Source organism: Musca domestica, unplaced genomic scaffold (assembly GCF_030504385.1).
Source record: "Musca domestica strain aabys unplaced genomic scaffold, Musca_domestica.polishedcontigs.V.1.1 1, whole genome shotgun sequence".
NCBI classification, from domain to species: Eukaryota; Metazoa; Arthropoda; class Insecta; order Diptera; family Muscidae; genus Musca; species Musca domestica.
In genome coordinates this window covers 35,904,829-35,965,776 of record NW_026712114.1, presented here as the reverse complement: position 1 = coordinate 35,965,776, position 60,948 = coordinate 35,904,829, and the positions used below count along the sequence as shown (strand labels likewise).

Here is a 60,948-nt window from a genome sequence, read left to right as displayed (position 1 = left end):
GTATTAAGATGGAATACATCGGTCCACTCCTTCTGATATCTCCCCCACAAAAAGTCGAAATTTTCAGAAAAAAATATTTTCTGCACAGAAAGAGAAGAAATAATCCGATTTTGCTCTAACAAATTGTAATATTTGCCTTAGTTCTCGGCCGGGTACAAAAATGGTATATCGGTAATATTCATCAAGTGATTAATTATAACTCTTATAAAATGTGATGTGAGAATCCGATCGTTTTAAAATTTCACACATCCTAATATTTTTATAGACTTAAGATCTGGTGTTAAGATGGAAAATATCGGTCCACTCCTTCTGGTACCTCCCCTACAAAGGGTCAACATTTTGAATGTCCATGAAGCTCATAAAAAGCGATATCACCATCAGATTCCATTCCAGACTTGGTACATCTCAAGATCTGTTATAAAGATGGTAGAGATCGTACTATTTCTTTTGCTAACTGCCCCACATAGGGTTCAAGACTTTGAAAAATAAAACGCTCAAAGAAAGCGAAAAAATTTTACACATACAAACATTTTTGCCAATACAAGATTTGTTGATGATATATATATATATATATATATATATATATATATATATATATATATATATATATATATATAAATATATATATATATGCGAAACCCTTCTGGTATCTCACTCAGAAAGGGTCACAATATTCAATCCTTTTATCTGTCATAAATAGCGAAAGAATTCAGCGCTTCTTTTCAACTTGTTATATCTAAATATTTCTCTCAACCAGAAACTTGAGATGAATATGGAATTTATGATTTTCCATAAATTGGATAGATTTTCTTGTAATTTTGAAAATACTTATATTTTTATATGCATTAGATGAAACAAGAAAATGGAATACTTCGGTCGACTATACCTGGCATCTGACTCACATATTAACATTTTCTAAAAATTATCACATGTGTCATGTAAAGTTAGGGAAGTTACCAACTTGTTACCAAGTTACCCCATATTTATATAGTATTTATTTAAGAACCCTCTCCATAGGGTCAACAGTTTGAATAATCATAACAGAAGTCAAAATATATTTAAATAATCGAACAATGGCTGAGCGTATTAGTCTGTCTAGAGAGCCGATTGATACTTATTAACTTGTTTTATCAGTAGTAGATGAAGTGAAACACTTAGGTTCACTATATCTGGAAACTCGCGCATATTTTTAACATTTCCCAAAAATTATCAGATATCTCATATAAAATGAGAGTCCAAATTTTATATTTCTGGAATGAATATTTCGATCAAAGGAATGGCAAACTTAAAATACTATCTATATTATGTATGGTGGAGCATTTAAAAATCGATTTTAGACCTTTTTATACGCAGTTTTGATTAGATTGTGGGTACTATAAAAAGATTTAAAAAACAAAATACCTTGATTGTTGCATATTATTAATCAACCAAAATTCCATGATTTCTTACCGAAAATAAAATATAAAACTCGGGTTTGGGACTTTTAAAAATGGCAAAACTCGACTTCGACTTTTAGACTTTAAAATGTCAAAAATCAATCAATTAGTTTGCTATATGAAATGCGTGGCATGGCTCACGTCTAACGTTCCAAACATAGCCACTGGATACGTTTGACATTTAAATATGGGGGGTTTACATTATTAAATGCCATTGACAAACTAAGTGCTACATAGCCTGATCTGCTTGAGAACGCTGCTTATATTGCGAACGAACCGAATACATACAGCGAGCATAACAAAGCTTTCATCTTTGTATTCACTCACTACGAATTACTATAGAATTGCTGATTTAAATCTTTATATTTAACAAATTTATTAAGATCAAAATTAATTGCGTTTTTGTTGCTACACCAGTCTTCAAAATCAGGATTCAATAATAAGCAAAAACAATCCTTTTGTATAACTATTAATTTTATTTAACTGTTTGTTTTTTTACAAAATAATAAAATTTTAAAAAGATAAAGAAAAAAACTTGAAAGAAGTTATGAATATTTCAGAATATGCAAAAAATTGAAAACAATTTAAAATAAAAAAAAAACTTAACAAATCAAAAATTATGATTTTTTCTTCAATAAAAAAAATGCAAAAAACGTAATGTTTTAATAAGAAATTAATTCACATTGTGGGGGAAGCGGCAATAACTCTTTTTTTATTTTACTATAAACATTGTTACGTGTGTAAATATATAATAAAATGAAATTATATGTGTGTACATATAACGGAAAATGAAACGTTAGCCTGTCTTCCATTTTCTCAATCGTTTTTCTATTTTTATGGCAAACTTTTGCCAACATTTTAGAAAAAATCTTTACAGTAAACGCACGACATTTAATAAAAAAAAATAATGAAAAAAACGAATGCCTCTTTTTGTTTGCGTTTACATTTTTAATCTTCCAATGTAACATTGCGGAAGAGATAGGACATAGATTCCTTGTTATGTATACGACGAATTGCCTCAGCAATTAAAATGGAAATGTCAATTGTCTTGATTTTATGACATTGTAGTTTTTGTACCTCATGTGGAATGGTATTGGTAACAACGACCTGAAAATAAAACAGCAAAATATTAGAAAATTTTGTATTGATTTCTTATTAATTTTAATAGCTCACCTCATCAATAGCGGATTCCTCGATTAGACGTGGCGCATCTGAACTAAGCAGACCGTGTGTAGCCAATACATAAATTTTGCAGGCACCATTCTCTTTTAGCACATCGGCAGCTGCCACAAACGATTGGACGTCATCGATCAAGTCGTCCTTGAAAAATTATAATTGCAATATATTTTTTATTAATAGTTCTTCGATTTTTCTATGATTTGTTGTGAGTGTTATTTATGTAGACATAGGTGAATATGACTTGCAACCCAATAAAAGCTTTAGTTTATATCTAAATATATTAAGTATGAACAAGCATATTCGATCTGATATTTGAGTCGTTGAACCACCTCTATTGAAAATTGATTATTATTATTTTTAGGCAAGTGGATAATCGTTATAAAATGTTGCTTCTAATTGAAATTGTTAAAAAAATTAGATTTGTTATGAAATTTTGGCATGCAGGTACATTTTCAGCTTCATTCTGTGCCGATGTTGATCCAGCGAGTAGTCGTCGGAGTGCGCAACCCTTCAGCAATCTTCACAACTGCATTTATTGGGTTCGAAAAAGCCTCGTTTTTGGCATTCAGCTGCAATTGCATCCGAAGAAAGTTTAACGGAAAAAAATAATTTTATGAAAGTGTCACTGTCCCAAGCATGGTGAATGACGGGAACTGGGAACCCATAATTTTTTTAGGTTCAACATATTCATTAATCAGGGCAGATACGCTTAAATCGTCGTATTTTCTTATAGTAGGAAAGATAATCAGCAGAATCGTGAGATAGAAGATGATAATTTGACATTCTCGAATATTTTGGAATAGACGTGATTATTCTTCTATTCAATCTAAAATGAATCATGCAGGAAAGCTATTACTTCCACTCAGCTTGTTTGAAAGATTCGTAGAATGAACAAATAATAAAGCTGTAAGTTCGGCCGGGTCGAACTTTGAATACCCTTCACCATTTGGAACGAATTTGGCAATTCTCAAAAATAATACAATCCCTCAAAAATTCTGTTAAAATCTTAAAAATTCCGAATGTAGCTGCTATATTAGGGTCTATACGACGACATGGACCAGCATAGGTAACTTTTGTCATAAGCCATGACAATATTCAAATGCAAAACTTAAAAAAATCGGTAAATAATGTAGCTAAAATAATCAAAACACAAAATATCGGGAGGTACTGTTATATTGGGGCTATACGAACACGTGGACCTGCACAGACAATTTTCTGTCATAGAATGTAGTATCCATTACGAACTTCAAATACCACAATTTGAAACAATTGCGTTACATGATGTCTCTAAAATCATAAAAATACCAAATATCAGGAGGTACCGTTATATTGGGGCTATACGAAGACGTAGACCTGCACAGACAATTTTCTGTCATAGGCTGCAGTACTCATTACGAACTTCAAATACCAGATTTGAAACAATTCCGGTAAATAATGTCGCTAAGATCATTAAAATACCGAATATCGGGAGGTAACGTTATATGGGTGCTATGCGAAGACGTGGACCTGCACAGACAATTTTCTGTCAAAGGCTGTAGCATCCATTACGATCATCAAATACCAATTCCAGTGAATAATGTTGCTAAAATCATCAAAATATGATATATCGGTAGGTACCGTTATATGGGGGCTACACGAAGACGTGGACCTGCACAGACAATTTTCTGTCAAAGGCTGTAGCATCCATTACGATCATCAAATACCAATTCCAGTGAATAATGTTGCTAAAATCATCAAAATATGATATATCGGTAGGTACCGTTATATGGGGGCTACACGAAGACGTGGACCTGCACAGACAATTTTCGGTATTAGGGTGTAGTATCCATTTCGAAATTCAAATACCAAATTTGAAACAATTACGGTGAATAATGTCGCTAAAATCATTAAAATACCAAATATCGGGAGGTACCGTTATATGGGGGCATACCAAAACGTGGGTCCACATCATTTTCAATACCAAAAGTCCTGCAGACATAATACACATTTGAGTAAAATTTTATCAACCTACTTTAATTCGTTCGGAAGCTAGAGTGATTTCCACAGACGGACAGATGGATAGTTATGCTGATCAAGAATATATATACTTTGTGAGGTCTAAAATGTATATTTCTAGGTGTTACAGACGGAATGATATATTAATATACCCTCTATACTATGGTGGAGGGTATAAAAAGAGTTTGCTAAGTTGGGTGTAATCTTCGGAACTTTTCATGGCGCTGAGATCATAATATACCCGGAGATGATTGTTCTACAATGCCCTCGTACCCTATTCTCAGTGAAATATGTACACGGAGAATAAATTAATCCATAGACGTCGCCCATTAAAAAATATCTCCGGTAGGAGTAGAAAGAGAGATTCTAATGAAAAGGCCTGAATAATATTGACAATGACACGTTCGCGCAGAAGCAAGTGACCGAGTGACTACCACTCTCGTAGTTTATTGATATCCACTGAAGCAGAGGAGCAACGAATTCATCGACAAACCAGTGTCGTAATTAAGATCAGGATGATGCAGACTCAGCCAAAACTACAACCCTAACATTATTATAGAATTATCCTCTGCATTTTTTTGAACTTGTAGTTCAAAGCAAAATTCTTTTCCATTTTAAATGGAAATGGAATAGGTTGGAATCAAGCTCATCATAGTAGCTTAAACCACATTGTTATATTTTGATTTTTACGAGGAAATTTACTACATTGACGAACATTTTATAATCACTCTAAAAAATTGCATATATTTTTCAGACTATAAAGATAGGCGTCTTTAGGTATACCGGAAATCCTTAACGTATTGTCAAATTGAATGCATGGTTTACACACATTGTATGACCAGATCAGTCATTAAATCGTTTTATCTAAAAGATTTTTCATGGCATCTGATGTAAACAAGTCATATTCACTTAAATTGTTAAAACAATTACAGGATTAGTTTTAAACTTAATTATATTATGAATAATATGAGTATTTCCCAAACTCATTGTACTTACCACCATAATAGCTATGCGACCATTAACATCACCAACTAGATTCAATGGAGGTTTTACTTTTTGTGGATGTTCGGGTACACCAACCGACACAGAAATGGTACGAGCACGACTGAAGTGAATTTATTTGTATAAAACAGAACCCATTAGTTTTCAATATATTTCCAATTTAATGATTTCAAATAATTAAGAAAATAAAACCAAATGAATATCCTTAACACATTTGATAAAAATTGAATGTTAGTTGGGGTTTTCAAATGAGAGATTAATGGAATAATAAACAAAATGCATATAAAGAAATCATGAAATAATATATTTGTTATTATAGTATTCCAATACGTGAAAGAAGAAGAAGAAGGAGTTAACACAATTTTGCAAAATATGTTTTTTGTATACCAACCTAGGTGTTGCTGGTAAGCACATTTCAACTGTATCTGCTACATCATACGAACTGGAGTGATTTAGAATTTTGCAAAAAATAAATTAAAACAAATCACCGCAATGAAATAGAAAACAAAATATTGCAATTCGTTTTTTTAACCTTAATTTTTTTTTTTAAATTCTCAATTTTTTACCAATTCTAGCACCAATAAGAATACAACATTTATCTTTTATAAAGAAAAAAATCAAAAAGCGACAACATTTTTTTAAATATTCTACATTACAAAATCAAAAATGATATACAAAAGCTTGTACAAACATGTAACAATACAGCAACGTATTTAATAAAATTTTGATTAAACAACAACTGTAACAATGATTTATGACTTTTGAAACATTCAAATGAACGGCACAAAATTGTTTTTGATTTGTATACATATTTCATATTTTGTTCACATCCTGTTTACCATTTGTACACACTGCAGGTGTTTAGAGGAAAACATCTCTCTTAATTTAACACCATATTTTTTACAAGTGCAATGCTGTCATTCAAAAACTGCATTTTATTTCAAATATCATGAGGTGACACAAATGTGTGAAATGTAAATTTGAATCGTGATTGTAGATTTTTCTACGTAATTGAATTAAAGGAATAAAGGTGCATGACAAACTAGAACAACATGTTCAGTTCATCGGAATAACATTTTTCAAGTAGTTTTATTAAATACCCTATTTATGTAGTTTTAGTAAATACCTTAAATGGTATAGTATAGACAAAACAATCTTATAATGTGTAGGCTTAAAATGACTATTAACAGTTTTACCGAAAAAAATCATTTTCTCATTTTTTTTTGCTTGCATAAATAATAATTGAAATTGAAATAATTCTAATAAAAAATGGGAATTTTAACCAAACAACATTAGACAATTTAAATTTTGAAAAATTATTAATTAGTTATTAACATATGCAGAGTATTTTAATTGTCCAGCAAAAAGACGAATGCCAAAAAGTAGTTGAATCATGAGTGCTTGTGATTTCGCGCTACATTTTAGTTAATAAAATTCACTCGCCGGAATGTTTTCTGACTTTGTGTATGGGTGCTACAAACCAATACTTTCTTCAATATAGCATTTTTACAACATCAATACCATTATTCAAATTAGTATGGCATATTTTGCATCATTTATATCACTGTTTCTAAAAATAAAGTGGAATAACTACTTTATGTGGGACAACTTCAAACTAATTTTACTGGTCATTCTTGCATTTTATGCTAACAGAGATCACATTTTCATCAACATCCAACACATACATGGTGAGATAAAAAACTGCAAAACAGTCAAACGCCATAATTCTTACATTTTCTTTATTTAATTTTATTTAATGAAAGCAGAAAATGTCGGAAATAGCATCAAATTTTAGAATAAGTTTAGATTTGTTCGAATTGGTCATCTTTGGTACGAATTACGGCCTTCAAACGACCAATGAAACCGTGGAATTTTGGCCCATTCCCGGCGAAGCGCTTGCTCCACTATTGACACTTTGGTATTTTTGGTGCCAACCTTGCTTTCCAAAATACTCCAGACACAATAGTCCAAGGGATTGGTATCCGGAGACTTTGGTGGCGATTGTGCGCTGGAAATGAAGCGAGGAACCTCATTTTGTAACCATTCTTGGGTGGCGCGTGATGAGTGAATGTCCAGGGTCTGCAGCCAAAATGTTTGCATGCCCAAGACTTCGCGATAATATTCGGCATTTATTCTGATGCCACGGTCGATTAATACGAGCGGAGAGCAACCATCTGCTGTTATGGCGGCCCACACCATCACCATGGCCGGCGCTTGAGTTCTAGTAGCCAATCGAAGGTGCACATTTTCAGCTGACCTCTTTGGCAAGTAAACACGATCCTTTTGTTTCTTTACAAACTGTTAGACAACGAATGTTTTCCCATCGGAGAATTCGGCAGTTCACCAATTTCGGCAAAGCGAAGAAACTTTTTAGCCCTTTTGACGAAAATGAAATAACATTCGTCTAGAATGTTAAGATTATTATACCCTACACCACAAGGTTGAGAGGGTCTTTGTGCATTTGTTTGTAAACAGGCAAAAGGAAATGAAATAGACCCATAGTTCCTTTTGATGGTCTGCATAGAATCACATTCTGAGCCGATGAAATCCAGATGAAATTTTGCACAAATCATTTCTTTGGCCCAAGGACGAACCCTATTGAAATTGGAGATAATCGGCCAAAATTTAGATATATCTCCCATATATCTTCGTCCGATTTACCTTTTATTGTGCACCAAACGTGTAATATCAGCCCGAATAGTATGAAATTTTGCCCATACAACCAAATTAGGTCTGAAAATAAGTATGCCAAATTTGATCGAAATCGGTCCCATATATATTGTTCATCCGATTTCTTATTTTTGTCCTCCGCAGCCGTAATATGCACTCTGTAACAACAATATTTGGGGAAATATATCAAATGCAGCTCAGAAATACATTTGCTAGATTTTTATCGAGATCGTTTCAGATTTGGATATAGCTCCCCTATATAACTTCGTCCGATTTACCTTTTATTGTGTACCAAACGTCTAATATTCGCCCAAATGGACTGTAATTTGGCACATACGACCGAATTGAGTCTAGAAGCTAGTATGTCAAATTTGGTGAAAATCGGTTCTGATATAGCTATAACTCCCATATATATTGTTTATCCGATTTGTTGTATTTGTTACCCACAGCCGTAATATGCACTCCGTAACAACGATATTCAGGGAAATATATCAAATACAGCTCAGAAATATCTTTGCCAAATTTTATCGAGATCGGTTCAGATTTGGATATAGCTCCCATACATATCTCTATCCAAATTGGGCACCAAATGGGCAATACAAGTCCGATTTTAAAATTATAATTATAATAGGGTGTATGATTGAATTCTCCCATAAAAACTTTTAATTGTTATGCGGAGCTCTACTAAATTAGCAATGTGGTGTAGGGTATCATAAAGTCGGCCCCGGTTTATTGGTTTTTAATATTAAATTAATTTTTTAAAAGTAATTCCTCTTCACCAACGTATTTTCTGCTATCCAACTCGGTCATCCACCTGAAACCAAGTGTTTACGTTACACATTCTGTACCTGTTCAACCTTTAACCGTCTGCGATATCGTAATAATGCTTGAACTTCATCTACGTTACAAATCTCATTATTTTCTTTCATTATCTCTCTTATTACAAATCTTTTCTTTACTCATACGACTTTGAAAATACAAAAAAAAAAGTCTCAGAATAACTCAGAGAGAAGAAAATGATATTTATTTTATTAAAAGTCTTCAAATGAATTCAAAGCTGGTTTTCAAAATCAGTCTAAAATTTGCAACATTAACAATGTTTAGATCAAAATAAAATCATGTTTTCAATATTATTCAAACTAATCTTGACTCATAGCATTGTTTTTATCTTACTGTAGAAGTTTTTGTACGAAATATAAAATCTTGCATGTAATTATGAAGATAAATATCCACTTTTTCAAAGAAGTTGTATCGACTACATCAGAAGGTGTAAACTGCAGAAAACGATAATCTAAATTTAACATCACAACGATTCAGCGATCTACTTTATTGTAACTTACATCGGCGTAAAGGTGAAGTATTAGGAATGGGGTATAACCATACCGTTTTTTTGCTGTCATACCTAACACCTATATCATATGTTAACCGAATACAAAACAAGCCAAATACAGATTTCCAAAAAATTTGTTTGTTAATATTTTGTTCAACCAATGTTGAAGCACTTACATTTTCAACTTGAATGTAATCGTTATACAAAGTCTTAACAAGATGTACAAAACTAAAAAAAAAAAGGTTTTTCGAAAAAAATCTTTCGAAATTTACTAAAAATGAAACTTTTTTGTCCAATATAATCCGACCAATTAAATATTTAAAGGAAACACAAAACGCAGAACATGCTAAAAACGTTTATATGAATTCATAAAATAACTAAACGTGCTTTTCACAAAAAAAAAAAAAATTGTCCAAAAAACAAAATCAAACACAATGAAAATGAAAATAAAAAACTCCCAGTTTTGAGAACGTTGTATAGAAGAACTTCGAAAGTTGAAATGTACTTTTATATTTAATGTGAAAAATCATGGTAAATCCAAAGGACAAGATGTTTAGTATGAATAGTTTCGGAAGACACAATAGATTAAAAGTAAAAAAATAGAAATATATGTATGCGAAGAACAGTGAAGAAATGAATAAGAGTAATATTGAAAAGCAAATTATAAAATTAAAGCCAATTTAATAACAAAAAATAATTTAATATAAAAAGTAAGCGTAGCATATGGTACGACATAAAACCAATGACATTGTGCAGTTTAGACAAGAAAGAAAACACACACTCATATATACTAAAAGAAGAGCCATGTGTGTGTTACTTTTGTCACATACAACTACATGAAATCTAAATCATTGCTATTAGCAGTATGGACGCCAACGAACATCTAGTTATACAAGAGACATGGAAAGTAATGGACTTACCTGTTGGGTGGTGGTGAATAACGACCATCAACTTGATCACTTTCAGCTTCTTTGTGTTCACCATGAATAACACCAATTCCCAAACGTAAACGTTCGGCATAGGAGGTGGCTTTCTTAGCTGAATTGGGATTACGGGCAACTATGACCGAATTGCGATAGTCTGGTATCTGATGAATAAAGGATATTTGAAAATTAATTATGGATTACATATCAATTAAAAAATAATTTTAGCTTACGCTCTCTTGAATGTATTGTAACAGAAATGGTGAAGCTCTTAAATTATCAACTGGTATATCAAAGAATCCTTGTATCTCTTTCTGATGCAAGTCCATTGTAATAATGTGTGTCAGCCCAGAAGTACACATCATTTTGGCCAGGAGCTTGGACACAATGCAGCCACGTTTCCTCATTTTGCACTGTTTGGAATAGGGCAAATATGGAATGACACCCACAATTGATCTGGCTGATGATGTCTTACAGGCATAGGCCATAATTAACAATTCCATAATATTGTTATTGGCGTCTCTATATAAAAGAAAATTTCAATATTAATTTAATTTTTATGAATAATTTTATTTAATTTTACAACTTACTTGGTTCCCGTTTGTATAATATAAATATCCTTGCCTCTCACAGAATCACCAATTTCTACCATTGTTTCACGATTTGTTTTGTGAAACACAGAACAGCCACCACTCTTCACACCCATACGTTCAGCCACCAAATTGGCCAAGTCTGGATGAGAATTGCCATGTATTATGACAATATCTGAAGCTGATGTGGAATCCATATCGCTGCGACAACGTTTCGGTGGTCGAACACTTCCCAATCTAAGGAATAAAAAAAAAAACATTTAGAAATTACGATATTTCCATCTTAGAGAAAATTGGGTAAGGAACAAGAAAATACATATAAAACAGCGTTAAGTTTTGGGTAAATTAACAAAAAAAAAAAACCTAAAAAATAAGCGAAACAATTGTGCGGTCACAAAATGCTATGCCATTTCAAAGCAGAGATTTCAAATGATATACACTAGTAATAATTGTCAGAAATATCAGTTTCTTTCCAAGTGGTCTATACCGAAAATGTCTTTATGAAATTGGACGGTTAAACCACGCAATACGTAATTAAGATGTCATGCTACGACTAACGTCAACAAACCGAAAAAAAAGTGGATTTGTTTATTTGCAGAAGCATTAAAACATTTTCCAAAAATCGTTGACTGAATATCCTACTCAGGTCTGTAACTTCGAAAATAATAGTTTCCTTATAGCGAACGGTCTCAAAATAAAGACCTGTCTATCTGTAAGACACAATTCAACAAGCATTCCTCTTGACAGTAGAACACTTTGCCAGATGGGGTCGCCGCCTAACTAACAAGGCCACAAGCTCTACAAAAGATACTACTCCAGGCGAAGAAAACTTGCTCATATCCGGTTTCGAAATTTGATTCCATTGAACCAAAAACATATTTTGAACATGCTTCATTCAAGGTAGAATAATTTAAAAAAATCGAATCTACAGTAGAAAAAAATTAAAGGAAAACTTACGACATTCTTCTACGTGGTATACGAAATACCCATCAAGGTCACTTCATTTAATTAATGCTCACAACACCACTTTCACTGGATGTAAACACCAGAGGAGGCTTAAGGTCCAAAAACAGGGTTTACAATTGAATTTCGATTGTCAACAAATATAGGCCAAACCACGTGATTGGAAGTTATATATCTAGAACAATCAAATTCGAAGAAATGCTATGCTACAAATTTCAAATAAATTATTTTCTTATTTATTTCCCGCAGAAAATCATCAACGTAGGAGCACTACGTGATATAGCCCTCATGAAACGATATATGATATATAACCAAATGTATGTTGTTATTTCGATCTTGCAATACAGATTTTTCATCCATTGTTGTACCATTTTAGATTCTAAGGCTAATTTTCAATGCATTTAATAATGACGAATTTGTATTTAATGGATAACATTTAAGTAATCACAAACAATGTGCACACACAATGGATAACATCTAAGTAACCACAAACAATGTGCACACGCTTCCTTCCAAACATTTATAAAACAAATTTATTGTTCTTAATTACAAAAAAATATATATGAAAACAAATGACATATAGCCTTCGTGAACCAAAAAAAGGAAACAACATTGCATTTTTTTTTTTTTTTTGAATCCCTCAGCAACAACTCACTTCATTCACAAATATTAAACAACAATTTATGTGCTGGTATGAAGCAGGAGCAAACGCACAATGTCTAACCCAATGAACTATATTTTAATACATGTGAGCCCCCGAACTTTTATTCCAGAAAATACGATTCTTTGCCACAAATTTCTGACAATGAACAATGTTTAACGTTATTCGTAGTGGGGAAGGATATACCAATACAACTCTATTGCTGAATATGGATGGCAATTAAAAAAAAATTAACACGATATTTATACTCAGGCAATGTGCAAGCAGGTTGTATTGTCTGTTTAACAGGAATGATATTGAAGTTAAACAAACTACTGACGTAAAAGATGGAAAACTTTATCGCACATGCGAAATTTTTGAATAATAATCGTCATAAAACTTATGATACACAAAACAAACTAAAAGTAACAACCGCGTTACGATAGATACAAGCCGTGCAGAAACTTCAATAGAGCAGCTCAAGCAAACAATAACTAAACTTCGCGACCATTGTTCACTTTAGTCCAACTCGCAAGCATTGAACCTGCAGTTGTAATTTATTCTACACCGAGAAAAACAGAAAGAAAAAACAACGTATTGTATTGGAATTTATTGATCAAACAATGTAAACAAATTTACAAAATGTGGATAGAATCGAGAGAGAAAAAGAAATGTTAAAGGAAATTCCTAGACACTACTACTGCAACAAAGGTAAAAGGAAACGTCAAAACGACCAGCAGTCGTCAAGAAAGTGTTGTTAAAAGTGAAACTTATCATCATCGTCAAACAAAATAGAAAATTTATTTCCAACATCAAAGCAAATACAACAAATAACAAAAGATTTTACCTTGGAGATTATTGCAAGACGCTTTTTAAGTGCACGCCTAAAAATATGCAATAGTATTTCTATTGCTGACGCCTTCTTTGGAAATATTTCACACACATCACAAAAACGTGGTAAATTGAAAACAAAACCCCGGAGGATATCAACGAAAGTGAAATATTTTTGCACGCAAGTAAAAAGTTCAAGTGGATTTCTTAAAGGGTCATTGCACGATGAGGAGGAGCATGGAACACCTTAAACCATAATGTATACATTTATTACTTACTGCATTTCTAATATAGGATTTAACAAAAGGTTTTTTATTTCCATTAGGAAAAATATGTGACGTTTTTATAGCAAAAGTAATAAGTGGGAACAGCCAGAAAGAAGATGGGCGATTCAGGTAAGAGACATTATATAAAGTATTAACCCTTACAACGCATCAATTTCATCGCCATTATTATTAGTACGCAGGCAATATAAAAAAGTACTTCCATGTATTAACCTCATCTAAATCGACTAATTTATACGTATGGACATATGTTTCAATTGGAAAACATTTGCACAGAGGGTACTATACTAGTTCCAGATTTACAGTCATATATCAGTGACCACAGACTAACCCCTACCTAGACCCAAAAATACAGTTCTTTTAACTTGTTTGTAGGTTGGTTTTTGATACCCTCCACCATAGTATGGAGGGTATATTTTAGATCCCAGAAAATATATATATTCTAGATCAGCATAAAATATTATGTCGATTTAGCAATGTCCGTCCGTCTGTGGAAATCACTCTAGCTTCCGAACGAAATGAAGTAGGTTGATAAAATTTTACTCAAATGTATATTATGTTTGCAGGACTTTTGGTATTGAAAATGGTCAATGTAGGTCAACGTCTTCGTATAGCCCCCACATAACGGTACCTCCCGATAGTCGGTATTTTGATGATTTAGCGACATTATTTACCGGAATTGTTTCAAATTTGGTATTTGAAGTTCGTAATGAGTACTACAGCCTATGACAGAAAATTGTCTGTGCAGGTCTACATGTTCGTATAGCCCCCACATAACGGCACCTCCCTATATTCGGTATTTCGATGATCTTAGCGACATTGTTCATCAGATTTTTTTTTTTCAAATTTGGTATTTGAGGGTTTTTAATGTTCAACCCGGTCGAACCTTTTTTTACTTGTTTTCTACTTATTTGTTCACTTTAAGCGGATTTAGGTTGGCATGCTCTTATTTCGGATGACATGCCCTTGGAAAAATAATGACTTTGTTGGTCGATTTGTAAGTAGTTATGGCTGCAAAAAATGAATACGAAACCCATTATTTTTTAATAGGAAGTTATTGTTAATTTCACTCTTCGCAAAATATAGTCAAGGTATTTTCCCTACATAACCATACTTTCGGATTTTTGATATTCGATATATTGCTACTAAATCAGTTAAACATTGATATTATGGGTTCTTTCGAGGAAGATTACTTTCCATAAAAATTCAATATAAGTACTACCCCCCACCCACAAAATAGAACTAGCTTTAAGGATTTTGAAGATGGTCAATAAGGTAATAAATTATATAACGGACCGGCCAAATACAATTTGCTTTTGCCAGTTATTAATTTGGAGTTGTAATAATCTACTTCATATCACGATTTTGCAAATTGAATCCCTCTGTAGTTTAATCATCTAATATATTCATTATATCTTATCATTCACAACACAGCAATGCTTTTCATTTTCGATAACTGTAACCACCTGTTTCGCTGTGACGTTTTTACAGCTACATCACAGTAAAAGTCACGTGATGTTGAAATGATCGCAGCATTGCACAGCAAAATTTTTCGTTTACAAATTACAAATTTCACAGCACTTTTGGTATTTTTCACTTGCGCGCAGCTACATGGTAATCGACAGTTGCTTCACTCAGAGACCTTTGATCCATTGTATTCATCCAAGGAAGAATAGATTCACGGCCGAGTTAAAATTACGTGGTGTAGAGTCGGTCATATCAAAGATAAGCAACAACAGTGGTTTTTGCATATTATGACTGTGATACAGCTTTTGCTCTTGAAACAAAACACTACCAGCTGCATAGCGACTGCAAACTTTATAGAAATAAAAATTCAGTCAATAATTAAATCGAAGTTTTCAAAAGATCCTGAAGTTATTCAAGCGAGAACTTCGTTTATAAGATATTAGCTGGCCCCGGTCCGCGTTGCCGGCCCGTACTCTTAGTCTTTAATGCATATTTTTTGAAGCAAAAAAATAAATCACCGATCTGGCTATTAGTCACAATTTTTATAATTAGTATTGACTCCATAGTAATTTCTAAATATAAATAAATATTCATGTCAATCATCATCATATAGAACATCTATAATAGCCCCATGTGAAAACTCAGCTCAATTTTCGGTATTGTAACGATCTTAGCAATATTTTCAATTCAAATGAGCTGTAATTTGGAATTTGTATTTCCATCGTTCGCTGCCGTGTTTCTTTCTTATATTCGTATTTTTTTTCATGTTTCTGCCACAATTTCTGAATGAGTCGCAGGTTGACATCCTATCCTATTCATTTTTTCATGAGAATTTTCAAGAGAAAAATTATTCGTGAAAGAATTTAAGAGTGACTATATTTAGAGCACTCCAGCATTTAAATGTGAATAAATCTTTTGTGCCTCGTACCATCGCTCCTTACCGTGATACTGGCAGCGTAGCCCGACGTCAAGGAAGTGGACGGAAGAAAACAGCAACATCACCAGAAATGGTTCGAAAAGTAAAGAAGCAACTGAAAATGTGCACCTTCGATTGGCCACCAAAACTCAAGCGCCGGCCATGGCCATAACAGCCGATAATCGCGAAAATATTCTGGAGGGTGTGTTAAATCCTTGGACACGAAAACATTTTGGCCACAGACCTTAGACATTCCAAAAGAACTCAGCACGCGTCACCCAAAAATGGTTACAAAATTATGTTCCTCGCTTCATTTTCAGCGCACAATGGCCACCAAAATCTCCGGATACAAATCCATTGGACTATTGTGTATGGAGTATTTTAGAAAGCAAGGTTGGCACTAAAAATTTAAAAAAATTAAAAGAAAATGTAAAAATTATGGCGTTTGGCTTTGTTGCAGTTTTTTTATCTCACCCTGTATATATATATATAGATTGAAACCCTGACAAACTAGGAACGGTTGGATACCTTTGTAGTTATTTAAAAATTTCGGGGAATCCTGTCCAGATGGTATCGGACACTTCCTAATAGATAGATTGGGCAGTAAATTAAAGATTGTAAAGGAATCTAAATGAAAAGTCTTTCAAATATCTAAATTACGCATTTAGCAGCAAAGATACGCCATTTCGTATAAACAAGGCTCTAATCTAGAGTAAAAAAGAATTCTTACCTTTTTTTTAAATTCTCTGCCTGGGCGGCTCAAGTATCTATCAAGCTATCTAGTCCTTACAATGTCAGTCACTTAATTGACAACAAATCAGATGAACTTTCTTTGTGATCTGTTCATAAGCCATAATGAATCTCTTCCAAAAAAATCCAAATCCAAATCCAAAAAAATATTTGTCGAATTAAGCTGTGTTTTAGGAGGGAGGGCCGAAAAGTTTACCATAGGTGTTTTCAAATAGCTTTAACCTGGGCGAAATATGTCACATAATGGCGGACATGATCATGGACTTGTAATTTTTTTCTAAATTCCATTATATACTGCCTCGGAGGAGAGACGCAATAAACCTTCTGACACAATTTTTGGAAAACTATATATAATTCACAATTCCATTCATTTCATATCACTACCCACATAGCTTTTCATTAGGTTAATGAACAACACCATTTAACCTTAAAGCTCAACACGTATTACAACAAAAAAGTGTGCGGTGGTGTCATGACACGACACTTGAAACGAAATGCACAGCAATTAAAATGCAAATCCTGGCGGTATTCAAAACTAACAACGCCACCAGCTATTAGAGCCGTGAGATAAATGGCGGCACGCATTCATAGAAAACCGTACGTGTCAAAAGAAAAAGTAATAGTTTTGCCAATGGCAAACAGGGAGTGAATGGGAGAACCATGACACCCATGGTAAGTACATTATCAAATCCTGATAGGTGCTAAGCTCAAGAAATAAAATCGGTACTGTGGTGGGTGAGGTAAGTGCCTTTTATTCTCTAAGGATAATAGGAGTTCACAGAATATGTGTACACGTGTATGTAGGTCATAATATTGAGAATACCATTTGTGAATGTGTGTATATTTTTGTTAAGAGATATCACATAGCCCATAAGTGTTCTTCATTTTATGGTCGGGCCGGAAATTTGAAAACGAAAAAAAAATGATTTCCCATATCCTCGCAACAATTTAATTACAATTCAATAAAGTAAAAAGAAAAATGAATTGGATTTAGAGCCTGAATACCTTTGCGTCAATGCTAAGTGAATTTAGATTCGCAGTACCTTTGGAATAGACCACAAGTGTTGTGGTGGAAAGTAAACCAAAAATAAAAATTACTGTTTGAAGAAAAATAATAATGTTGGGTGTTGCAAAGGATCCGTTGGAGCATACTAGCATGTATGAACGAATGGAAGAGGGTAAATATTTGGTGAATTTTCGAATCAAGTGTTGTCAATTGCAGAAATTGGATAGATTAAATCCACAAATAACACGAAATACTAAATTATTGCTGATTTGAGTGGAAATTGGGGACGAAACCTTAAAAGGGATTGAAAGTTGTGAGGATTTGTTACATGAGGTCTATTCTAAAAATCAAACCCAAATGTCAATTAATAGATGATTTGGTAAAAAATTAAGATCGAATTCATCAAGAATCCGAAACTTAAGCGGAAATGTTATGCAAGAGTTTCCCGGAATGTCGTTCGTTTGGGGCAAGAAACTTCAGATAATCAGTAGGCACAGATTTATTGTGATAGACGAACTAGAAATCGACCTAGAATTTTACGTTCATTATGATACTTTATATTATGTGGTTGGTTCGATGAGTTACATGCATGATAAAAGTAATATAACCTCCATATGGTAAAGGTTATACAAATTGGAAAATTTTAGTACTAAAATAGTTACAGATAATTCCATGCAAGTTGGATTTCAAAATTTAAAAAATTCTGGATGGAGACTGAAAATATGTCTAAAAGCGGTGCTTTTTTTAGGTCTACTGTCATATAACTAAATATATTAAAACTTTTGGACAAACCGACTGATATTTTCAAACTTTGTATTAGTTTTAAACATCTCTATGGACTTCCTATTGAAAGGTTTCTACCCATAATTTCAACAAACTCACACACAGATTACTGTGTAGATGTTTCTTCGTCTTTTGATGTTTTTTTGGCAAAGGCAAGAAATCTGTGTGATTCTCATTCACTTGAGAATGCTCGATACTTTTAGAGCTGAAAAAAAACAAGTGAACATTCCCTTCGCCGGGATGAAATCATGATATTGTCAGTTTCCTTTTGAAAAACCTGGCTCTCTTTAATTGAAAGTAATATGAAGTTAAGTCAATGGGGAATACTCTATACTTAAGCAATCAATCTCAGCAATTTTTACTTGAGAAGATGTGTTTTGTATTCTGATCTATACCCGAAGACAATAACTAATTGGTATTTTTAATTTGAATTTCAATCTAACGTTTATTATTTACAGATAGCGAAGGTAGTGATGGAGAGGGTGGCATGGGTAATGTTTCTCGCGTCATTATCCGGCCACCCGGTGTAAGTGGCAAAGCGAAACGTGGACAAATTTGCTTCGATGCTGCATTCGAGACGGGTAATTTGGGTAAAGCGAACTTGATAGGAGATTTCGAATATGATTTATTCCTACGACCTGATACATGTAATCCCCGCTATCGATTTTGGTTTAATTTCACTGTGGACAATGTGAAACAAGATCAAAAAGTGATCTTCAATTTGGTGAATATAAGTAAATCACGAAACTTGTTCAACTCGGGTCTAACACCGCTAGTGAAATCATCTTCGCGTCCTAAATGGCAACGTTTGCCAAAGAAACATGTCTTCTATTATCGTTCACCGCATCATCAGAATCACTACGTGCTGAGTTTTGTGTTTTGTTTTGACAAAGAAGATGATGTCTATCAGTTTGCCTTGGCTCCGCCATACAGCTATTCACGTTTACAATCGTACCTGAACGTTATTGAGAATCGTCAAAATCAGGCTGAAAAGAAATTCACCAAGAGCGTGCTAACTAAATCACTGGTAGGTTGTGATTAGAAATGAAATTAAAAAAATGTGAATATTTTTTGCAAATTTCAGCAAAACCGCAATGTGGATCTAATAACAATTGACCACGTTACTGGCAAACTGAAAACGAATCGCATTGATCGCAGCTTTATCCGTGTCATTGTTATTTTGTGCCGTTCCCATGCTAATGCCAGTCCAGCATCCTTTATGTGCCAAGGTTTTTTGGAATTCTTGTTAAGTAGCCATAATATAGCGAAAATATTACGTGAAAATTTCGTATTTAAAATTGTGCCAATGGTCAATCCGGATGGTGTGTTTTTGGGTAATAATCGTTGCAATCTCATTGGCCAGGATATGAATCGTGTGTGGCAGGTTGCTACTGAATTTTCACATCCGGAAATATATGCCATCAAAAATATGCTAAGAGAAATTGATAATTCGGATGTAAGTATAAAATTATTTTATTTCTTTATTTAATAAATAAAATATTAGACATTTAAATGATAATCACTTCGGTGATACTAAAGATCTTTGGAAAAGGATTTTGAGTGAAATGGGAGTTGGCTGAACTTGGCTGTTTGAAGCCAATGGGAACCAATCAATGATATTTAACTAGGAACAATGACCTTTGACCATGCGAATAATATATTATTAAATAGGTCATTGATCTCTGATCTATATCCTTTGGTCAATGATATCGATGTCATGAATGTCATGCCAATCGATCAGATGTAAATAACAATTGACAATTACCAGAAGAAGACAAGCTGGTGTAATCCTAAGGATTAAGGTCAACAATGGCAAAATGCTGTCATACACCGCGAACATCAAGATCGCAGGTTATACCAAGATTTTTGTTAGAAACTTTTTTCGATGATCTCCGACATTAAAATAATTATGATATTCTTCTCTGATAAAGATATAAACATAACATTTTGCATTTTTCTCACGCCCTCTCCCTTCCTTCTGTTTTTCTCATTATAGTCGTATCAAATAGATTTCGTCGTTGATTTACATGCTCACACAAGTCTTCATGGTTGTTTTATTTACGGCAATACCTACGAGGATGTCTATCGCTATGAAAGGCATTTGGTGTTTCCTCGCCTGTTTGCAGGAAATGCACCCGATTATGCTGCGAACAATATGATATTCAATGCTGATGAAAAGAAATCTGGTTGTGCTCGACGTTTCTGTTGCGAACGTTTAAGTGATACGGTTAATGCCTATACACTGGAAATATCAATGGGGGGTCATTATCTAAAGGATGGTAAAACTGTGGCGGCCTACACTGAAGAAGGATGTAAGTAAAGAGGGAAGTCAATAATATACACCTAATGTGTGTTTTTGTTTTCAGACTATCGTTGCGGCCGCAACTTAGCTAGAACATTTTTACAATACTATCGTTTCATAAATGTACTGCCAGTCCCGCTACCCACAGAGGTTCGTCAAAAGAAACGTCGCCCCAGAACTCATCAATCGAGATCACGTTCAAAAACACGTTACGAAGTTAAACCACGACCGAAAACAACACGTTGCTACGCACCAATATCTTATACAAATCTTTCGATATGTTATGATTCGGGTGGTTCATCAGATGAAGGCGGATTTTCCCCAACAAGAGCTGTGGCCCCTGGCAGTAGTCATTTTAGCGGTTACCGACATTATCGTCGGGTTGCCAGTTCAACAACAATACCCTCTACATCCAGTCAACAACATCAACAAACGCACGATCAATTTGCTCTGCTGCGTATTAAATCGGGACGCTTCGATTTGGCTCATGATCCACTGTTGCATGACTATTGTGGTAAAACTAAGAGTCAATCGCCAGAGAAACAGACACGATTTGAGGTGCCAGTTAATGTGCCACCAAAACCATATTTGTCGATAATCGATTTGAACCAATTAACCAGAGGAAGTTTGAAAATGAAATCAGCAAGTTTTGAGGATTAAACGTTTGAAGGATGATTTTAAAGCGATTGTATTTCCATTCTAAATTTACTTCAATGCTAATTAATGCTTTACAATGTACAAATATATATAATATAATGTGAAATAAAAGCTTCTAGCCACATTAACTTTTAAAATCAGAGAATGTATGCATTCAACCAAAAAAAAATAGGGATAAAATTTAGGTTAGAGGCATATCAGTAACAGAAAGAATTTGTAATATTAAACGCCGCTTCGCTCGGTAAAATTGAAAATCGGCGATCATTTGCTTTAATTTCCATTTTGAAAAAAGATTCGCTACGCGAACAGAGTTGCTCTAAATAGTCTTCTGACAGTGGAATGATTTTCTAGTACAAAAAACCCTCAATATATGTATATGTCCTTCTCGTGTGTTTTTTAACAGTAAGATAAATACCACCTGAAAGGCTGTTAAAAATCCAATGAAGATGGGAAAAGGTATTTTCTCTTTAGAAGGCATTCGAAGTACTGAAACTATATCCCTAACTAACTAAACAGTGGTAGAGAGCAAACCAGTAAAGAAAGTCTTAAAGTCGGGCGGGGCCGACTTTATGATACCCTACACCACTTTGCTAATTTAGTAGAGCTCCACATAACAATTAAAAATTTTTATGGGAGAATTCAATCACACGCTATGATTATAATTATAATTTAAAGTTCAAAAGATTAAATATGCTGAAGCATTTGTATCTTTTAAATTCGGATTTGTATTGCCAATTTGATATATATGGGAGCTATATCCAAATCTGAACCGATCTTGATAAAATTTGGCAAGGATATTTCTGAGCTGTATTTCATATATTTCCCTGAATATCGTTGTTACGGAGTGCATATTACGGCTGTGGGTAACAAATATAACAAATCGGATGAACAATATATAGGGGAGCTATAGCTATATCTGAACCGATCTTCACCAAATTTGACATACTAACTTCTGGACTCAATTCGGTCGTAAGTGCCAAATTTCATCCCATTTGGTGCACAACAAAAGGTAAATCGGACTTATGTATGGGGATATATCCAAATCCGAACCGATTTCGATAAAATTTGGCATACTTATTTTCAGGCCTAATTTGGTTGTATGTGCACAATAAATTTTTACCGATTATATCCAATTTCAATAGGGTTCGTCCTTGGGCCAAACAAATGATTTGTGCAACATTTCATCTGGATCGGGTAATAAATGCAAACTGTACTTTGTTCACAAAAATACATGGACAGACGGACGGACGGACATGCATAAATCGACTCAGAATGTGATTCTATGCAGATCATCAAAAGGAACTATGGGCCTATCTCCTTTCCTTTTGCCTGTTACAAACAAATGCACAAAGACAATACCCTGACCACCTTGTGGTATAGGGTATAAAAATATATATTTATGTGTCGTATCCGTGGTGTTAAGGGGCATTTACGACAGAGGATCGCGCACAGTGTCACGACCGAGGACGAAGGTAATTGATAGAAAACAAATGAATTTGAAGGAATCTGAATTTTGGCCTTGATACGCAAGGTTTTAAAATGGATCGTGTGGACCCGCGCTACTGAAGTCTGACAAAGGAGCCAGCAGAGGGGAATGTTACAGGCCAATTTCGCTTTTGCTGCCAGTAGCAAGGTTTCTTTCGGCGTTACTCCTCTAGCATTGCACGCCGTTGATTCAATGACTCAACCGGAACAAACCGTGCCACAGAACAGTAATAGTGACTTCTGACTTATCAAAGGCCTCCCGCAGAAACGTTGTACGCCAGTCGTACATAGAATTCCGGAACAATAAGTTTAAGCCTCGTAACGTTAAACAGTAAGTTTCCAAATGTGGGGTGATAACTCGCGAAGCTTGTTGCCTTCTTAACTGCAGGGGATACGAAAATATCTGCCAAATCAACGGCCACACTATTTACCACATGGACTGCGGAGATGAGAACACATCTGAATATGCAAGACGAGGGGCACATAATTCCGACCACTAACTACCCCAAAATCCTTGGGGTTACAATCGATAGCACGTTGAAGTCGACTGCGCAAGCCACAGCTATCTGCAACGAATTGAAAAGTAGGAACAAGGTCCTCGTGTCCTGACGGCAGCATTTGGGGCACGAATAACGAACATTATCGACCTCTTTTACCGCGATAGGTCTTGTGGTCTGTGGTTAACAATGCGGCTCCAGTGTGGTCTTTGAATACGATTGCAACGCAATGGAAAATATTCAGAGCCGCCAGAATGCCGCCCAGTGGACCATTTACATATGGGGACGAAGGTCCTTGCCTTACGTCAACATAATCATATGCTTTCGTTGCAGTACCTGTTTGGGCCGACGGAACTCCTCCACCTAGACGTGTCAGGAGGACCTGCATCATCTAGAGAGAGATCTCCAACGATACAAAAGAGAACCTTTCGATTAGGAAGCCTAATTATATTACTGTTACAACCACAACAACAAGTAATATAACTTTTTTACAGCGACTATTTGGAGATTAGTTAGTATTACAAGACACAACCATGAAGACACAACCTTTTAAATAAGAGAGGCAGAATAGAATCTGGCTAAGAATAACTGATGGTTTTGTGTTGGAGAATAAATTGAGTAGCAGTGTCGTCGCCACTCTATTAAGAAGCCATAGTCCTCATATTACAGTCACCTCCGATGATTCCTACCACAAGTCTTTGTTCAGGTTTCTCTACGCAGCTGAGCGACCTCGTTTTCTTCCCGGAGAGTGTATACCAAATTTCGGGACATTACATTTCCTTTCATCTAGGGTACGTACACCAACATATGAGTAGTTTATTCATAATTTCTATGAAATGTTTAATTTATGGTTTCTCTTACAAAAAGCAACAGGAATTTCTAATTAGATTCAGTTATCCCCTAATTATGAATCGCCAAAGCTTTAGTGCTGTCACGAAATTATTATAGCGAAAATAAACATTTCCGAAGGTGAACCATTCAAGTGTGCATAATTTGATACAATTAATAATGCTAGACAATAATTCTAGACAGATACAAGAAGCAAATATAGCTAAATGTAGACAATTAATATTTGTAGCAATTAGTTTTTAGAAATTCTTTAGATATTTTCAAAGATCATCAAAGAAATTAAATAACCTTAACAACAAACTCATAGTATTCGAATTCTTCGAAGTTTTTCTTATATTTCCATTTATGTGTCACCCGCTGGCCGTCCAAACGGTAAAAAATACTAACAAGAAATATTGCTTAATATAAAAAAGGCCGAGAAATTCTATTTTCCCATCATTCAAGTAAACACAAGTTATGGTATACTCAATTCCAAATTGGCTATATGCCAGTCGTATGTCTGCGATGGTATTATGTGTCTGCCTATCAACCAGTCAACGAAAAAGGGAAGCTTAAGAAAAAAACGTATCAATGAACTTTTTAACAATAAATTTAATAAAAAGTTTACCGCATGTGTAGTTTTGTTTCTTTTTAATTTGGTGGGCATGTGATACTACAATGGATTTGTTGTTATATTTTCTAGTTTGCGGCTACTGTCTGTTTGACTTCTCATAAAATCAAATATATTTTGATATGTCTTGTTGCCTTCTTCTTCTCGTTATACCTACATTTTACACCGCATTTATTTACAAAATTTATCAATATGTGTTATATTTAACGAAGTAATTTGTGCTATCTTATCTTATAGGTTTGCTAATTACTAAAGATAAATTCAATTAATTATATATATTTAAAAATGAATATTGAGTAGATAGTTGATAGATAATTTGTAACAATTATAGGATTGTATCAAATTTTAAAATAGTTAGGAACCATTAACAGAATGTATTTTGTTGCTAAAAGAATATGGAATAAAAAAAGGTCACGAAGGAAATACATCAAATATTTCGATTTCATAGTTTCGTTAAACATTGTTTATCTCTCTGTGTTCATTAGAGCGAGAAAGATAATCGAATATATATTAGACTTCATTTTGTCTGTGAAACTACAGTAACACGAATCCTGAACTTTGCAGCAGCACAAATAAAAGAGCAGTGTTTTCAATTTACTATTTTCGCAAACTTTTCCAATTCAAAAATTATGGAACAAAGCAATTTTTTCTTTGTATAATACGTATAATTTGTATAATACGAACATATAAACGAATCCAAAACATATCGGGATTACTTCCCAACCACAACAAAAATATTATGTTTATAAATAAATACGTACATATATAATGCGTATAAAATGATGTTGATAAGAACGACAATACTACACAACATTCACCCAAGAATATTCTTTAATTGAATTCAATGATGCGGTAAATTTATGAAATCGAAAGTAGACTACATTGCCCATATACAGACAGCAACGATGCAAATGGGATTTCATTTTCTTTTGAGTTCAGAATGGGGTCATATTGAATACAAATTTCAAGCTATATATGAAATAAATATTACTTTATATCAGGTATTACAAAATATTAAAAACCAAGTAAACCGATTTTGTCAATAATGTGCTTCATATAAGAAATTTTCTTTTTGGGTCGTTAGTCATACCAAATTGAACGCTTTTGTGATTTACAAAATTCTGAACGTAGTTTTGGACTCCGCTCGGTTTGTGTGTAATTTATAATTTTTGATACATTTTGGGCTGAGGGAGTTGACCGGTATATTTTATCTTTATGCAAAATATAATCGGAATGTTGAGATACGCTTTAAAGAAAGTCGTGTTATGGGTTGTTACTTTTCAAAATTTCATAATTTTACGAGTTACTCCTCTTGACCTTTTTAATGAGAAGCTGTTATAAAAATATTATAGTGTTATAAGTGATGGTTACGGTATTTTGAACCTTCGTAGGGTAGGGAATTTATTTCGTTACATTTGTACACAATTGTTAACTCAGTTTTAAAGTCAATTTCAAGCCATACACTTTTCATTGGTAGGTAGGCTTGTAACATAAAGTTAACTTGGTTAAATTTTTTGTAGAGTTAGTTTCTATCCACTTAGAACGCAAAACAGAACTATAAAATATCAAAAAGTAGAGGTATCATTATACCGGACTGTTGACGTGCTTGCAAGGCGGTTTTCCATCCAATTAGATTCTTAGATCTTAAGTTGCAGTCAATTCATGGCATATTGTGACTGAAACCATAGGGATATGGATTAATATAGTTCTAGACCAATTCTATCTCCTCAAAATTGCGGTGGGCAGCTTTCGGGATTTTTACATATATAGACATGTTTACCCTGAGTATGGGATTATAAATACTTTTACATGGAGAAGGTTATTTGAAGCCAAAATAAACAATATGAAAGTTTATGAAAATATCTATCCAACGGGATAGTACAATACAAACTGGAGTTAAACAGCCATGTACCCGATTTTTTAACCAAATTATCTGGTCCTTACAAAATGGTATCAAATGCATGTCCAACATACTTTACGCTATACCAAGTTTTTCTAAAGTAGACCTCGGCCGCGTCCTCATAGTACAATAAGGCGTACAATAGTCAATAAGCTTCCGAATTAAATGAAGTAGATTGATAAATATTTTGTCTGCAGGACTTTTGGTATTGAAAATGGTCCACGTCTTTGCATAGCCCCCATATAACGGAACCCCCCAATATCCGGTACTTTGATGATTTTAGCGTCATTATTCACCGGAAATGTTTTAAATTGATATTTAAAGTTCGTAATGGACACTACAACCTATGACAGAAAAATGTCTGTGTAGATGCACATTTTGGTATAGACCCCACATAATGGTTTTTTAAAGTTCCGCATTTGAATATTGCGATGTCTTATGACAAAATTTGCCTATGCAGATCCACGTCGTCGTTTAGAACCTAATGTGAGGTACATTTGGTATTTTTAAGATTTTAACAGAACTTTTAACGGATTTTATTTTTTTGAGAATTGCTAAATGGTGAAGGTTCGGCCAAACTTACAGCTTTTTTACATGTTTTTCTTTTAAACAATAAATATGAACAAATAATTTGACATTAATATGCCTAGCCATGATGCCAAGCAGCTTATGTGCCCAAACCTTAATTTCTGTAGCTTCAAAAAGTATGTCAACAAAAATAGCAGCAATTTGGAAATACAAACATACGTACTTTATGTTCTGCAAAATAGGTTCATTTTTAATGCTTTTCAAAAATTCTTGACCAAAAGTCAAGGTTTTGATGATAAACTATGGTTTGTGACAATAGTCACATACATTTTGTTGGATAGTTGTATCATAAGCTTTCAAATGGTACTCGTAATTATAGACCTAATACAACGGGATAGGTGTTACCCTGTTTTTGTGTTCTCCTTGAGTTTAACCATAATCAGGTTGATATATTTACCTTTCAGAAATTTCAAGGCGAATTCAAATTCAACATAAGCCTCTATCTGCCTAATTTTTTATTTGATTCGCGAGAGGCCCGTGAATAATTTTGGTAAAAATTTAGAACGAACTCAGCCGCTATAATCGCCATAAGCCAAAAAACGTAACTCCAAGCCAGCATCAATCGCCGGCTTCGGCAAACACATAAGGTAGCGCAACAAAACGACTAAGAACTTGTTTATCTAAAACATATGTTAGTTATTTTCTAACTTGAATTTGGCTCCGATTAGAAAACAAACATACGAAATGCAATAACAAAACACGCACAAAAACACAAGCCGCGAAAACAAAAGCAAACCGAATAAATCAAAAAACGAAAAGAAAGTAAAAAATTTTGAAAATAATTTACACTTCTCTGGAACAGTATTTGGAGTATAAGGAGGGCACTAAATGAGGAAAGAAAAACCAAAAAAAGGGGATAGACAAAAAAAGACGAGACAAATATAAAAACATGTGGTGGGGGAATATAATCAATAATAATTCAATTAACACTTATATGTAAAACAAAAAACATGTATACTATAACACCTTCTGTACATACAAATGAGAAAAAAATTAGAATATTCGTACTTATTTCGGGAATTTTATATTTTCTCATTTGAAAGGAGGCCTTATAATACGCATTTTTGTCAATGATTTAAGCATGTTGCAAGGCGGGGGGTCATCAAATGGGAAATTGGGTTGGTTATGTTCTAATGGAATTACGCTGTACAAAGGATAGACAAGACCTACAAAGAAACAGGATAAAAGTACAACACAACATTTACTTGTTACGTTGCAGCAACATTTCTCTGAACGCTCTTTTTACAATTTCCAAATAAATCAATTTTTTTTTTGTATTTTTAATCTTCACAGGTCACACACAAATGCTGGAATATTCCGCTTGTCTTTGTTCTTGTAGCACCAAATTTTCGCTCCGATTCACATGCACTGAATGCTTTAGACCAACTGCCAGATTATTTTCAATTTTGCCTTTATGAAAAACACTCTTCTCAATTCTCCGTTAATTTATTATCACCTTTTTTAATGCAAATATTTTTTTTGCAACAAAGGTGTATACACAACAAGAACATACACACAGATAATAAAACAACACCAAAAAGAAGAGTACGGTTTTTATCTTATTGCACAGTAAAGACGGCGATGTCGTCCCCAACAGCGGCTATCAAACAAAACACACACATCGTAGAATGGGCAAAATATGCTCAAAAATAGCGAAAACCAACAAAATGTCAAAAATGTGTAATTGTTGCTCTTTCATGGTTTGCCAATTATTATCCTTCTTCTTCGTTTCTTGTTTATCCGCTGTGCATTGTTTGTTTTTATTAGATTGACATTGTCACCACCACACCAGATGCAATGCTTTTTTTTTGTAAAAATTACCAGAAATTTGAATTACTTTTTAAAAATTTCGTAGAGAGAAAGTGTGCCAATTGGTTTTTATATAACTCTTAATAGATCTTCTTTAAATTCGTGCCAAAAAAAAACTTTGTTGTAATTTTTTTATTGCTATGCTACTAATCCGCCGCGTTCACGAGTTTTTTCTGTTTCGTTCGTTATACTCCACGCTAGGGATATGTAACTCGACTTTCGATTAATCGACTTTTGGTACTCAAAGTTCTGAAAGTCGTAGTCGACTATGGACTGTGGTGAAAACCGATTAATCGATTATTTGTAATCGATTGTGCGACTCAATGGTGGATAACTAAACATAAAAATATCCTAAAAATATCTTTGTATTTTTTCGAGATCGGTTAAAATATGGATAAACCTCCCATATACATTTCCCTCTAATTTTATGTATATTGTACACTAGTGCCCTCTATTTTTCCATTAAGATGTTTCATCCGATTTTATTCTAAAACTTTTAACATCACATACTACATAAAATTACCTCAGCTAAGTTGAATGAAAATTGATTAAGATATACCATTTCAATCGCTTTAAAATTTAAACCAATTAAGTTGCCGATATTAACGTTTATTTTCTACAGATAACTCTACTAAATATTCAAAGGCCGGTTCATGGTAGAAAAAATACAGCAGATGCATCAAGGTTTGGGAACATTAATATGTCAAAATGTCATTTTTCTTTTCAAAAATAAGTTGTTTTCTTACACGACGCCATTCTAAAGGTGAGGGTACATAAGAAGCTTGGCATCGTGGCTAGGCATATTGATGCCAATTTATAAGGGGAAACGCCGGCAGGATTCGAGTGCCATGCCATGTCACAAAGTGTGTCATGCAAAGTCCTCAAGCTGCTTATGTACCCTAAAGGTGAGAATACATATGCCTCTCTAACTGGCTTAAATCATCGGCTGGCTTCTTCGTAGAGGAACAAAGGAGTCTTAGGTTGACTTAGTTCGATTTAGGCCCTACACTCCTTTGTTCTTTTCCAAAAAAGCCAGCCGATGACTTAAGCCAGTCAAAAAAAAACTTATGTTTCTTTGAAATATGAACTATCCATTCAAAGAAAAAATGAATAACTTAAATCGTTTATTTTATTTACGTACTGACATTTCTTGGCGCTGAGCTTAGACCTCAACGTCGAGATACTGTTAAAGAACGGCGTAAAATTTCTGCACGACACAATCATAGCGCTGGCGTCAGAACATTACAGGGTTACCTAAAATTCGACGTAGCGTACACTATTATTCAATTTCAACTGGTAAAATGTTGTGTACATCCGTATTACCCATATGCGTCAAGTCCATATCTCGGAATCTACCAAATAATAAATAATCTACCAAATAAAAAACACAAAAAATAATTTTTTTCAATTGTCTATATTGAAAATGTTTAATTTTTAAATTTTGAACGCCCGACGTTTTTTTGTAACTCTCATATGAATACATGTGTTTAAATTGTGTGGTGAAAAACGTCGACTGAGTACGAATTTTACGTAACGCAAATTTAATAAGGGCTGCACAGTCGGAATTTTTTTTAATGTCGTTTTAAAATTATAAATTAAAATTCTTGGAATTACAGCCCCTTTAAATTTCGACGGTCAGTACAAACACAGATTTCTTGGTAAAATGGCTTGCACGGCCGAAACTTATTGAAGAAGTTCCATTGTATTCCAATCCAAGCGCAAAATCTATCTCCATGAGTTGATTTTATGATCTACAGATGAAAAGACAAAGAAATATTGGATTTGATTAACATTGGAATTTTGTACGCTTGATGTATTTCGGTAATATTTGTATTTATATTGAAACTTTTTTTCTGTTCCAGAACTGCACGAATGTAAAACTTCTTACTACAATAACCGATTTTTCCTCTATGATAAACTAACTAACTAGTAAATTCTTGCAGGTTCTGGAACAGAGCCATAGTGTTTTTGCAATTAATGTGTATACATTTATTAGTAAGAGTTAACTAATTAAATAAGAATAAATAGGCGGTAAGTTATGTCAATAAATTTTAGTATATTTCAGGCTCTTTTACTTCCGTTTGGTTTGTGTGAAGATATAGCCTTGGCGTATTCATGTAATAATTTTGACATCTTGTCGTATTAAGCAAGCTTAATTCCAAAATATTTTCGGAAACTCAAAAATCAACTTGCTAAATTGAAATAGAATATACAGGGCCATGGTATAATTATTGCAGGTAACAGCAGGTCCCCGCTGATTTGACTCTATAGTAATACTAGTGTCAAACTCGATATGAAGTTTTGTGGTATAATTCCATTTCTTGATATACAATAGGTATACCTTTGATATAAACTTTCACTGCAGGGCTATGTGAACATATTTGTTTGCCTAATAATAGAAAAAATCGCTGTTGTACTTAACAAAACGCCAAAGGCGATGGTTCGGAAATTTTTTGCAGTTAAGGAACAGCGACACAACGTTAGATAATATATTCGTATATTTCATGTTTCCTAAAATTTCAAAAAATAGAATAGTTTATGTATGTATGCTGTTTGGTTTTAACTTGAAAGGGATGTTGCCCTTTCCACGATTTTCTAGTGATTGCTTGAAGTGTTGAGAGATTAGGACCAACAGGTAACAACTATACATCCAGGGGAATGACGTGAAAACATTAAAATTAAATATTTTAAGAACTATTCTTCTGCATTTTCGATTTAATAATCCAAATTCCAAACATTTATATGTTTTAAATTAAAATAATTTATTGAAAATTAATTATTTTGTTTACATTTTTGGACACATAACTCTGACTCTCGTATTACGTACAAAAACAAATTTGTATGTGGTTGTTGTTACGATTGTTGTACAACAAAGCTTCCTGTTATCTGTATTATTCTAACATGGGTACTGGGCGTAAGCGTTTAACATTCAGATTTTTTTTTCGAAAACTCAAAATTTAACTTGCCGAATTGAAAAATAATGTACATGGCATAAGGACTTTGCAATTAAAATTTTTAAACATTGACATCATGTCGTATTCAGCTAGCTGAATTCCAAAACTTTTTCGAAAACTCAAAAATCAACTTCCTGAATTGAAATAGAATGTACTGGGCATTAGCGTTTTACAATTAAAATTTTTAAATTTTGACATCATGTAGTATTCAGCTAGCTGAATTCCAAAATATTTCCGAAAACTCAAAAATCAACTTGCTGAATTGAAATAGAATGAACTGGGCATTCGGGTTTTACAATTAAACTTTTTAAATGTTGACATCTTGTTGAATACAGATAGCTGAATTCCAAAATTCAACTTGCTGAATTGAATTAGGGTTTTACAATTAAAATTTTTAAATTTTGACATCTTGTTGTTTTCAGCTAGCTGAATACCAAAATTTTGTCGAAAACTCAAAATTCAACTTGCTGAATTGAAATAGAATGTATTGAGCATTAGGGCTATGCAATTGCAATTTTTTAATGCCCTGATGTACAGGGCATTAGTCTTTTACAATTAAAATTTGAAAATATCAAAATATAAAAACAAAATACATATCTAGCATAAATTACTGAGAATTCTCAACTGGTTGAAGCTTCGCATATTTTAACGAAAAAAATACACATTGTAACATTATTATTAAACTTTAGAGCGAAAAAATGAGGATATTCTTTTTTGTTACCTCGCCCACAAGGGTAGAATATATAAAAGAATTATAACAAGCATATAATATGTAATCAGTCCCCGACTATACGCACAATTCGAAAGCCACAAACCGTGCAAATCGTAATGATCAACATTTAAAATACTCATAAATCTCATTGAATTCGAAGGATTTATTTGAATTGATTAACACTTTAGTCATCATTATAAGTTGTTCTATCATACACAGATTATGTTCAGTGATGGTCTTTTGTTGTTCTTCTCCCTTGCTATAAAATGGTCTAATTTGCAGAAATGCAAATGTTATATACTGCTGTACTACAGACACACATTTGTTCTAATCAAAAAAACTCTTTTTGACAATGAACTCTTAAGTGACCCCGTAGATGGTCAAAATGCATGTCATCAAAATCGTGTAGGTGTGCATAAAGCTTTCAGCGCAGACACTTCATGTATTCATTTTGCTTTCGATGTTGTGCTGTGCAGACAATATGGATAATAGACGATGCATTTTTGGCGATTTTGGCCTTGTGATTAAAATCACAATAATAAATAAAATAATCTGTATGAAAGAGTGATACAAAAAAAGAAATTAATTCACTCATGAGAATTTATTAGTTGAATTAAGAGTGTCATCGGCAAACGATATTAAACATTTTTTTAATAATGGATAATTCAACTTATTATTTTTCTTTAATAACCCGACTGTTATATTTTTCACATTTAACTGCCCAAAGCTCTGCCAAAGACCCGTGAACTTCCAACAACTCAACACATTTTTGTTTTCTCAGTATCCGACATCTTTATGCACCTATTCGCTTTAAAAAAAAAACGTCTGATTTGCTTTATGCATCGTATGTGTGACGCATACATACGATGCATAAAGCAATTGCTTTATTTTCGTTTTGGTGTTTAAAGTGGTTGATATCCAGATGACTTTTCAACCAATTTGAAGTTAGTTGTGGAATAATGCATTTATAACTAACGATTTTCTCAACTGGTTGAAAAATGCCCCGCTGGTAAGTTAGTTAGTAAATGCATTATTCTATAACTAACTTCAAATCGGTTGAAAAGTCATCTGAATATCAACCAGTTGTGATTACTTACCTTCTGATCTCCAGATGACTTTTCAACCAATTTGTAGTTAGTTGTGGAATAATGCATTTATAACTAACGATTTTTTAACTGGTTGAAAAAAGTCCCGCAGGGAAATCAGACGTTTTTTTCACTAACACCACAAAACTGCACGTCATGCATTTTGACCGCAGCATTTTTATGAACCTTTTTTGGCCTGTTTGTCTTTTCTTCACCTAATTATTTTAGATTTCATTTCTACATCCTCTCCTTTTCTATTAGTATACGTTTATTTATCTTATTATGTTTAACAAACCTTGAAAATGAGTGAAGGTCTCCTTCCTCTTCTCCAAAGAAAGCACACGCATACACACATATATGCAATAATCACTTTAATCATGTTCCATCTTCATTGAGCTTTTTGACATTTAGTCTGAGATTAATCGTGCGTGAGTTAAGATCGATTGTGGTGGTGTTCGTTGTTTATACTAATTTGGTCGGAATATTGTTAATTTTTTTCACTGAAAAAGTGCATTAAAATAATCGGCAGTGTTTTTTTAATGTTTTTCTTAAAACATTATAACATTAAGTTAACGATTCGTGTTGGAAAATGTGTTTTATTTGCGTCAAATTATTTGCAAGTCGGCTTACAACAAATGTGATGTGATTTGGCGGAGTTACCGTTGTTCTCTTCTCTTTTGTGGAGTTGTTGTAGTTGTGTCCTATTTGATTGAAATTGAGAAGAGTAATAGGAATACTCTCGGAGATTATTTTTTTTTTGAAGGCTATTAAATGTTGTTCATATATTGTGCTCATTTATTAATTGCAGTAGTAAAATCGCATGTTATTATTATTAGAAGACACGTGCGGGCGGTTGTGTGTGCATTTACGTGTCGTCGTGTTATGGATATGTGTGTTACGCCGGTACTTAATTTGAAAAACAAATTATAAGAATGTTTCTTTTCAATTGTAATAAATTTTTGGTTATTGTGAATATTGTTCGGTACATATGTAATTTTCGAATGTGATATGTTTAATTCGGGAATGCATTATACTATATAGATTTTTATCTACATAGATTGGGTGGAAATTAAGGTTTTTAGAGAAAACGTTACCAGGACCTTAATGTATTTGGTTTGTGTGTTCAGAACTAATCGATATCTATTTTCTTCGTAATTTGTATTCCAATTTTCGATCGGTTTCGGCAGTACGAGATTACCAGTCATATCGTTGTTACATAATATTTTAAAATTACGTATTTTTTTCGCGTGGATAATAATAGTAAAGTAAGTACTTCCGATATTATACCCTTAATATATTATATGCATATAAATTCAAATAATAACTCTGTAATAACGCCGATAAAACAAAATACGTCGTTTCATAGTAAAACATAGAAACCTTTTCTTTAAATGTTTCAGTTTTTTCCTTTTTTTCAAAAAACTCTGATTTCTTTTTTTTTTACAAATGAATTTTAAAAATAATTATAATCTTTTATAATTCATTATTATGTTTAAAACGTTGTGAGAAAGATGCTATGTGACGTAAAATGGTAAAGGAAAAGTAATAAGTGACCAATAATTTTCAAATAAAAATGCTAAAGAAACTTGGTATGTTACCTTTTTTTATTTTAAATTTAAATTCAATAAAAAATCTATAGAGTTTCGCGATAATTCTGAGAGTATGGGATATTAAAAATTTGGAATCTATTAGCTATTTTTTTATTTTAAATTTAAATTCAATAAAAAAATCTATAGAGTTTGGCGACAATTCTCAGAGTATGGGATATTAAAAATTTGGAATCTATTAACTATTTATCACAAATATTTAAAATATGTCGCAAAGACCAATTTAAGTCTTAATTGTCAATATTGATATTTGGCATATTCGTGATATTGGCATATCTCTCTACAAGAAAATATTAACGTGTTGCATAAAAATCCCTAATGAGGTCATATTTTAGGTGTATTATAGCTTTTAGGGAAAATTTTTTACGCTATAAAAATAATCATTTGATTTGAATAACCAAATTAGCTATAAGTTGACATTTATGATATAACACATCTTTGATTTTTTATATAGATGATGGTTTCGGTCTCATATTATCGTCCCACCAAATATTTGTTCTAATGCCATTTTTTAATTAAATTGTCTTTAATTTTGGTGTTTCGTGTTGCTATAGGATGGAAGTATTTTTTATTGATTTAGAACATTTTAGGCAGATTTACTAACTTTTCTAATATTTTATAAATGCTGCACAATTATATAATTTGTTGGCTTATTTTAATTATGCTTTTGACATTGACTAATCCCTGTAAGTTGATAACAAAATAACAATAGGAGGAGTATCTTATAAATAACTATGCACATTTTTGTGGGACGTAACCTTAGGCAATGCTCTGCTTTATAATGTGTGAATGAATAAGTTATTTTGTGCTAAATTTTGCATATAAGATGATGATAAGATGATTTGAAAATATTTGATGGTGTTAACGTGATGTACTTTTGACGATACAAATATGTCTTGTTATTTTAAAAGACAGTTTATGTAAATTTTATGAAGAAATATATACTAATACCTCGGAGAAATTATATAGGGGTTATTTTTTTTTTCTTGTCTTTAAAAAATTTCCTAGCTCTAGCACCAGTTTCCAATTAATCTTGGTCAATAATTCAAAGAAAAATTATTGACATTGTGTGTGTCTTCCATGGCACAATGAAATCGTAGAATACAAAGAAAAAGAAAATATTTGTTTCCGTGCTTGCACACAGCCAGTAGGTAGTATAAATAATAATAAAATTTTCTAATAATATTTAGAAATTCTTTTTTATAATATTTCATGGGGGAGTTTTCTAATAATTTTATTTATTTGTCATTTTAAAACAATTTCAAATTACTGTTTGTTTAGTATATACCATGGTAGAAGAATATAGGTAGATGCATCAACGCTTGCGAACATTGATATGTCAAAATTTTAAAATTGTTTTGTCAAAAATAAGCACATTTTTATATATTTTCTTATACGATGCAAATCGGAGGTTGTTACAATATGCATTTCTCAACAATTTTTACAAATTTTAATAATTTTTCATTCAACATTTTCAATTCCAAAATCGGTTTGACAGTTCGTTGTCCCAGCAGCTGTGTCGAAGCGACTACCTGTATTCTTCTACCATGGTATATAATTAAAAAATATTTAAACCGGATGTAAGGAGTTTGTAATAACAAATAATATTTAATTTTGGCAAAGCGGACTCAAGATTGGCAACGCGAATTTAGCATAGTTACAATCCACATAAATAAATTTAGTTTGTTTATAACTATTGGACACTAGGTGGTGCTACATATTTTCGTTTGCTGTCTATTTCGTTTGCTTGAGCTTAATCTAAATCTGGGCCGACTATCACCAATTTCTTTCTATAGTTTTCGTCCTTGGGCCAAATAAATTATATGGGCAAAATTTCATTACAATCGAATTACAAAAATACATGGATAAACGGTGCGACGGACGGGCATACATCAATCGATTCAGAATGTGGTTCTATGAAGATAATGAAAAGGAAACTATAAAGCAGCCAGCCGATAACTTGAGCCAGTAAAAAGCTTGTTCTATGTATTCTCAACTTTACAGTTAAATTAAATTTTGAGGGTATTAATGCATTGTTGCGAAGATATTTTTTCTCTGTTTAGTATATGACTGCTTCCTCAACGTACTTCGCACAAGCAAATTTTAATACAGATTTCCTATTCCTGTTTTAAAAAATTACTGAACTGTATTCGGGATATATATATATATATATATATATATATATATATATATTCCACTGTAGCATTGATAACGTTTCTGGAATGTGTTAAGTTTGTAGAAAATGATGCACGGAGAAGACCAAAGCTGCTCCCGACTTAAGTAAATGTTGTATATTTCGCCAAATGCCAAAATTTTGCCAAATGCCATTTTTCGACTACATCGGTTTTTACGAGTTACAGGGTATGACAAAAAACTGCAACAAAGTCAAACGCCATAATTTTATTTTTTTTTTTAAATTTTATTGAATGAAAGCTGAAAATGTCGGAAATAAAATCAAATTTTACAATAAGTTCAGATTTTATCGAATTGGTCACCTTTGGCATGAATTATGGCCTTCAAACGACCAATGAAACTGCAGATGGTGCTGAGTCCTGTTGGAATGTCCAAGGTTTGTGGTCAAAATGCTTGCGTACCCAAGGTTTTAATACACCCTCCAAAATATTTTCGCGATAATTTTCGGCATTTATTCTGATGCCATGGGCGATTAATATGAGCGGAGAGCGATCATCGGCTGTTATGGCGACCCACACCATCACCATGGCCGGCGCTTAAGTTCTGCTGGGCAATCAAAGTTGCACATTTTCAGCTGACTTCTTTGACAACTAAACAGGAATGTTATCTCCACTTATGGTTTTCCAGCCAAATATAAAGAAATCACACTATCACGCTTGAATTCCATCACGAATAACGTTTTTTTCTGGAAAATTCTTTTCAAAATGCTTTTGTACGCTTGTAAACAATATATTGAGCTGTCACTGGAATAATTTTAACAAATGTCGGACGAGTGGCGTATGTATATGTATACAGGTTGCCATACACCACATTGCGCTACCTGGTATTATGTTATTGTGCATTTATTTGTAACATGCAGGCAAGGAACGAGATAGCTCCCATAATTTGAACTTCAATGTGCACCAAATGCGTAATACGGAACTGAGATGAATTTTAACATATAAAACCGAATTTTACATGGAAGTAATCTTTTCGTATTTTGTTTAAGTTTTATTCAGGTATAGCTATAACTTGTATGCATACATATTTTTCAGTTGATTTGATTTTTAAGCTACTTGAACGCTTAAACATTTGTCACGAGACATCATATAAAACATAGCTAAATCAGATCAGATTCATTATTTCATTTAGAGTTTTTTTTTTTAAGTTTTGAAAATATCAGGAATATTACCCGGTAGGTTGTTGAAAAAATTACTATATACTAAGAACCCCAGAAGACGGACATGGCTATATCGACTCCACCCCCCATACACATTTTAATTGTATCACATGATATTACCATCTGAACCCATTGGGCTTAGGTATAACAATTAGTATAAAGTTCCTTATTTATTTTCAATTATTCAATGACTGACAAAGATCAACTCTATTATAACCTTTTTTATTGTTATAGACCAACTTTCTTTATTTTCCTACCTATATACTTGCTTTTTCATATGAGTTTCTCATTTCTTTTAGGAAGTGATAAATATTCCAATAATGTTTTTATTATCTGTGTCGCCGTTATTGTCCTCTATGAGAGACGTGTCCTGGTTCATTGCCATCTCTAATCAATAAAATAGAAAATTATATTAATAAACGAAAATGAGAAAATTCAATGAATAACAATTGTCTGCCTGTTGTGTCTGACGAAGATGATGATGATGAAAGGTATTATAGATTCGAAAAACAAAAACATTCATTCAACGTGGAGGAAAAGTCAAAGAGCAACAATAAAACAATTTCTGTTTCTCACAATCGATGCCATTGTCATTAGCTGTGAAGGTGCTCCAGTACGGCTGGGTTTTGTTTTCCAAAGAGGGGGGGGGGGGGGTAAATAATGTATTAATGATTAAGGAATATGAATTTTATAGCTAATAATGCTTTACATGAAACTGTTGGGAAGTTTTTCTCGACTTTCCTGCAGCCATGTCACATTGAAGTAGGCTGGTTTTAATTTTACTAAAGTATATAAGTAAATGTCATTCCGTTTCCAAGAATTTTTCGTTTTTTATACCCTCCACCATAGTATGGAGGGTATATTAAGTTTATTCCGTTCATTCCGTTTGTAACACCTCGAAATATACATTTTAGACCCCACAAAGTATATATATTCTTGATCAGCTTAAAATTCTTTATCGATTTAGAGATGTCCGTCCGTCTATCCGTAAATCACTCTAGCTTAAGAACGGAATGAAGCAGGTTGATAAAATTTTACTCAAATGTGTATTATATCTGCAGGACTTTCGGAATTGAAAATTAATTATGAAAGTCCACGGGGGTATAGCCCCCATATAATGGTACCTCCCTTTTTTCGGTACTTTGAATTGAATTGTTTCAAATTTGCTATTTGAAGTTCGTAATAGATACTACAGCATATGACCGAAAATTGTCTGTGCAGGTCGACGTCTTCGTATAGCCCCCATATAACGGTACCCCCCGATATTCGGTATTATGATGATTTTTGCGATATTATTCTTCGGAATTGTTTCAAATTTTGTGTTTGATTGATTTTGATTTGGATACTACAGCCTATGACAGAAAATAGACCACGTTTTCGTATGGCCCCAATATAACAGTGCCTCCCCATATTCAGTATAGGCTTATGACAAAGTTTCTTATGCAGGTCCACGTCATCGTATAGACCATAACATATTTTTAAGATTTTAACAGATTATATTTGTTTGAAAATTGCCAAATTCTTTCCAAATGTTGGAGGGTATTCAAAGATCGGCCCAGCCGAACTTACAGCTTTTTATACCCTACACCATAAGGTGGTCAGGGTATTATGTCTTTGTACATTTGTTTGTAACAGGCAAAAGGAAACGAGATAGACCCATATTTCCTTTTGATTTTCTGCATAGAATCACTTTCTGAGTTGATTTATGCATGTCAGTCCGTCTGTCTGTCCGTCCGTCTGTCCAGGTATTCTTGTGAACAAAATGCAGGTCGCATTTATTATCCGATTGAGATGAAATTTTCCAAACAAAATTTGTTTGGCCCAAGGACGAACCCTATTGAAATTGGGGATAATCGGTAAAAATTTAGATATAGCTTCCATATATCGTCCGATTTGCCTTTTATTGTGCACTAAACGTGTAATATCAGCCCGAATAGTACGGAATTTTGCACATACAACCAAATTAGGCCTGAAAATAAGTATGCAAAATTTTATCGAAATCGGTTCAGATATAGCTGCAGCTCCCATATATATTGTTCATCCGATTTGTTATTTTTGTCCCCCGCTGCCGTAATATGCACTCTGTAACAACAATATTTGGGGAAATATATCAAATGCAGCTCAGAAATACCTTTGCTAAATTTTATCGTGATCGGTTTAGATTTGGATATAGCTCCCATATATAACTTCGTCCGATTTACCTTTTATTGTGCACCAAACGTCTAATATTTGCCCAAATGGGATGGAATTTGGCACATACGACCGAATTAACTCTTGAAGGTAGTATGCCAAATTTGGTGAAGATCGGTTCAGATTTGGATATAGCTCCCATATATATTGTTCATCCGATTTGTTGTATTTGTTACCCACAGCCGTAACATGCACTCCGTAACAACGATATTCAGGGAAATATATCTAATACAGCTCAGAAATATCTTTGCCAAATTTTATCGAGATCGGTTCAGATTTGGATATAGTTCTAATATATATCTTTATCTCATTTCAAATTAATTTTGCACCAAATGGGCAATACAAGTCCGAATTTAAAAGATACATATGCTTCGGCATATTTAGTCCTTTGAATTTTAAATTATAATTTTAATCATAGGGTGTATGATTAAATTCTCCCATAAAAACTTTTAATTGTTATGTGGAGCTCAACGAAATTAGCAAAGTGGTGTAGGGTATCATAAAATCGGCCCGCCCGACTTTAGGACTTTCTTTACTGGTTTTACTTCTTATATACTGGCAATGCAATGTGATGCCATCGAATATAGCTGTGTTACCCGTTTGATGATGTATGTATTCATCATATATGCATCATATTATTCCCTATAAAAAAGGTATATTAATGTCTCACAAAAAAAAAAAAAAAAAAAAATCACATATCCTGTCAAAATAAATTTCCATTACCTTTTTCCTCAATTTAACGCCAATTGTTTTATACTTTTGCTAATATATATCTCTGCTCCAAGTTTTTCTTTCTTTTCTTGACAAACAATTTTCATAGGCTTTCATTTGAAGAGAAAAGTTTTACCACTTCGGTTTAGTTCCTATCGAAAGGAAATAAATTTCCACACATCGTTAGTCATGTGGGATGCTTAAAAACGGCAAACCATCTCTAGTCGAAGCCGTGACATTCTCCTTCTTGCCTAAGCGTCTAGGTGTCACATCGAATTACACTTTTGGAGTACAGCTGCTAAAGTACAACGACCAACAAAAAAAAAATTGGAATGTTGAAATTTTTGCAATTCTGTTTTCATTGGCGTTTAATAGCTGCATCAATGGCAAAACTTTGCACATTAACAACTGTGAGAAAGACGGCGGTAGTATTTAGTGAAATTTGTTGGGCCTGTTTGTTGTGCAAGGCACGTTTGAACGGTGGCGCCTTGCCAAGAAGAAAGTGACTGCAAATGGTTTAAAGTTATGCATTGGTATACATATGTAGTATTTACGTAACACCCATAACGCTTTGAGGAACAATATGGGAAGGTTACATTAATAACCGGCACCTGATATTGTATGCAATGTCAATCGAAGGAGTATACTTATTTTGCATAGAGCGATCGGTATACGCAATATTGATTTCTTTAGTAATTTGAAATTTGGTGAACAATTGAATAATCTCTTGAGGCAAAAACTATATATCTTCCTAATAACTTCCTCTTCCATTGGCAAATTTTCGACCGCATACTTTTTAAGTCAAAGTCAATTGACTTTGGTTCTTACATACGTATTTATAAACTTTGAAACGTATCTCCTCTAAATTTGTTTTTTTTCCTTAAATTCTTTAAACCAATATTTACATTCTTTCATTTCAAGTTTTCTTGCTCTCGCTATTATATTTCCATTACCTTGTTGCAAATAATCTGGTTTACATTGTTTGTTAAATCGTTTAAACAGATTTTCTTCTTTTCATAAATTTTCGCGATAATGGAGGGGTAGCTCGAGTAAACATAATACTCCAATTTATACAAACAATCAAAAGGTATTTGAAGCAAAGTTGTAAAAATGTAGCAATTTACAAATTGTAATATTTTCTATGGCTGACTTACTTTTTTTTCGTAATATGCAAATAAACAGGGTTGGTTGTGTGTGGTGTGGAGTGGGGGCGATTTACTTGTAAGCCATTTTGCAGGGGTGGGTATTTTACAAATATCATACCAATATGTTTTAGAAAGAATAAATATGTAATAAATGCACGGAGATTCTTCTTGAGGGAAGATCGTGTTCTGTAGGTAATTTTCTATAGCAAGTATTTAGGACGAAATCGAATTCTTTACAATTCATAATCATTTTTATATCCTGCATCATAGCATGGAGGGTATATTAAGTTTGTCATTCCGTTTGTAACACCTCGAAATATACAAAACTTCCTACACTCTAGCTTCCGAACGAAATGAAGTAATTTGATAAAATTTTACTCAAATGTATATTATGTCTGCAGGACTTTTGGTATTGAAAATGGGCCATGTAGGTCCACGTTTTGGTATAGCCCCCATATAACGGTACCTCCCGATATGCGGTATTTTGATGATTTTAGCGAAATTATTCACCGGAATTGTTTCAAATTTGGTATTTGAAGTTCGAAATAGATACTACAGCCTAAGACAGAAAATTGTCTGTGCAGGTCCACGTCTTCGTATAGCCCCCACATACGGTACCTCCCGATATTCGGTACATTCTTCATTTTAGTGACACTATTCACCGGAATTGTTTCAAATTTGGTATTTGAAGTTCGAAATAGATACTACAGCCTAAGACAGAAAATTGTCTGTGCAGTTCCACGTCTTCGTATAGCCCCCACATACGGTACCTCCCGATATTCGGTAGGGTAAGTGTGCCTAAGTTCGGCATGTCCCAGTAGTCGGCACTTTTTATTTGTAAGTCCAAATAAATGAAACTATTATTACTAAATGTATTTTGTTTACTTCAAATATATTGTCAGCTATTTTTGTGTACAATTTCGCTATGAAAAGATGATTTATTCTAATAAAAATTAAATTTTTGTCTGTGAAGGTCCTCAACAATCCATATTCTTAAGAAAAGTACAATAATTGACGTCGAATCAGTTTAACTAAACAAAAATATTATATTTTAATGAATTAATTTATTATTATTATTAATTATTCTTAGAAAAAAATTGGTATGCCGATTGTTGGAACATGCCATACGGACAATTGGCAAGTGGTGCCGACTACTGGCGAAAAAGCATTGTTTTTATAAAACTACAAATTTATGAAATTTAATAAAAAGTTATTAAAACTTTATTTATTATTGCAAAAACTATACAAAATTTCGAATCTGAATAAATTAACTTTGTAATAAATGAAAAGTTCCACTCAGAATGGTGAGCGATTAAAAACGCGAAAATCCTAAAAGTGCCGACTACTGGTACACTTACCCTACATTGTTGATTTTAGTGACACTATTCACCGGAATTGTTTCAACTTTGGTATTTGATGTTTGTAATAGATGCTACAGCCTATGACAGGAGATTGTCTGTGCAGGTCCATGTCTTCGTATATCCCCCATTTAATGGTACCTCCCGATCTTCGGTATTTTGATGATTTTAGCGACATTATTAACCGGAATTGTTTCAAATTTGGCATTTGAAGTTCGTAATAGATACTATACAGCCTAAGAAAGAAAATTGTCTGTGCAGGTCCACGTCTTCGTATAGCCCCCATATAACAGCACCACCCGATATTCGATATTTTGAGGATTTTAGTTACATTATTCACCGATTTTTTTTAAGTTTTGCATTTGAATATTGGAATGGCTTATGAAAAAAGTTACCTAGGCAGGTTCATGTCGTCGTATAAACCCTTATATAACAGCTACATTCGGTATTTTTATACCCTACATCACAAGGTGGTCAGGGTATTATGTCTTTGTGCATTTGTTTGTAACAGGCAAAAGGAAACGAGATAGACCCATAGTTCCTTTTTATGATCTGCATAGAATCACATTCTGAGTCGATTTATGCATGTCCGTCCGTCTGTCCGTCCGTCCGTCCGTCCGTCTGTCAATGTATTTTTGTAAACAAAGTACAGTTACGCATTTATTGCCCTATCCACGTGAAATTTTGCACAAGTCATTTGTTTGGCCCAAGGACGAACCCTATTGAAATTGGAGATAATCGGTCAAAATTTAGATATAGCTCTCATATATATCTTCGTCCGATTTGCCTTTTATAGTGCACCAAACGTGTAATATCAATCCGAATAGTATGGAATTTTGCAAGTACGATCAGATTGGACCTGAAAATAAGTATGCCAATTTTGATCGATTCAGATATAGCTATAGCTCCCATATATATTGTTCATCCGATTCAGATTTGGATATAGCTCCCATATATAACTTCGTCCGATTTACCTTTGATTGTGCACCAAACGTCTAATATTTGCCCAAATTGGAACTTACGACCGAATTGAGTCTAGAAGCTAGTATGTCAAATTTGGTGAAGATCGGTTCAGATATAGCTATAGCTCCCATATATACTGTTCATCCGATTTGTCATATTTGTTACCCACAGTCGTAATATGCACTCCGTACAACGATATTCAGGGAAATATATCAAATACAGCTCAGAAATATCTTTGTCAAATTTTATCGAGATCGGTTCCAATTTGGATATAGCTCCCATATATATTTTTATCCGATTTCAAATTAATTGTGCACCAAATGGGCAATACAAGTCCGAATTTAAAAAATACAAATGCTTCGGCATATTTAGTCCTTTGAACTTTAAATTATAATTATAATCATCGCGTGTATGATTGTGTATGTGTATGAGCTCTACTAAATTAGCAAAGTGGTGTAGGGTATCATAAAGTCGGCCCGCCCGACTTTAAGACTTTCTTTACTGGTTATTTATTGTTTTTGAGAATCGTCAAAGTTACTTTTTTCTTTCATGCTCTGCTGCACACTTTAGTTCATATTATTATGGCTTGGTGTTTTTTTTTTGTAACAGTTAAAAAGAGACAAATGGGCCCACAGCTCATTTTGATGACCTACATAAACACACGTCTGTCCATGTACAACCATTTCCGGGTAGCATATTATCATCTTTTTCCCTAAAAGACATAATATGCCTTCTACAACAGTGATGTTCGTCGCGAGATGTCAGAATACCCTTGATAATATTTGTAGATTTCGGTTCAAATTTTAATATAGATCCCATATATATTTTCCTCAAATTGAATGTAAACAATGGACCACATTATGCCATGTTTGTCTATTGGGTTGAATCTGAACCACACAATTCAGTTGCGTTATAAATAATATCTGTCAAGTTGAACCAAATAGGTTCAGATATAGTTATAGCTCTCATATACATTTCTGAACACATATTAAACAAGTAAAAAAGCTGTAAGTTTGGCTCGGCCGAACTTTTAATACCCTCCACCATTTGGTACAAATTTGACAATTTCCAAAAAAAAAAAAAAAAAATAAATAAATAAAATCTGTTAAAAATTCTGTTAAAATCTTAAAAATACCGAATGGCTATACATCGACGTGGACCTGCATAGGCAACTTTTGTCATAAGTTATTACAATATTTTAATACGAAACTTGAAGAAAAATCTGTTTATAATGTAGCTAAAATCATCAAAACACCGAATATAGGGGGTACCGTTATATGGGGGCTATACGAAGACGTGGACCTGCACAGACAATTTTCTGGCATGGGCTGAAGTATACATTACGAACTTCACATGCGAAATTTGAAACAATCCCGGTAAATAATGTCGCTAAAATCATCCAAATACCGAATATCCAGGGGTACGGTATATGGGGGCTATAAACATAAATAGTTTGCACAGACAATTTTCTGGCATGGGCTGAAGTATCCATAACGAACTTCAAATGCCAACTTTGAAACGATTCCGGTAAAAAATGTCGCTAAAATCATCAAAATACCGAATATCGGGGGGAGGGGGGGGGGGGGGGGGTTGGTATATGGGGGCTATACGAAGACGTGGACCTACATGGCCCATTTTCTGTTTTATGCTGCAGTATCTATTACGAACTTTAAATACCAAATTTGGAACGATTCCGTTAAATAATGTCGCTAAAATCATCAAAATACCGAATATCGGGGGTTACCGTTATATAGGGGCTATACGAGGACGTGGACCTACACAGATTATTTTCTGTCTTAGGCTGTAGTATCCATTACGAACTTCAAATGCCAAATTTGAAACAATTCCGATGAATAATGTCGCTAAAATCATCCAAATACTGAATATCGGGAGGTACCGTTATATGGGGGCTATATGATAGCTTAGACCTACATGGCCCATTTACGAACTTAACCTGCCTACTGGCAAAATATACATATGTGCAAAATTTTAGCCTTCTATCTCAATTTGTTCGAATTTTACGCTGATCAAGAATATATATACTTTGTTGGGTCTGAGTGTGAGTATTTCGAGGAGTTACAAACGGAATGACAAAATTAATATACCCTCCATAGTATGGTGGAGGGTATAAAAATCGACTCGCATCGTCATGATCGGCATTATTATACCGTTGAGTCTGATCCATACTCTTCCAAAGTTTAACAAACTTTTGTACCAAAAACCCTCTTTATACATCCTAAACATAAATAGTTTGATAAAAAAAACGCATTAAAATTTTTTTTATTCAAAAAGTTCCGTAGTTTGGAGGTTTCTAAGTATGATTTTGTCTACGAAGAGACTCCTAAGTGCCCGAGAAAAATCCGTTTTCTATAGAAAAAATCCTCAGAATCTGAAGACCGAAAAAACCATCAATAGCTTTTGGAATTAACCATCGAGCCATTGTGAAGGTGAATCATAGTTTTTATTTTTTCATTATTTCATTCTCATCCTCCATCCCTCACCCTATCTAACGATATTAAATAACTCGCTATCAGTCACTGACACAACTTGAAATTAATTTATCGAGTTCCTTAGGAACACTGAAAAAGAATTAAAGTAAAAATACAAATAATAAATGTTTGCGGTTAAGCATCCGTGAGATATGCTCTGTTTGTGACGTGCGTCTCAAGAGGGAACTTTGGCGCAAAATAAGAAGGTAAAACTCATAAGATTGTCATTATCAATGGTGGTTGGAAGTTTGCAAATTGTTACTCCATAAGACAGGCGACGTTGGTCTGATGATAGATGATGGATTTAAAGTTGATTTTGCAAATGTACTTATGTCAGGGTTATTAAGCGAAGCCGATTCGCTTGTTTGTTTCGCTTTTGTAATTTTAAATTGTTTATTTTTCTGATTTTGCAGAATAAATAAATCTGGAAGGTATTGTGTGGATTCTTTTTGCAAATTGATTGTTTGTATTTACGGCGGATTTCGAAGCAATTAAATTAAACATATTGATTTTCAATTTGAAAATGTGGGGAAGACCTTTTCCTGCTTTCCCTTTTTTCATATATATTTTTATGTTAAAATTCTAACTTTCTTTTAAATATCCTTTTAATCTGACTTACATATTCACATAATTCAAGGACTCATGGCCATATGTAGTTGTCATTTACATTATTTTGTATACTAAAATGAATATGCATGCAACTGCATGCACAATGTATTCAATAACTGTCATCATGACAAGTAAAATACCGGGTGGCATTGTCTCCAGCATATCTGTCTGAGAAATGATTCCACTACGCTGAAGCCAGCGACTATGACTATGTCAAGATGTCAAGAAAGAAGTCTCCTCACTTTCTTGCAAATGAAAATTAATGATCCTTGCTTGCCACAAGATAATCTACCAACGAAGAAGAGATTTTTTTTTGCATGAAAATTGTACCTTTATGAATTGTTACAACCCCATATGTTCTCTTACATCTGAGCTCATTCCCCTTCGCCGAGATATTCTTAAATGTTTGTAATGCAAAAATGTGTTGCATATTTTCCTGTTTGCCCAACCTCGCATTTTTCTGTTCTACCATTACATATGTCAGTTGCAAACTAATGTTCAGTTGAAAGGAAAATTTAATGTGTACTTACAAGTTTTGTGGCAGTAAAACACTGGGTAACAACCCGCACAAGTAGATTTTAAGTAAAAGCTATTCTATCAGATTGGAAGGGTGTTATAGGTTTGTTTCTACACTCGAAAGTTCTCATTATACAGAAATAAGGGCTTTAGATACATTTTTATTATTATGTAACTTATATAGAATTCATTTTTATATTTTATTTTAATTTTTTGAATGAAATTGAACAAGTAAAAAAGCAGTAAGTTCGGCCGGGCCGAACTTTGAATATCCTCCACCATTTGGAACGAATTAGAAAATTTTCAAAAAAATAAAATCCATTAAAAATTCTTTTAAAACCTTTAAAATATCTAATATAGGAAGGTGTCGATATATGGGGGATATACGATATCGTGGACCTATAAAGACAACTCTCTTTCAGGGGGTGAAATACTCATAAGGGACTCCTTGTGTGGAATTTCAGACAATTCGATTGAAAAATGTGGCTAAAATTATCAAAATACCGAATATCGGGGGTACCGTTATATGGGGGCTATACGATATCGCAGACCTATATAGATAATTCTCTGCTGAGGCATAAAGCTCCCACAAGAAATTCCTTGGTGGATTTTCAGACAATTCCGTTGAAAATGTGGGTATATAGGCAATTCTTTTTCAGGGGGTGAAATACTTATAAGGGACTCCTTGTGTGGAATTTCAGACAATTCCGTTGAAAAATGTGGCTAAAATCATCAAAATACCGCATTCCGGGGGTACCGTTATATGGGGGCTATACGATATCGTGGACCGATATAGCCCATCTTCGAACTTGATCTGCCTGCAGACAAAAGAGAGATCTGTGCAAAATTTTAGCTTCATATCTTAATTCGTCTAGACTGTAGCGTGATTACAACAGACGGACTTACGGACGGACGGACAGGGCTAAATCGTCTTAGAATTTTACACTGATCAAGAATATATATATACTTTGTTGGGTCTAAAATGATTATTTCTATGAGTTACAAACGGAATGACGAACTTAATATACCCTCCATACTATGTATGGTGGAGGGTATACAAATGTCGGAAATAGCATTAAATTGTAGAATAAGTTTAGATTTGTTCGAATTTGTCACCACACGAATTATGACCTTCAAACGGTCAATGAAACCGTCACACGCTGCCCGAATGTTGCTCTCTGGTATTTTGGCCCATTCCCGGCGAAGCGCTTGCTTGGTATTTGGTATTTTTTAGTGCCAACCTTGCTTTCCAAAATACTCCAGACACAATAGTCCAACGGATTGGTATTCGGAGATTTTGGTGGCCATTGTGCGCTGAAAATGAAGCGAGGAACCTCATTTTGTAACCATTCTTAGGTGGCACGTTGGAATGTCCAAGGTCTGTTGTTGGAATGTCCAAGGTCTGTTGTTGGAATGTCCAAGGTCTACGGCCAAAATGGTTTAGATGTAGCTATATCTCCAATATATATATATATATATATATATATATATATATATATGTTTCATCCGATTTGGGGTTTAAGGTCCCTCACATTTGTAATATGCATTCAACTAGAATGATATCTGATATATAAGATACTGCTCGAAAAAACCTCTATCAAATTTGATCGAGATCGGTTCAGACTAGGATATAGCTCCCATAAATATCTTTATCCGATATCAGGTTTATTGTGCACCAAATGGCTAATATCAGCCCAAATGAACTGAATTTCGGCAATTACGACTGAATTCATCCTATAAACTAGTACTTGAAAAGTGGTGTAAATCGGTTTAGATATAGCTATAGCTCCCATATATATGTTTTATCCGATTTGGGGTTTAAAGTCCCTTACAAGCGTAATATGCATTCCACAACAATGATCTTTGGTAACAGATATCGGATACAGCTCTGATATTAGTGCATCCAATTTTATGAATATCAATTTTTTCAAGACCGGTTCAAATTTGGATATAGGTCCCATATATATCTTCAACCGATTTCGGAATAATTGTGCACCAAATGGCTAATATCTGTCAAAAAGTAATGAATTTTTGTGCATCCGACCCAATTCAGCCTAGAAGCAAGTAAATGAAATTTGGAGAAAATCGGTTCAGATATATATATATAGCTCCCATATATATATTTCATCCGATTCGGGGTTTAACTCCCTCACATTCGTAATATGCGTTCGACAAAAATGATTTTTGGTACCAGATGTCTTATACAGCTCGGAAATACCTTTCCCAAATTTTATCGAGATATAGCTCCTATATATATTCTTAATCAGATTTCAGATTTATTGCGGAAATAATGGCTAATATCAGCCCGAATGGAATGAATTTCGGGACGTACGTTTCCATTTTGTACAACTCGGATCCGATATATATTTTTATACCCTCCACCATACTATGGAGGGTATATTAATTTTGTCATTCCGTTTGTAACTCCTCGAAATACTCATGTCAGAGCCAACAAAGTATATATATTCTTGATCAGCTTAAAATTCTAAGACAATTTAGCCATGTCCGTCTGTCTGTCTGTGTCTGTCTGTCTGTCTGTCCGTCTGTCTGTCTGTCTGTTGTAATCACGCTTTCTTTCGAACAAATTGAGATAGAAGGCTAAAATTTTGTACACATGTATATTTTGCAAGTAGGCAGGTTAAGTTCGTAAATGGGCCATGTAGGTCCAAGTTATCATATAGCCCCATATAACGGTACCTCCCGATATTCGGTATTTTGATGATTTTAGCGACATTATTCAACGGAATTGTTTCAAATTTGGCATTTGAAGTTCGTAACAGATACTACAGCCTAAGAAAGAGAATTGTCTGTGCAGGTCCACGTCTTCGTATAGCCCCCATATAACGGTACCCCCGATATTCGGTATTTTGATGATTTTAGCGACATTATTTACCGGAATCGTTTCAAATTTGGTATTTGAAGTTTGTAATGGATACTACATCCTAAGTCAAAAAATGAGCCATGTAGGTCCACGTCTTCATATAGCCCCCATATAACGGTACCCCCTATATTCGGTATTTTGATGATTTTAGCTACATTATAAACAGAGTTTTCTTCAAGTTTCGCATTTAAATAACTTATGACAAAAGTTGCCTATGCAGATCTACGTCGTCGTATAAGCATTCGGTATTTTTAAGATTTGAACAGAATTTTCAACGGATTTTATTATTATTATTTTTTTTATTTTTTTTGGAAATTGCCAAATTGGTACCAAATGGTGGAGGGTATTAAAAGTTCGGCCCGGCCGAACGTACAGCTTTTTTACTTGTTTTAATATAATCCTTCTCCAAGTGATACCATGCAAGTATAACCGCTCCAAAGCCAAATGTTGATAGGTGGTAGGATCTACTTGAAATAAATGTTTTGTTACTGGAGATCTACTAAATATGCATAGTGGTGTAGGGTGTCTTATATTCGGCCCCGCCGACTTTTGTCTTTTCTTTACTGTTTTTTTGTATAAGTTCAACATGTAGACTTGTAGTACTCTGACAACTAATTTTTTTGTTTTTATTGAAATAATCATATTCCCAAATGCAATTTGGACTTGTACTATCTACAACTTTGTTTTAATGTTCACTGGATTGCATATGCAATCGTGGCAAGTGAATAGGAGCTTTCTAAAAGATGTTGTTTTTCTTGAAATCTGAGTAGGTAAAATGGCAAAGAAAACGCTTCAAAAGGTTATGCTCATAATCGAAAAAAAATATGGAAAGATATTGGTTATAGGTCCACAGATTGAAGTGAATTCGTATCTTGCAGTGGAGAAAACGATCATTTTCGGTGAGGATGGATTTAAAATTGCCACTTTTTATAGAATTTCATAAATCTTTACCCATCCTACGAATGAAAACCTTGTTTTACTAACATTTATCAATTTTCTATGTTTTTTCTTCTGTCCTATGTGCTGTTTTCCACATACAGCGTTTGAGAATGTGATTAAGAAAAGAAGGGGTAAAAGAGAATTTCTAGCATGACTTCAGGGATTTACCTAAAATGACTTTTGGCTCAACATGACATCATTCTTGTGGATTTAAATCTAAAGAATGTTTACATACACATGTGTATAAGTAACATACATATATTCTTAAGTTCGAATGCATTTGTCTGTGTAGCAACCACAATGAGTGACATTTGCTACTTTGGTTGGCATTGAAAAAGGTTAATAACTGGCTCCCCATGCGATGTATTTTTTTTGTCTCTTTCGCATTGCATGCAATGATATAAGTAAGTAGCAATATTTTTTTTTTTCAAAACTCATGTTGACTGTGACAAAAGTCGTTAGAGCATTTCCTTTAGACTTTTCTTAAAATTATTCACAGTGATCTCCGCCACCTTAAAATGTCCGTAGAAACAAAGAAAACAATACCAAGGTCTTGCTTGACAATCTGTTACATTTGTATTACAGGCCTAACTAAGTCAGGGAGGTGAGTCTCACGTCAGTTATTGGTATATGTAGGAGTTGGAGCATCATTCGACGCATTTTTGTTTGTCTACGCAAATTTATATTATAAGGATATCATTAGATTTTAGAGGGAAGTATTCCAATGATGGGTGATTTTTATACCCTACAACACTCTTGATTGGGCCAAAAATTATGTAACACCTCCAAATATTGGTTTCCCACATAGGAACGTATATATCATAGATGACCAGTAGTGGCTGATTTCAGCAATTTCAACTCACACGTATTCTTACGCTCTTTTGTTTGATCGCCAATCAACCAATAGGAAAGCAGAAATATGAGTGGGAGAGACAAGCTACACAGGCAGAAATTCTGTGTAATATTTACATTTAATCGTAATCGAGACTGCTGTTAGTGAACACATAAACTGAAAATTATTGCGATATGTCAATGATGTCATTTCAAAAGCATTTTATGCTACAAAATGCTTTTGATGATATGCAATGTGTTATATGTTATAAGACATTTAAAAAAATAAGAAATATAATAAAAAAACATTTTGAAACTGTTCATAAAGACATGAATTGTTTGCAGGGGGAAGAAAAAGAAAAACGATTTAAAATGTATAAGAAACTTTTTATAAAAAAGTTGAAGGAATGGGTAAATCAATATAGAGATAATGATGAAGATATGGTGGAGGAGAATTTAAAAATGGGTTTATCTAACTTAATAAGTTTATATATTATAAAAAAGGGAAGGCCATTTTCAGATGGGCCGTTTGTCAAAAATATGTTGTGTCAAGTTTTTGAAAAACATAATTTTAACACTAATTTTATTAAAAAATTACCTTTGTCCCGCAATAGTATAACCCGGCGATCCCTGTACATTCATTAATTTTACATTTCCAGAAAAAGCAAAAAATTACGACACCCGCCACACATGTGCTTTCGTCGCTATCTCGTTGACGACTAAATAAAATGAATAGAAAAATATTTTCTTCCAGTGTTATTTCGTCGCTCTCACCAATACTATTACATTGGGCATCTATGGTATATATGGATCTTCCTATCTCGCCGAGCTGAGTCGAACTAGCTATGTATGTCCGTCCGTCCGTCCGTCTGTCCGTCTATTGCTTTTGAAGATGATCGCATGACATTTAGGGGTTGAAATGGACCAAAATCTGAAAAAAAAATTCTGATTTTGCAGTAGCTCTACAGGTCGCAATTATGGACCAATCGAAACGGAAGTTAGCATGGGGCTAGAGCTTAGGGCTGGGCAGAAGTCTTCCAATTTTGAAGGTTATCGGCTAATATTTAGTGGGTTAAATAGACCATAACATTTTGTTAAATAAAACTTAAATTTTCCATTAAACCGCGAATATTTTTAATCTCGGCGAAATCGTAAATGGACGAACAGGTCAAGTCTGATCGTTACCCAAATGTCGATAGCAAATATATCGGATACATATTGCGAATTTATACAATGTGTATATACAAAGGAAGGGGATGTTAGCTAGAATGCTTATATCTCAAGAATGGCTAGACCGATTTTGACAAATGTTGTCAATTCAGAATGCCCTCTTGGCATAAAAGTATAAAATTTAAAAAAATCGCATAAAAAGACGCCAATAATGATGTTAATATAGTTTTTGTAGTATTTTGTGACATATTTTTATTTTTTCATATTTTTTATCACATGCGATTTTTTCAATTTGACTTAGAATATTGAAGTGTAAATTTTGTAATATTTTTTCACCTTACAACACAGGTTGGGGTTATTATATACAGATTGCAATATCGTCCGATCCTCACGAAATTTTTCACAAGGGTACGGTTAGGCTCAGAAGGGCTAGGCTTATTGTTTTCAAAGATGTCCGCAATATATTTAGGGGTTGAAATGGATCAAAAACAGAAAAACACTTCCTGACCACACAATTGAAGCCAATCGACACGCCTGAGAAGAGAGTTAAGGACAGGGAATTCTAACATTATGAATGACCATTGGATTATATTTAGCTGTAAAATGGACCACAACAACTAACACCACGACGGAGTGCGCAAATATTGGGCAAATGTCCCTTTTTCAAAATGCTGAGGGTAAGGGGGCTTCTAACATATTGTAGTGTTGTAGGGTATCACATGGTCGGCCCCGCACGACTATAGCCTTTCCTTACTTGTTTCTAGTAGTTGTTGTCGCCGGGAATTTTTCAATAATTCGATTAAAATTCAGCCTTCAAGGATTACGAATTGTTCTTAGGAAAAAATCTGTCATAAGTATCTCGTTGTTGTCAGTTCTCGAGCTAATAATGTTTTTATTTAAAAATTAAAAAAAAAAAATTTTTCATAAAAAATCTGTGAGGAGAATCTTTATGTTTTTTTTATAGAATAAAATGTGTCCGATAATAAAAACTATCCTTAGGAACTCCAAAATGTTTCTTTAGTGATTTCATTGGCCTCTGAGTACACCCCTATTCTAAGCCATTAATTCAAAGCTCCAACAAACGAAATCGATTATTAGATTCCAGGTTTCGACAAATGGCTATTATGCTGGCTCGTCATTTTAGAGTTTATGCCTTTTTTTGATTTTTATTTTGATTTATGTTTTAATCTTATTCCGTTTGAAAGTAAGCCAAACTCATATTGTTAACAAGTAAGCAAAGGCTACAGTCGAGCGGGGCCGACCGTTGAATACCCTACAACACTATAATAAACGATATATTTTATATAGGCGAGATACTCGAAAGAATTCCACAAGATATTGTGACAAATAATAAAAGAAAACCATCAGGTTTCGTTCTCTAATTTTCGAATAATAGCAACTTAAACTAGTTTGCTCATTTCCAATTTATTGGTAGATGTTGCACGTAAATGGTCTTCCTAGATCTGAAACCAATATTTCCCAAAGACCTATAATCTCTCAGAAGTGGCAAAAGATTAACATTTATTATTGGTTTTTGACTGAAACGCATCTATATGAGATACAGACATTTGACTATAATCTTCAACGAAATCAGCGTTAACAAAATAATCAGTCTTTCCTGTATTTGAGATTTCCAAAAAAGTCACCGGAATGGACATTTTCGTACTTTGTCTGCAAAAGTTGGCAAACTATTTCACACATTGAATATTTTTGGATGGCCATCCAAAACTGTTTGGCTTTTGCAATGTCCGGTAACCCTCATTCAAATGTGCGTGAGGATTGGGCGATAATTACGACCTGCTGACAATTTTGCAGTTTTGTTAGTCCATTTCAACCCCTAAATATATTGCAATCATCTCCAAAAAGAGTAGGCTTCTATTCTGACCCTCATCTTATCCCCATGCAAAATTTCGTAAGGATCGGGCCGTAAATGCGATCTGTATATGATATCCTGAAATGCGATCTGTATATGATATCCTGAAATCCTAACTACTTAGTTTTGTTAGCTGTAGAAATATTATCAAATGTTTAATTCAAAATGAAAATATGCCAAAAAAATATGACAAAATTGAAAAAATATGAGAAAATTTTACAAAATCCATATTTTCATCTTTAGAGAGATATTTTTATGCGATTTTTTAGACGTTTTTTCTTTCCTGCCAAGAGGCCATTCTGAATTAATGAGAACTGTCGAAATCAGTTCAGCCGTTCTCGACATATTAGAGATCTTTCAAGCATATCTTCTTTGATAGACATATATATCGCACATATTTTGCTATATGTCCGATTTGCTGGATGTTTACATCAATGTAAAGATCAGGAGTAACCTTGTCATGGCTTTCTGATTTCGCGGGGATTTAAAATATTCGCTGTTTAATAAAAATTTTTGAATTTTTTCAACGCAAAAGATATGGTATATTTTAGCCGCTAAATATTATCCGATGACCACACAAATTGGTAGGCTTCTTCCCCGCCCGAAACTCTAGGTACATGCGAAATTCCGCGTCGATTGGTCTATAATTGCGACCTGTATAGCTACTGCAAAATCCGACATTTTTTCAGTATTTGGTCCATTTCAACCCCTAAACATTTGGCGATTATCTCCAAAAGAAATAGGGTTCTATTCTGACCTTAACCCCACCTACATTTTAAATTTCGTAAAGATCGGGCCATAATTGCGACCTGTAGAGTGATTACAAATTAACATGGACAGACGGACAGACGGACAGACGGACGGACGGACATACATAGCTAGATCGACTCAGCTCGGCGAGATAGGAAGATCCATATATACTTTCCTATGTGGGAAATCAATATTTCGAGGTGTTACATAAATTCTGGCCCAATCAAACTTATAATACCCTCAACACATAGTGTTGTAGGGTATAAAGATAAATAAAATTTTCGTACTTCCAAGATGATTTGTATTAAAGCTGCCCTATATGGGAGTAACCTTCGTGAAAATGTCACTATATTTTTTTGGCATATGACATTAATTTTGCCATTCACTTTGTAAATAAATATACGCTATATAATATATATATATATTCTATAAAGACAAAAAAATGCGAATATTGACTTCAGCTTAACATATCGGTGCTGATTGGTACCAGTTCTTTTAAAGGCTTAAGTTGCATTTTAAAGTTTAAAGTTTTAACAGGTAAACAATTGATAGAAATAATGATACGAAGTTATTAGAAAATCCTTCCTTTTCCTTTTGTTGTCAATTTTTGGCGAAAGCGAGATCCGATTTTTTCCACAGAAAAAAAAACTTCTTGAACGGATGTCCGTTAAAAAACAACCGTAGTGAAATAATGACCATTTTTTCGTATAGAAAAATTCTGAACAGATAACCTATTTATTTTCCCATAGAAAACCCTCAATCTCAACTCTTTATGGGAGAGTTATCGATGTTGTGGGTCAATATTTTATCTTTCACATCTGACCTAGGTCTACTTCCTCCACTATATATGTTTTAATACCCTCCACCATAGTGTGGAGGGTATATTATGTTTGTCATTCCGTTTGTAACACCTCGAAATATACATTTTAGACCCCACAAAGTATATATATTCTTGATCAGCATAAAATTATATGCCGTCCGTCTGTCCGTCTGTGAAATTTACTCAAATGTGTATTATGTCTGCAGGACTTTTGGTATTGAAAATGTGCTATGTAGGTCCACATCTTCGTATAGCCCCCATATAACGGTATCCTCCGATATTCGGTATTTTGATGATTTTAGTGACATTATTTACCGGAATTATTTCAAATTTGGTATTTGAAGTTCGTCATGGATACTAAAGCCTCAGACAGAAAATGAGCCATGTAGGTCTACGTCTTCGTATAGCCCCCATATAACTGTACTCCCCCGATATTCGGTATTTTGATGATTTTAGCGACATTATTTACCGGAATTGTTTCAAATTTGGCATTTGAAGTGCCTAATGGATACTACAGCCTATGCCAGCAAATTGTCTGTGCAGGTCCACGTATTGCACCTCCCTATATTCGGTATTTTATTTATTTTAGCTACATTATGAACAGATTTTCTCAAGTTAAGCATTTAAATATTATAATAGCTTATGACGAAAGTTGCCTATGCAGGTCCTCCTCGGTATTTTTAAGATTTTAAAAGAATTTTAAATGGATTTTGTTTTTTTTTTGACAATTGCCAAATTTGTAAAAAATGGTGGAGGGTATTTATTCAATGTTCGGCCCGGCCGAACTTACAACTTTTTTACTGTTTTTTTTTGTTTTTTTTTTTTTTTGGGAAATGTAGAACTTTTTTGTTGGTGGTATTATGGAATTAGTTGATCATGTTTTCATACTTCAACTAATACTAAAAAAATGTAAGTATGTGCAAAGTTTAAAGAAAATCGAACACTTTTTTGCAATTTTAAAAGTTTGAGGTTTTAATTATATAAACTGTTTCCCCCATTGTGGAGTAGATAGCATAAGGAGTGGAGCGATAAATTCCATATTCACATCAGATCTCTGGTTGAGAAGATGAGATAACAAACTTTATAACATAAGATCTCTGACTGGTAGACATATTGAGAAATGAACAAGTAAAAAACATTAAGTTCGGCCGGGCCAAACTTTTAATACCCTCCACCTTAGGGTAAAGGAAACATTAGAAGAAATGTGGCAAAACCCATTACAATGCCGAATATCGGGAGGTACCGTTATATGGGGGCTATACCAAATCGTGGACCTACACATGCAATGTTTCGCCAACGGAGCTAGAACCCATTATGACCTACAAATACCAATTTTCAGTGGCAAAAATCATCAAATTACCGAATATCGGGAGGTACCGTTATATGGGGGCTATACCAAAACGTGGACCTATACATACAATGTTTCGCCACACGAACTAGGACCCATTATGACCCACAAATACCAATTTTTAGCCAAATCATATACCAAAACGTGGACCCATACATGCAATGTTTCTCTACCGGAGCTGGAACCCATTATTACCCACAAATACCAATTTTTAGACAAATCCGTGAAAAAATGTGGCAAAAATAGTCAAAATACCGAATATCGGGAGGTACCTTTATATGGGAGCTATACCAAAACGTGGACCTATACATGCAATATTTTGCCACACATACAGGGACCCGTTATGACCTACAAATACCAATTTTCAGACAAATCCGAGAAAAAATGTGGTATAAATCATCAAAAACCGAATATCGGGAGGTAACGTTATATGGGGACTATATCAAAACGTGGACCTAAACATAAAATGTTTCGCCACACGAACTAGGACCCATTATGACCCACAAATTCCAATTCTTAGACAAATCAGTGAAAAAATGTGGCAAAAACCATCAAAAGACCGAATATCGGGAGGTACCGTTATATGGGGTCTATACCAAATCATGGACCCATGCATGCAATGTTTCGCTACCGGAGCTGAAACCCATTATTGCCAACGAATCCTAATTTATAGACAAATCCGTGAAAAAATGTGGCAAAAAATTTAAAATACCGAATATCGGGAGGTATCTTTATATGAGGGCTATACCAAAACGTGAACCCATACGTGCAATGTTTTGCCACACGCACAGGGACCCGTTATGACCTACAAATACCAATTTTCAGACAAATCCGTGAAAAAATAGGGACCCGTTATGACCTACAAATACCAATTTTCAGACAAATCCGTGAAAAAAATGTGGTATAAATCATCAAAAACCGAATATCGGGAGGTACCGTTATATGGGGACTATACCAGAACGTGGACCGATTTTCATTTTCAATACCAACCATCCTAGACACAATACAAACTGCTCTGCTAAATTTTGGTGCTCTACGTCAAATAATGTGGACTGTATCGTGATTTCAACAGACAGACGGACATCGTTAAATCAACTTAGAATTTTATGCTGATTATGAATATATATACTTTATGGGGTCTACGACGAATATTTAAGGATGTTACAAACGGAATGACAAAGTT

At 33.8% G+C, this 60,948-nt stretch overlaps 2 protein-coding genes across 9 annotated transcripts; one reads left to right on the top strand and one right to left on the bottom strand.

Moving 5' to 3' along the window:
- Positions 1-2,075: 2,075 nt before the first annotated feature.
- On the bottom strand, positions 2,076-29,653 carry LOC131802291 (phosphoribosyl pyrophosphate synthase-associated protein 2). Of its 5 annotated transcripts, none has more exons than XM_059122290.1 (8): positions 29,475-29,653; positions 11,126-11,362; positions 10,769-11,057; positions 10,533-10,699; positions 6,004-6,054; positions 5,607-5,715; positions 2,610-2,756; positions 2,076-2,543 (listed from the first exon to the last, which is right to left on the bottom strand). In XM_059122290.1, the coding sequence occupies exons 2-8, from the start codon at positions 11,320-11,322 to the stop codon at positions 2,385-2,387; spliced, it is 1,119 nt and encodes a 372-aa protein (XP_058978273.1). In that variant the 5' UTR covers positions 11,323-11,362; positions 29,475-29,653; the 3' UTR covers positions 2,076-2,384. The 5 variants fall into 5 exon arrangements, with proteins under 5 accessions (XP_058978273.1, XP_058978272.1, XP_058978268.1 ...); XM_059122289.1 differs by having other exon boundaries at positions 29,491-29,653; XM_059122285.1 differs by lacking the exon at positions 29,475-29,653 and adding an exon at positions 28,859-29,093.
- LOC101897289 (cytosolic carboxypeptidase 6) lies at positions 13,168-21,840 on the top strand. Of its 4 annotated transcripts, XM_059122198.1 has the most exons (6): positions 13,168-13,818; positions 13,885-13,954; positions 19,224-19,792; positions 19,850-20,221; positions 20,762-21,077; positions 21,132-21,840. In XM_059122198.1, the coding sequence occupies exons 2-6, from the start codon at positions 13,942-13,944 to the stop codon at positions 21,725-21,727; spliced, it is 1,866 nt and encodes a 621-aa protein (XP_058978181.1). In that variant the 5' UTR covers positions 13,168-13,818; positions 13,885-13,941; the 3' UTR covers positions 21,728-21,840. The 4 variants fall into 4 exon arrangements, with proteins under 4 accessions (XP_058978181.1, XP_058978182.1, XP_058978183.1 ...); XM_059122199.1 differs by lacking the exons at positions 13,168-13,818; positions 13,885-13,954 and adding an exon at positions 17,126-17,648; XM_059122200.1 differs by lacking the exons at positions 13,168-13,818; positions 13,885-13,954 and adding an exon at positions 17,660-17,716.
- Positions 29,654-60,948: the final 31,295 nt, after the last annotated feature.

What these genes read in the sequence shown, in the direction of transcription:
- LOC101897289 (XM_059122197.1), top strand. Translation starts at nt 18,094, where the DNA reads ATGTTGGGTGTTGCAAAGGATCCGTTGGAGCATACTAGCATGTATGAA. An exon ending in GCGTGCTAACTAAATCACTG is followed by an intron (nt 19,793 to 19,849) that starts GTAGGTTGTGAT and finishes TGCAAATTTCAG; the next exon opens with CAAAACCGCAATGTGGATCT. An exon ending in GGCCTACACTGAAGAAGGAT is followed by an intron (nt 21,078 to 21,131) that starts GTAAGTAAAGAG and finishes TTTTGTTTTCAG; the next exon opens with ACTATCGTTGCGGCCGCAAC.
- LOC131802291 (XM_059122285.1), bottom strand. Translation starts at nt 28,878, where the DNA reads ATGTTGCTGCAACGTAACAA. An exon ending in ATTATACAAACGGGAACCAA is followed by an intron (nt 11,058 to 11,125) that starts GTAAGTTGTAAA and finishes TCTTTTATATAG; the next exon opens with AGACGCCAATAACAATATTA. An exon ending in TGCTTACCAGCAACACCTAG is followed by an intron (nt 5,716 to 6,003) that starts GTTGGTATACAA and finishes AATTCACTTCAG; the next exon opens with TCGTGCTCGTACCATTTCTG.